The sequence below is a fragment of the Lactuca serriola genome, chromosome 5 (assembly GCF_051521515.1).
Source record: "Lactuca serriola cultivar US96UC23 chromosome 5, Lser_US96UC23_V15, whole genome shotgun sequence".
Lineage (NCBI taxonomy): Eukaryota > Viridiplantae > Streptophyta > Magnoliopsida > Asterales > Asteraceae > Lactuca > Lactuca serriola.
The window spans coordinates 178,562,628-178,634,716 of record NC_136412.1 but is presented as its reverse complement, the minus strand read 5'-3'; the positions used below and the strand labels follow the sequence as shown (position 1 = coordinate 178,634,716).

Sequence of the window (72,089 nt, the reverse complement as noted above, 5' to 3'; positions counted from 1 at the left end):
CTTGTCGTAGTGACAAGGCGGCTAAGTGGATTTCCTTGGTAAGGAAAGAGAAAGGAATGTAGCTCCGAGAGGGAATGTAAATTCACGGAAGTGAAAGCAGCAGCGCAGAGTTATGATTGGAGTGGTACAATTATGGTCGTTGAGCAGCGTGATTGCGGCAGTGGTATGGGATTACTTCCAGATTGGATGTCTGCTGAGGTCGCAGAAGGAATTCCGCGAGTGTAGAACCAAGAGGCTCGGAAGGGATGCAGGGTTGGAAGTCTTGGACTCCCAGTTTGATTCTGGTCAAGGAATTGTATATGTAGTGGCGGTTCATCCTGAGGGATATTTGGAGGTGTCGTCAGTGTGGCGGGTTTTCCTAACCCAAGGGTGCTAGAGCTAGATCAGCATGTGCATGCGATTGCAAGAGGAGAACTCATGGGAGTTGCTCTGAGGATGAAGAATGTGTCATTCTGTCAGCAGGGTGTGGATAAAGTTGGACTCAGGTCAGGAACCCGGTGGTTCGGGGTTATATCTAGCTCGTAAGAGTCAAGTGATTGTGGTGATTAGGATCGAGAAAAGTGCCATGGAGTGGTACTCGGTTGTTAAGTGTGGAGCCTGATGAGTGTGGTTATCAAAGGGTAAAGCCGGTGGCCGGCTTGAGACGGTGGTCAGGACACCGCCAGAAAGGAGAAAGTGAGTTTCGGGTTTCTATGGTTGTGCTTTGAGGAACCTGGTTTGGTTAATGCCAGGTGGTGCGTTGCGGGAGAAATTCTGGTGTTAAACTACCGCAGGCTTCGAGGACGAAGCCTAATTTAAGTGGGGGAGAATTGTAACATCCCGGGATATCAAGAGGAAAGTTGAAGGGCTAAGAGAGTAATTGGGAAAGGGAAACTCGGCGAGTCCACGAGTGGACTCGGCGAGTTGGTGCTGAGTGGAGAAAACCCTAATTTCGGAGGATGAGCCCTATATAAAGGACATTATGCCCTCTCCCCAGCCTCCTTACCTTCCCTTAAGTCCAGAAAACCCTAGACACGCTAGTGTGAAGGATTAGAGTGCAATTGAACCTTGAAAAAGAGATTTGGAGAAAGATCTTGGAGAGTTAGGAGGCTTGGAGCAAGGGGCTTTGCTTAGATTCGGATTTCATTGTTGTTGGGGCTTCCTTTTAAGGTATAATCTCGTTCTTGGGCTGTTATTCTTCTAGATTCATGATTCTTGGAATGTATGGGAGGCTTAGCTTGTGGTATCTTGAGTTTGAAGAGTAGATCTGAGGTTGCCACCTCATATCTGGAGTGGAGGAGGTCTTAAGTGCATTAAAGTCCTTGTTCTTGATTTTTTGGTGAAGCCATCATGTCCCAAACCCTAGCCCTAAAGTGTAAAATGCCTAGATCTCTTTGGATTCACGTAAAGTTTGCCACTTTACGTGATGGATGGGTTGTAGGAGGCTAGATCTACGTTTTGGATCAATGGCATGGCCTGGAAGGTTCTGTTTGGGATGAGATCTAGAGGGACTCGGCGAGTTGCTTGAAGATGGTCTGGAACTCGGCGAGTTGGATGAACAACTCGGCGAGTAGGTTGAAGATAGCCTTAGACTCGGCGAGTCTGTTCTTGGACTCGGCGAGTCTGGTCGTGAGGTCCAAGTTTCTTCTGGTTGAGCTGTGACTCGGTGAGTCAAGGGATGACTCGGTGAGTCGAGTGAGAAAGGACTCAGAGTTGTTGGACTCGACGAGTCTTGGGGTGACTCGGCGAGTAGAGTCAGTCAGGGGTTGACTTTGACTTTGACTTTGTCCAAGGGTTGACCAGTTATTCTCCAGGGGCATTTTGGTAATTGTTGGATATTGTTTTAAGTTCAGTGTTTTGGTGGTTGGCGAGTGGTGGAGATCTTATCAGTAATCGGATCAGCTCAGGTTTATCTGTTCAGTCGGTAGTTGCGATGTGAGTTATCCTTACAATATCAACAAGGTCTAAGGCACCAAGGCCGGCCCTTTATCGGATTGAGATCCGAGTATTTGTTGTTATGTTACTGCTTTGATATGTTTGCATCCTGGTAGTTAGGATGGTATATGTTAGAGACCTGGTTCGGGTCGGTATCCTGTTATGTAGGGTGATGCTATGCTAGTGACCGGTTAGGGCGGTATCCTGGTTAGGATGATGATATGTTATGTGACCTGCTTAATCGGCTTGTTGACTGTGATTTGTTATATGATTGTATGTTTATGTGCACCTGGTTGTTTGGACTGGAGTTGGGTTGAGGCGGGTCCTGCTTTGTGCTGTAGGCCAAAATACCCAGGGCGGACCGGTTGTCCCGAAAGCCCAGCGAGCGGTCCGGATAGGCTGTAGGCCCCAAGAGGGCGGACCAGACGTGCTGAGGCCCGGAGAGTGGACCAGGCCGACTGAAGGCCCGGTGCGGGCGGACCAGTCATACTGTGGACTCAGAGAGTGGACCAGGTGGATTGAAGGCCCGGTGCGGGCGGACCAATCACACTGCAGACTCGATGTATATGGCTAGACTCGGAGGGTGGACCAGGTGGACTGTTGGCCGGTGCGGCGGACCAGTCACACAGTAGACCTAAAGTGCATGGCTGTTCTGTGATCGGATATGAGATGACATGTTATGCGTGTATGGTATATGTGGTTGGTATTTTGGGGATATCTCACTAAGCTTTCGGGCTTACAGTTGTGGTTTTATGTTTTTCAGGTTCTTCAGGAGACCGTGGCAAGGCAAAGATGTGATCGTACCGCTCCTCATGTTTATGTTGTGATGTGATTCTAGGAATACTTTAGTTTAATTGTATTGAAAACCTTTTTGTAATAATTTAATGAAATCGGGTTGTTTTTGAAAAGTTTAAATTTGCTGGAATTTTTCGGTCGTTACAAAATAACCAATGAATTGTTTTGCACCGATGACATAAGGTAAACCTTTTTACTTCTGACTATTCTTTGTTTTCTTTTTGTTGTTATTTGGTCATATGATTTTCGTTTATAAGAGTACTTTGTTATGAATAATGCTTTTTATAGTGATCGGAATGGACTCTTTTGAATAAAATATGGAATTGGTGATATGTTTTTTTTATATTTATTTTTAAGTTGAAACCTTGCAACTGTTATTAACAAAAGCTAGAATTTATCAAACTACAACACCTGAATCACTCTTTTATTTATTTTTAAGTTGAAACCTTGCAACTGTTATTAACAAAAGCTAGAATTTATCAAACTACAACACCTGAATCACTCTAAAGGGATTATTACTTATATAGTTATATGGACAAATGATGTATGAATAATAAGTTTGTCCAAAGTTAGTGGAGAGTTGCAAAGGTGCAATAAAATCAAGGTTGTTTCATTCCTTAAAAAGAAAATGAGATATTTTGTATAGTTAAGGTCATTGCCCTTTACCTTTTGGACTAAAAAAAAGGATATTGGGGCACAAAACTTTGAAAACTCCTAAAAAAAACGCCCAACACTCAGATGAGCACACCCATTAAAAAGGTAAAAAGTGCTTTTATATTTTACTGAATTTTAATAAGATTTTCTTATTTTATGCAGATTCCAACAACTAGTTTCTTTCATGTTGATCCTCATCGTCGAAATCTTGCAATTGGCTCGGATGAATCATTAATCACTTATCTACTATGATTTTGGTATGATAAAGGGAATTAAATCCTTGACGACAGAAAGATTGATAGATCTCTTTATGCAATTTATGAAAAAGTTGCATAAAAAGGTCTGGGTTTTTTCTTATAATAAAGGACACCATTGGAGCAATTCAACCCATTGGAGATATGCATAATTTCATAAGTCTTAAAGCGCTTCAACACATTGGAGATATTCCATCAATATGTCAAAGTTGAGAGAGGAAGCGTGAGAAAAATAACTAAATCTCTGTAGACAAAGCATATGAGGTTATTAGGTATGTATCATATGTAGTTTTTTAATTTATATTCATATCATTAAGCCGTTATTAGATGCTTAATCTATTGAGACAATTTTTTTTAATGGCTATGTACTATTAAAGTTTATCATCTAGAAGCTTTGAGATTTTTTCACGTATAGAAGCTTACTTATCAAAACAGAATAGACCCACTTCCAAGAATTTATAAAAAATATATATTTTTGTAAATATATAATTTGTGAAAAGATTGCAAATATAACGATGTAAGTATCTATTATATGTTTTTTAAGCTATAAAATTTGTGAAACAATGTTTCCTATTTCCTTCTTTGAACAGAGAAACTTCAAGGATAAAGATGTATTTGTAGTGAATTTACTATGGAATATATGCTACAAAATTACGTCATAGTAAATTTAAGAGTAGTTGCTACGACATTACCCATAGTTGATTTGCTACAAAAATTAATTATGAATTTAGTTTGTTGTTAATTTGCGACAAATTTACTACAGATCGGTGCATCGGGGCGTAGTTAATTCACTACAGACTAGCTATGAAAAAAAAGTGGCGTAGTTAATTCGCTACAACTAGCTACGAAAAAAATTGTAGTTAACTTGCTAGGATGTTGTTACGGATGTAGTCCATAACTATTTTTCTATAGACTCGGTTTGTTGCAAATTCTACTACGAAAGTGCTACAAATTCCGTAATGAACCATTACTAACGGTGAATTTGTCTACGCTATGGTTCTGTAGCAAATTCAGTCTCTAATCATGTTTAACTACAAAATATCATGTTTTAGCTACGAAATTTTTGTATAATTATTTCAACTTTTACTAATGGTGATTAACAAAGATTTACATCTCTTAGCAATACACCACTACCCTAAAGTTATCATAGGGTATGTTGTTGGATTAGGTGTCTAAGCTCATAACTATTTTGGTATGTACTTGACTTGATTATGAGCATGGTCATTTTGGGTTGCCTTCACCATAGCAACTGATATGATGAATTAAGGAGAAAGATGATTAATTATGATTTATTAATATATTATATGAATAATATGTTAAAAGAGAAATCATATTGTTTAATTAATATTAGTTAAGAATTAATTTTGTGGCTAAAAGAGATTAATTAAATAAAGGGGACCGATATTGCAATTATATGATAGTTGCAAATTAGGCTATGGATTCCTAATGGAAAGGGGATTGGACGAAATCTATGAGAAGCGTATATGAGTTTCGTCCAAGCGATTTCTAGAGGGACTCCATGGGTTGCTTAAGGCCTAAGCAGAGAATTAGGGTTTCACCTGAAACCCTAGCAGCCCACACAATTATAAAAAGACCCCTAGGGCTCCCAAAAATGTGGCTAAGCTTTCTCTAGAAGTTCTTGGATGTTTTTGGTGCTCCTCCTCCCTCTCCTAAGTCATCTTGTTACTAGTGGTGTTTGTGACTCCATTAGAGGTGAGACATTTGAGGCACTAAGCCTTTAGAAGTCAAGATCAAGAAGGTTTATGATTGTTATTGCTACATAACAATCAAGGTAAGATCTAAACCCTAATTCATGTGTTATCGATTATTGTGTGCTAGATCTAGGGTTTATGAGCTTTGGATAATTATTGCATGTTCATTAGACAAACTAGATCCAAAGCTTTAGGGTTTGCATGTACACCATAGGATTGATGTAGTGCTCAAAATCCATCAGTGGTATTAGAGACTAGGCTGTTTGTTTGATGTATTTGATGCTTAATTGTTCATTTCTTGCAAGAAAATCGAAAAATTTCACCTTCTGACTGGCAGACTCGCCGAGTCCATGAACGGACTCAACGAGTAGGTCCTACTTGACGAGTTCCATTGTGGACTTGACGAGTCTAGGGCTCTAGTGCCGGATTTTTCGATTTTTTTGCCAGATTTTGTTGAGGATAATTGTCAAAACTCGTTTTTCTTGCCAAAATTGGACTTTTTATGTTTGGAATGGTTAAACTCATCAAAATTGATGGATTTGGTTAAATATGGATAATATAAGATGATTATTAGTCAAATATTTTGACCTAGTAAGTTTGAAAAAGTTACAATTTACACCCTTAGGTTTTATAGTTTAAATTTAAACTTAAAAGTTTTAGTTTTTCAAATTTAAATAGTTAAATCCTAATGTTTTGAAACGTTTCAAAATTTTTCCTCAAGTTTTGGAATTTAAAATTTAATTAAAAGGTCTTAATTTTGAAATATTAAATTCTAAAAACCTAGTATTTTGAAAAGTTCAAATTACACCCCTATGGTTTTATTAAATTAATTAAGTGTGTAATTAAAAGAGAGTTAATAAATCCATAATGATATGGTTTGTGTTTAATTAAATTAAAAGAATAATTTTATTAATTTAGACCACTTAGTATTTTAAAAGTGTAAACTACATGTTGAGAGAAAAACTTTGAGACACACTTGAACAAAAGTTAGAACAAGTATATTGCGGAATAATTAATCTCGAAGGATCTAAAAGCTCAACAATAATATTTAGAGTTAGATAATTAGAAAGTTAGTTGCAAAAAAATAAAGAAATGGAAATGATAACAGATGTTATATCAAGTAAACACATAAGTTGATTCATAACGAGGAATGCATTCAAACCAAGTTAATAAGTGAGGTCAAACTTAGTGATTAAGTCACAAAAGACTTGCTCCGAAGAGAGATAGTAAAATGTTATATAAAAGTAAGAATTATGAGTAAGAGAGATGAAAAGATAACTTCAGTGAAGTATATTTAGAAAATGAGATATGTGTGTTTGAATACAAGAGAATGAGATCTCTTTATAGAGACTCATGAAGTACACTAGATTACATCTCTAAGAGTAGCCATGCAAGGCGTACTGGACAATAGAGAGTATTTCAATAAAAGACAAGTAACGTAATCTAGTAGAGACTGCGGTTGGTAGAGGCTGTGGTTGCGATTGCTGATGAGGAAACTTGACTGCGGGTATTTGTTGGCTGCGGTAGCTGAAGTTTAAGAGGGTCACTTTTATGCTTTAACAATTTCCCCCTAAGTGACCTCTTCAACTTCGTTTATCTATCAAGTTTGAAAAACTTGATTAGGATCCACCAAAACTTCCTGATCTTTTCCAACCAGGTGATTCTCCTTAAGATCTCGAACTTGACTTCTGCAGTAGTGTGCTTCGATTTTTCAACTGCGGTTCATCAGATGTCAAGTTGCTTCCTGGTGAGGCGGTACATGGCAGTCATAGGAATGAAGTATTTGACATTGTCTGTTTTCCTTTTGAAAATGACTCCGAGATCAGGGTAGTTGGTTGCACCTAAGGATCTTTCTTGATAGCCCTCGGTAGGCATTGGTGCGGGGTCAAGAGGTGACAGATCGAATTTCTTGGCAATGGTGGGATAGATGTCCGCGTCAATTTTGGCAAAATCACATACCGTTTCCTTCAAGAAAGTATTAGCCCTTTCAAGTGCAGTCTTCATCTTCGGGTGCTTCTCAGACTTGTTCTGGAACACCTTTGCAATGAGAAAGACCTCTTCTGGGTTCATACAGGGGAAGTCGGTCTGGGTGCGGACATAATCGTGTTCCCTTCTAGTCAGGGTGAACTGGATGAATTCATCCTTCATGAAATTCCTGATTTTGTAGTTCTTGACTGCGGATGGTCTATCGTTAGACCATATATTCTCAATGGGAGAGGCATGCTTAGCATAAAACAAACTAAGTCTTTCAAATTCCATTGCCAGTCTTTTGGAGTCTGGAAGGCTGCGATCGAATTGCTCAAATACTATGAAGTATCTAGCATTCGGGGAGATAGGAACATCCCAGTAACCATCCGAAAGGGGTTCCGCATATGTGAGGTGAGGAGTGTAATCTTCATCAAGCAGTCCACGGTGAGGATTGATCTAAGAATTTATCAAGGACTCATCCATAATGGTATCAAAACCGCATTCTCTCCAAATTAGCTCTGCAAGTTTGGCTGTCTTCCAATCTTTTTTCCTTTGGGTGGTGGCAGGAGAGTCATTAGAGCTTGGAGAGGACATGTACCATGGGGGTAAGCCATGGTGCTTGTTTTAAAGACCTTGGCGGTATCCCACGGAATTGTAGGGAAAGACCAAAGGGGTAGCCCATGACACTTGTTGATGGGTTTTGTTAGTTATAAATCTATACATGAGGCGAAAAATAACTTAACTCTTAAGTTCACATGTAACCTATTCGGATCTATGTTTTCTCTACTGATAGTAATAAACTATGAACATCAAGAACCCTAATGGTAAAGTATTATAATCGAAATATAAAAAGGACTAAGGTTACATACCTCTTGATTATTATAGCAAATAATCACACTAATCTCCTTCTTGAAAACCTTGGAAAGCAAGCACCAAAAGTTGAGTGCCTCTAATGGTTTGTAACCAAAACCCCAGAAACCCCAAAATGATGAGGAGAGAGAGGATAGAGGTAGAAATTTCATTCCTATGCTTCTTGGGAATGTCATGAACGAAAATAATAAGCAAAGGGATCCTATTTATAGTTTAGGTAACTTGCAGGTAAAGCAAGATTTGAATTAATTAAATAACAGATTTAATACCACTTCAAATCCTTTCTTTACTATAGCATCCCATTTTTTCATTCCATAGGATTCAATATAAACAAATGGTAATAAAATTCGAAATAGAAATATATTACACTTTATCCCAAGAAAAATAGGAAAAATAAGTTGAATCGTCCGAAAAATGAAATACTGAGTACATCAATATGTGTGTGTGTGTATATATATATATATATATATATATATATATATATATATATATATATATATATATATTGAAAGTGTATGTCAATGAGATCCCGAAAATTTAAATTTCATAGAAATCCGAGTTCATATGAACGAAATATGAATTTTATAAGATATAAAATCAACAACATAATTAAAAATTATTAACATCAAAAGGTACGAAGCGAATGATTGACTTTTGGATAAAGTCACTAAAATGAAAATCGTAGTACTCTTTAAGATAGGAATTTTGGTAAAAAGAACACAAAAATCGGAGTCCGTATGCAAGAGTTACGATTTTTTCAAATTCATTAAATCATATAAAAATAACGGCTAAAAATAAATTCTAAATTAATCGATAGATCTTGAAGGAAACTTATAGTACTCATTGAGAGCTACACGCGGAAAAAAAACGTCAAAAATGAAGTCTGTATGAAAAAAAGATATGGAATTTAGAAAATCTACGTTTTGCATCGTGTGACGTGAGCGCTAGGTGCTCACTGGTGCACAATGCTCGCTTCTAGAAGATGAAAACATGGACCATGTCTAATACTCGGTTTCAGATTTGCTTCTTTTTTCGGGGGATGCGGCCCAATCTTCAGTGGTCATGAGTCTTAAGGCCTTGGGGAAGGAAGAATTTGGCCCTTCTTGGGTGTGGGTGTTATGGTTTAAGTGATCCAAGTGTTCGATTGTGCCTTCGGAGGTCAAGGGTATAATTGTAATTTGATAATTCGGTATTTATAAGTTTTCATTAATTTTGGTTAGTTTTCTGACAACATAAGTGTATAGAAGTGTAGGGTTTCTTGTTGCCTTTTCGTGGATATAAAGAACATCGAAAACGGATAAGGGATGCAAAAGTTATGACCTTTTGAAGTTAGAGGGGGTGTGGGCCAAAACGGGTACGCATGGCGTACAAAGGAGGTATGCATGGCGTACACGGGAATTTGACATGGGTGCATTTAGGAACGCCCTATGTTCCCTAAGAGAACGCATTGCGTTTGTCAGGCGAGATTAAAACCCTAAATTAGGGTCTTGGTTCCTATTTAAAGAGCTTAACTCACCTCCAACCCTCATTTCCTTGAGCCTCTATCCTCTCTAACCCTAAGAACAAAACCCTAGCCTCCATTTGAGTGATTCTTGAGCTTCAAGTGATTTATGTGTGTTTTTGGTGCTTGAGGAAGAAGAAGGAACTTCTTGATGATTCATTGATTGACTTGGAGCTTTTAGATTTAGGCTATGTGCACCTAGATCTATCTTATAGAGGTATAAAGTCTCAACCTTGACAACTCTTTCATGTAGATCTAGCTAAGTGGTACTTTGTTATGGTTTTAGTCCCTTTGAGGTGGTTCTTGTGAGTAGAAGTTACTCTAGAAACTTTGAGCTTCATAGTTGGTACTTGTTGAGGTTATGGAGTAATAAAGTTTGGATCTTGATAGGTATAAACCTTCAATGCATGATTTGGTAGTCATTTGATGAAGTTTGGGACGCAGGGTTTTGATTGGGGTCCCATTGAGTTATGTTAAGTCATAAAGTGGGAAACTTTATGAATTAAGAAGTCCCTTGAAATGAGATCTGGATGTTTGGATTGTGGTCTTAATGTATTAAGAAGTTTTAAAGACATTTTGGGGTGATTTTGACCTTTGGGGTTTATCTTTGGTGTTAGGCTTCTCTAAGCCATGCAAAGGCTTAAAGCCTTCGAGTTTATGGTTTAAGTCACCATTATGGGATTATTATGGGGTTCTAGACATTGGACTTAATGTATTAAGTCCTTAGAATGAGAATTTGGAACTTAGCCTTAAACGTCATGCGTTGCCCCTAGAAACGTAATGCGTTTCGTCTTGATTCCCCGTCAATTTGTCTAGCGACAAACGTTGTGCGTTCAGCGTTAGGACGCTGTGCGTTCGTCTGATCAGTGGAGTTTTTGGTTGTTGGGCCTTGTGGTGTCATTTGTGTTTTGGGATTTGTTGTTTTGGGCCTTTTGGGCCATCTGAGATTAACTGTTGGACTAAGGGAATTTTTAGGCTTTAGGATAAGGCCCATATGTGTTAGGCCCAATTTAGAAAATTAGACCATTAGTAGGCCTTTGTGTAACTTTTTGTTTTAGGCCTTTATGTTTTTGGACTTGGGCCTCGGTTTTGGTTCAAGTTTGGTTAGTGGTAAAATGGTTATTTTACCCCATGTATGGTTTATGGATCATAGTTTGGAACCAAATTGCTAATTGGGTGTTATCTTGGTATTGAGAGCCTGGAGGAATCGTCAGGGCAGCAGATAGGATTTCTTTTAGTGAAGTTCTGCATTTGAGGTGAGTCTCCTCACTGTTCTATGGGTCGAAGGCACCAATGCCAACACATTAGGTTTATGTATTGTAGGAAGATCTGGGGGTCAAACTTGGATATTTGTATGAAAGGCCAGGAGGAGGCTCCTGGAAAACTGTATGCAAGACCAGAGTCTGAACTCTGGTAGTTAATTAGTTAAGTAGTGTAGATTGTATGCTAGTTGTCTTTGTGATGCTTGCATTGAAGACCCATAGGTGGCTCCTGGCACTTCTCTGTAAGATCCAGGGTTGTGGCCCCCGGCCTGGCAAGGAAGACCACAAGGCGGCTCGTGGCATAATGGAAAGACTATGGCTGACACGTAGAACTTTTATTAATTTATTGGATACAGACCAGACAATCACCTTCATACACAATAGCCGACTCGACTGAGGAACACACGACTCGACGTTGAAACGAGTACCAAACACATCCCAACTAATGAACATGCTGACCCATATTTCACCGATAGATGGGATAACAAGATCCACAGCCAACCACTGTTTGCCGACAACATCGCACACAGACGCGAGAATGAGACCCAAATGAATAACTAATCAAAAAAGTACTAAATTATACTACACATCCACTCTACTCTAACAGCCCTCATGACTAATCAGGAATAGTTAATCAAACAATACAGCCTATCACAACCAACGAGTCTATTTCAATCCAATGATTATATTTTAACTTAAGTGAATGCTACGGGTCAAATCTTAGTCTTACAACAGTTCTACAATGACGATGACCCAAACCATGTTCTTCCAAGCAAAACTATGAGGATAACAATAAAAACTCACAAGAGTCGGGCCCCTAGTCTAGTAGACCCAATCAGGTGCTTAGAACGTGCTTCGAACCCAAAAGCATTCATCAGAAAAGAACATGCAGAGAGGTCCTCACACATCCCTTGACCCGAGCCTATTCACTAAGTCAAACTTGTGCCACTATCGATGCCCCTAATCTTCAACATGAGATAACCTCGAATCTTCAACATTAACTTCCCCGGTCTTAACTGACAGATGAACAACACTTCTTGCATGAACTTCATTCCTAACAATAACCCAAACTTGCCCTCCTATCATTGAATACAAAACGTTAGGATAAGATTCAACCTGAATCCTTCTGTCTAATAAAGAGATTCTCCCACACTTGGAATTGACTAAACTACAATGCATCCATAACCATTTAAAATTTTTGATCTTTCCAATAACCTCATCACTTTGTTCCTAACCACCATACCTAACGTCAAATGCATAAGAGAACCCGAATCTTTCAAACAAAACCGAAGAGATGCAACATGCATCTATACCCTCATAACAACAACAACAACGACGACGACGACAACAACAACAACAACAACAACAATACAACAAAAAATAATCATGTAAATAGAACCAAAGTTGACTAAAACAATTCCACTTAATAGATCATCCATGTTTACAACTAAAACACAAAAAACAATATATTGATGACATCAACAATCCAACATTCGATCGAGATGAATAAGTGATAGCTTAAACCCTGGCCCTTGGAACCCACGCTATGCATACCCAACTACAAGATTCCTGGTACTCCTAAATCTCCCCCAACCTAAGTACGGATCTTGTACTTTTAGTAGTACAGGCCCAATACTACCTTCCACAACTATCTATACTCGTTCCAAGGACCATTCCAAGACTCCCAAGCCACTTCTCATCACTCTATCATACTCCTCACATGCATGCATACAACTAGCCATATGCATAATACTACACTTCATACTCTCTCTCTCTCTCTAGGATTCTCCCTTCCCACAAACCCACATGCCAAACAAGCCTCAACTAACATACAAGAAATGCCTCCCGAATGCGCAGCCGTACATAATCCCGAATGAAATAGATATTTAAATGAATATCTTTACCGAAAAAACACAACCAGACAAGGAACATGTAATAATGCCAAAACAAAAATTATAAGTCTATAAGATTCTAGTTATGTATAAACCCTAAGGCATTCGATAAACAAGTCGAAAATACAGACAAAGATTCGAGAACATATATATTGCAACTAGCATATACTAAGCATACAAGGCATCACATACAAGTCAAGTAGTTCTAGCATGCAATTCTTTAATAGACCCATAGTCTAAAATATAGCATGCATAACAATTCATAGCAGTCCTTTAACATCCCAAAAAAATATTGATAAATTATTTTAATTTTAAAAATCATCAATCCTTACATCATGTATCTCAAAATCATTCACAATACAATGTATTAAAATCATCAGAGTACAATTTTCATAAATGTGGAGTCATGAGGGGAATGTTGTGCGATCACGTCGGGCCCTTCCCTTTCGATCTGGATGTACTTGAAAATTTGAAACCATAAAACTGTAAGCACAAAGATTGTAAGTTCCCCAAATTACCACACACCATACATACAAGTGTCATGGGCTACCCCCAAGGTCTTTTCCCTTAAACGCAATGGGCTACCCCCATGGTCTTACATCTAGGTCCCATGGGCTACCCCCGTGGTCTTTCCTTGAAACGGCATAAGATAACCCCATGGTCTGACATTCAAGTACTATGGTCTAACCCCTATGGTCATTCATGTAATTGCTATGGGCTACCCCCGTGGTCTTTCATAAAAGTGCCATGGGTTACCCCCGGGATGTTACAAGCAAGTATCTCAAAGATAAATAGCATTCTACATTACACAATCTAGTGGAGCAGCATTGGTGCCTTTGACCCATAAGTAAAGTGAGAAGACTCACCTATCAGATGATAATCACCTACTACCTCTCTCACCGTCAAGAAAACAAATGTTAAACACCATCTATATAGCTACACAAGGTGAACTCTTAACTTTCCTTCCAAAAATAGGAGTTTGACCGGAAGTCAACTCAAGCCAAAAGTCAACGATTAAAGTCAACGATGAAAGTTGACTTTAGTTGAATTGCCATGTTGTGGCCATCCGTGACCATGCTGTGACCCACAAACGACCAAATAGACACTAAATCCCCAACCGCCATGCCATGGCAACCTAGGGCCAGGATGTGCGTACTAGGTTCAAAACTACTTAATGGGTTAAGTCGTTTCCTTTGATTCAAGAGCTCCAATGCTCATATGTGGTCCTTTTTATGGTCTAAATGCATACATTTTACAACTTTATCCGATAAGACTGTCCAAGAGATTATGATTTCAAACCCTAGGTTCAAAAAGGCATAACATGGCTTGGGCTTCATCATTAAGAACTTAATCTCGAAAATTTTAAGTCCATTAACTCCATAAGAGTTTCCAACACCAAAACTAACCTAAAAGTTGGTGATTTATAGATATGCATGTCCAACGCATGGCTTGAGCTCATATTAGGTAAAAATGAGGATTATAAACAAAATCTCATGCATGGTTCAATCAATCAACCATACTTTAGACCCAAACCATTAAATTCTCTAAATAACCTAGAGATTCATGTAGGTCCAACCTTTATGGGATCTCACCATCTCAACTAACAATACTAAGAAGAGAATGGGACAAAACTAAAGATCTAGAAACCTAGCAAAATAAAGGTGGAGTCGTGGACACTTACAAAGGTTCAGAAACATGCTAGGAAGAGGCATTGGAACAATCTTGTGGATCCTTGGCTTACTCCTTCTTTCTTCTTCCTTCAAAATCTCCCAAAAACACCAAAGTAAGCTTCAGTAATGGAGGAAAAGGAGTTAGGGTCTCTTCAGAGCTAAGGAGTGTGGTGTGGGCTGAGGATGAGTAAACCCTAGCCTCCTCATTCCTTTAAATAGGGTGCAAAACCTGAAAAATTAGGGTTTAACTCATCAACAGCGGCTACAAGGTGGCCCACGCCGTAACGGGTCAACTAAACTAGCAAACAAAAATTCCTCTCCACGTCATTGCAATCCTTCCCCATATTGTGGCGACACTTAAAAGCCAAACTTTGCAAAATAAAATGTACCTCTAGATTCAAATGTTACAACTCTCCCCCACTTGAATTAGATTTCATCCTCGAAGTTCATTGCGACAAATAACTCTGTGTAAACCTCTCTCATGTCCTCCTTAGGCTCCCTTATCTACTTTGAAACCTTACGGTGCCACCATTTCACCTTAAATAAGCCCACAACTTGGTTGCGAAAGGTATTCGTCTTCCTATCAAGAATCGTAATCTGTCTCTCCACATAATGCAGGTGCTCATCCACCTGAATATCATCTAATGGAACTATTACAGAGTCATCATCTAGACACTTTCGTAACTGAGATACGTGGAATATGATGTGGATCTGGTTGAGCTCATCAAGCAGATCTAAACAATACACAACCTTGCCTACCCGGGCGATAATCCTGAAGGGACCAATATATCGGGGGACCAACTTGCCCCGCTATTGGAATTGGATGACACCTTTCTAAGGTGACACCTTCAGAAGCACAAAATCCCCCACCTAAAACTCAAGATCTGATTGGCACCGATCAACATAACTCTTCTGGAGACTCTATGCGGTCTACAGTCAACCTCGCACCAACTGAATCAACTCGGTGGTCTTGAGCATTACCTCTATATAAACTCTTTTTCAAAACTTTCTAGAAATTTTATAATTCTAAAATTCCTGGTTCCCTATGCTTTATTATACTATCCCTTGTCTTATTATTTTTTTTGGACATTTTGTTAATCCTATCTTATTATATCTATAGGAAGATATACAAATCCTAACTTACTATATTTTTAGAATGCTTTACCAATCCTAATTATTATCTTTTTAGGATATTTTACTAATCCTAATTTACTATCTTTTTAGGATGTCTACTGATCCTATCTTATATATTTTTAGGATATTTTGTTAATCCTAACATATTTTATCTACCAATCTAAGGTGTCCCTCTTGGTAGTCGTATCTCTATGGTGATTGTAATGTATTACCATGAATCCCTATAATCGACATTGTTTGACTAGTGATTTCCCTGCCACAACGCTTCATCGGACGTCGAATAGTGATTAATAAGAAAGTGATATATATATATATATATATATATATATATATATATATATATATATATATAAACCCATACATATATACCCTAATTTTAGTTAATTTGATAACTAGATATTTGAGCAGAGTAACAATTAGGTCAAGTGCATATCCTTATATTTGACCAACATTACTTTTAGGTACCATGTTATCCTAGAGAATAGGAAATTATAAGATCTATGTAATATCTCTTCCTAGACTATCAGACATCATAACTCTTAGGCATAGTATCATAGCTTACAACTAGCTAGAGTATCTATAGATACATTATCCTGTGGTTTGAAGCTTTATAAAAAAGACTGATATTTATAGATATAAATATATTTTGGTAAAGCATTTTGATAAGCATGTATTCCCCCTGTAAAACTTTTAAGATAGTAAAATGGGGCCGTAAAATCACTCTAGTGGGGTAATCTGAAGTATCCATGCTACTACATTTGAAGCTTTGTGCCATTAGGAGGACTTCCGAAATAGCTTGAGAGATAGAGAGAAAGAGTTTTGGGTGTGAAGAAATCAGAAAGTGAGGACCCCTATTTAAAGGGGTTGTATGTGTGGGGAACTTCATGTGTGATGTGCACTCGAGTCGTGGCTCCATCCAGAGTTTTCCACGTGTCACAGTTCTGATGGTCCACATCTCTCTAATCGCAACGAGTCTTCATGTCAGCGTAAGTCCCCAAAATGCTTGTGTATCAATGAGATCCGTTTGATGCTGCAGAATCCCAATCAAACGGATGATGTCAGATCAAAATAGAAGAGAGGGAGAAGAATAATAACTTGAATCTTTAATGTATTGAATAGATTGGAATGATGCTCCTTTACATGAGATTCGCACACACACACATAAGCTCCTTTCTCTCTCTACTATATCATGCATTCCTCACACCCATCACCCCTATATATATATATATATATATATATATATATATATATATATATATATATATATATATATATATATATATATATATATATATACACATGAGAAACATGGGTCGTAAATGGGTTTACGGCTGTAAACACCTCGTTGGCCGTAAACTCATAAAACCTTATAGAAAAATACAATTTCCTAGAAAAATAAAGTATAAACCATAATTTCAGACCCAACAGTCAGACTTGCATGTCGAGCATGGCGCACACTTGGTGTGCACCTCCAAATCTTTTATAAAAAATTATATCTTCCTTATATGAATCTTGTTTCTTACCCTCTTTATATATTTCTGTAGCTCTCTGCTAGTACTACAATTTTCCTTAAGGTTGCTTTGTCAAATTTTATTTTTATTTTTTACCCGCATTTTATATTTTTCTAAAAGTTCTATATTCTTCATACAAATTTTCTTTTGACATTTTTCCTTTCAAATTCCTTATCTCTTGGAGTGCAACGATTTTCCTCTTAATGATGTTAGTCAAAACTCAGTCGATTTCTTTGTGCCATTTTGACATTAATAACATTATCAACACGATTAATTTTTATATTTTATGAAATCATAACTCCTCCAATCAGAGTCGGATTTTCGCAACACTTACATCCTTGGATAATTTTTTTGTGTACTTTCCAAGTACACTAACCATTATTAAAAGTGGTATAACTTCTTAGTCATTCATTTTTTACCCTTTTATTATTATCTAACCGGGCATATTTTTCCTGAGATATGAAAATTTCTATTATCATCATTTGTCCGTGCTAATCTCTAGTGACGGTTGGTGATGGGAATTTCCCAATTGCCATAGCCCTCTTCTTGGTGCAGACATAGACATGTGTCTTCTAACCTCTTCCCAATCAATTTTAAACAAAAAACCCATGGTTCATAACCTAAAAAATGCATAAGAGATACAAGTTGTCACTCCTCTTCACATGAAACAAACATCCCTTCTTTTCGGCGATCTCTTCATCAAGTAGACGCTAGGGTCGTCTGCTTACCTTGTTTTCCTCTCTAGAGTTGGCTGCTTACCTTGCTGTCATCTGCTGCTTACACTTTGTAGTCATGTTTTTGCTTTTTTGTAATCAATTAATCAATTTGTAGTTATATTTTTAAGTTGTTCCCATTGTTTATTTCCCCATTTTAACTACAACGAACTCAAATTACTCGTCGTAAATCATCAACAATGAACTGAAATCAAAAGGAACTTGAATTTGATGGAGCTTTTTAGTGTAACATCTGGAATTTTAGGTATGTTATTGTTTAGTTGAATTCTTGAGGATTATGGAGTGACTCGATGAGTTGGGAGTCCAACTCGCCGAGTAGGGTCGAGTTTCCGTGTGGGATTTAATGAATGGAATCGACGAGTCGAGAGGCAGACCGCCGAGTTGGTGCTAGGCAAAGAAACCTTAATTTCCCGGGGTTGGGGCCAATTTAAGGAAACTTATGCCCCCATTTACGCCTCACTAGTCACCCTACACCCTGAGAGCATACCCTAACCGCCATTTGAGCTAGAAAGTGAGAGAGAAGTTATCTTGGGATTCTTAGTGCATCTTTTGAGAAGAAGAGACATAGATCAAGCATGGAGCAAAAGGAGGCTGTTAGATTCAATGATAGATCGTCCAGAGCTTCTGAGGGAGGTAAAAAGTCTACATCTTTCCCATTATTTTGGTTAGATCTTATATGTTTGGAGTTCTAGGTATTTTATCACCTTTGCTTGGGGACTTTGAGTAAAATCGATTAACTAGAAGCCTAGACCTCAGATCCAGACCTTGTGAAGTCCCTAGAGTCCAAAGGTCCCAAATTTATTCATCCATTAAGGGTTGTTGTGCTTAACACCTTAAGAAGGGCTTTGTTTTGGCATTTTGAGGTGTTCATGCCATGCATGAATGTAAAGGTCGAGACTTTATGTATCTCCTGTGTCTTGAAGGGCTAGATCTAGGGCTTGGATTGATAGATCTGACCTTGGACGTCTGAATGAGGAATCGAACCGAGGGGACTCTCCGAGTCCATGCGTTGACTCGACGAGTCAGTGAGGGTTTGTCCCAATGAGCTTGTTAATGCGATAGCCCGACAAGTTGGGGGTCAACTCGGCGAGCTGGGCTAGACCTTCATGAGACTTTTGAGGATGTGAGTGGACTCGATGAGTTGCATGAGTGCACTCGACGAGTCGGGTCAAACATGGACTGTTGACTCGAGTTTGACTTCGGTTAACTTTGGGGCTTTGGTCAACAGGAGTAATAGAGACCATGGAGGGGTAAAATGGTCTTTTATCCACTTCAAAGAATTAAAGAGAGGAAGAATAGCCTTCGGTGATTAGAGTTGTGATTAGAATATTACTTAGAGATATCCATCCCTTGTGTTAGGTGGAGGCTAGTTCAAGATTCGAGAGTGAGGTCTCTATTGGCTGCTTGTCAGGTGAGTCTTCTCACTATAGCTTACCTTGAGTGGTAGTTATGTGTGACCGGAAGGTCTTATGTGCTTACATAAAGTATATATTATCCTGCCTTATGTTTTTATGTTGTGCATTATTTCATTGTGATTTATGCCATGCGGAGCTTTACAAACCGCACCAGAGGGTCTTACAGAGTATAGCCTCGAGTGGCACATTGTTGTATGTGGTATTTGGGGAACTCACTAAGCTTTATGCTAACTCTGTTACGCGTTATGTGTTTCAGGTTCCTCAGGATCACAAGACGGCACTGGCTTGATTGTACATACCAGAGAATGAGTTATGTTTTGAGGATCCTGGAGTATTAATTAATCAAACATGGAGTTGTGTTTTGTAAATTGAATAAACGTGATTTTTATTCAATATGTTATGAAGAGTATGTGATTTTAAAATGAAAAAAATTGTTTGAAAATTTGCATCGTTACATGTTGGTATCAGAGCCTTGGTTTAAGGGATTCGGATACACCTACGGGTACGTCTGGACTCAAACTGAGGATTTGAGAAAAGTTTTCAAAAGAAATGAATTTTCTAGAAACGAGTAATGTATTTCAAGAGAAAGCGGAAAAGAGCAGTATGTACAATCAGCTAGTGCCCGAACGGTGATTTCCCAAAATACCCTTACTTTTGTATTATGAGATATTTATGAGATATTATGCATGCTATAGATAGGCTAGGTATTTCATATTTTAGGACCAGAGTGGCCTGATTTGTGATGCCTTAGCCTAGGAATTGTTGTTATCTGTGATGTGCTTTCGAGTATGAGTATCCTGCAGAAATCCTTTTTAGAGAGGGATGAGCAGAGGAGTAATCTTGGAGAGATACCTAGATGAGCATTTGTGGAGCCTACTAAGAAGGTAGTTAGATACCTGTGAGGGGGTAGAGTTGCTGTGTTCGGTGATATCTTTTGAGTCTGAGTAGACCAAGGGGAGTTATCACTTAGAGTGGTTTTACATGCTGGTGGAGATCATTTGATGCCCGAATGCTGCTTGCTTCGTGCTTTGTGGAACTCTCGACGATGGGAGTCAGCTACTAAGTGAATATGACGATATTTAGGAGGTAGATGGCTGGCATCATTAGGAGTTCTTCAGCAGCTGATGGCAGAGAAGTGTGAGCGCCTAGGAAGAGCCTAGGTGGTGACCGTGGTCAGATGAGTGCGCTGACAGAGTACAACATTTCGCTGGGGAGCGAGCACGCGTGATGGGATTGCTGATTGAGAAGTTTGAGCAGCTACTTAGGAACTCTAGGATGGTCTGTGTAGAAAGTATGGGTAGATATGGAAGGTAGTATGGGCCCGTACTACTGAACACAGAGGACCCATACTTGATGCAGGGAGTATTCTGGAGGTTCTAAGTAGCAGGTTGAGAGGTGATGTCATGGTTCGAGTACCATGCTAAGTAACAGGTTGAGAGGTGATGTCATGGTTCGAGTACCATGATTCGTAGTGAACTAAAAAGAGAGAACATGGTTTGAGTACCATGGTTCGTAGCAAAGTAAGTGGAGATAACATGGTTCGAGTACCATGATTTGTAGCAGCTCGAGAGATGATATCATGGTTAGAGTACCATGATTCGGAGCGGATTGAAGGAAGAGGACATGGTTCGAGTACCATGACATGTGGCAGTTAGTGCTTCTGGTTTACCGGTTATTCCATGGTGATTGTCTAGACTGAGATTAGATGTGAAGGAGTATGGGGCCAGAGGGCCATGATGAATGAGTTTCAGTGGAGAAACCCTTGAGAGGGAAAGTGAGTTAGCTCCGAAGGATTGATGGTGAGATGCCAGTTGGAGTCACAAGACTCAGGGATGAGTACGGATGGTGCATTATGGGAGTATACGGTCTAGGCCGAGCGACAGGCCGATAGTGTAGATGTCACTTTCTGTGACCTGAGTGGTGCTATTTCAGTTTTCTGCGGGAAGCGAGAAAGATATTGAGTTTCTGGTTTAGAGTTGAAGGTAAACCCTGTGGGGTAGCGAGAGTCGTGACCTTTTCACCAGAATATTTGGGTAGTATGTTGGCTGCGAGGTATTCTTATACCAAGAAAAAGTCATTAGTGGGACTAAGATGGATGAGATCAAAGAGGTGCCTTGTGGGAAAAAGGTACTGTTATTAGTAGCTTCCGGTGGTTAAAAAGGAGTAAATCGGGGCAGTGGCCCTCATGGTCTACATTGTGTAAAGACAATGAGAATGAGGTCTGTGCTTTTATGATTATTCTCTATTTGGGAGGTGGGTCGAGGAATTAGCGTCGAAGTGCGTTATAGGGCACTATTTCCGGATTAGGGAAAGTTTGGATTCGGACAGTGGGGTTTCTGGCAAGGCGTCAATCTGAGTCTTCGAGGTGACTAGATGCAATCATGTGAGGAGGATTCAAAGATTTTGTTAGGGACGAGATATTTGGAGATTGTTTGGTTCCCTTTGGGAAGGCCCTGGGATGGTTGCATAATACTTTTAAGAGTCAAGTGTGTCACGACTGGTGAGACAATCTTCTGAGTAAGTTGCGGGTGTGCCAATTGGTGATTGTTCAAACCCTAAGTGGGGGAGAACTGGTTTTCCAGTTAGGGGACCAGTGATCCATTCATGTGCGGTCAGAGAAATGGTTATGGGAATTTATGGTGCAGACGTATGAGCCTGAGGATAAGGCAAGGTACCAGACGGGAAGATGTATGACTTTGTGTTAAGAAAGGATGAGTGGATTGGGAAATTCATTGTGGCCTGTGATTTTCGGGGTTAGCATATGTCGAGGTCGAGTGCGATCGGGTCGCTGGATTGCAAATGCAATAGCTGAGATTTGCAAGTGAAGGTATAAATTGTAATCTATATCCTTGGGAGGGCAGCAGTTGATTCATCAACCAATTTCAGGGTCGATATGAGTAGTGATCAGCAGAGGGGGAGTTTCGGGTTGTCGACAACATGTTCTGAGCCATTGACGATGCCCCAATGTTTCAAATTGGGAGATGGAATACTCTAAGGTTACAAGTGGTGCGAGAGGAAGATCGATTGAGAGATTCTGAAAGAGCAATGCGGTATCCAAGCATGGGCTCGTGAGTATGAGATCAGTGGATTGAGCAAAACATCGTGAGATTTTGTGTTGGTGTACCAAGGTATCCAGGTATGATGTCCTTATTCCTAGATTATTTTGAGTTCTGAGTTGAGAGCTGGCAAGTGGTGTACCAAGTATCTATGGTTCCAATGGGAGCACTTCGGCTAATTGATGTTAAGCAAGATTACTTAAGAATGAGGATTGCAGTGAGAAAAGGACTTTATCATGTCGGTTGCCGTCAAGAGTAGTGATGCTTACTTTTGGATGGTTATGTGTGAACCTATCTATGTTGGGCCATGGAACATGGGTTAATGGATGCAGTGTGTGGCGTCGACTTGAGGTTGAGACCATGGGTGGTAAGAGAAAGTGATGTAAGGCTATAGGGAGCTGCAGCATCCATGAGTTAGCAAAGGGGTGTGGTGATACTATGGGGAGCCATAGTATTCACCAGCAAGTTAATGAGAGGTTGTTGTGATGCTGCAGGGAGCCGTAGTACTCACTAGTCAGTAAGAGGTTGTTGTGATGCTACGGGGAGCATAGTACTCACTAGTCAGTGAGAGGTTATTGTGATGCTGCGGGTAGCCGTAGTACTCACTAGTCAGTGATAGGTTGTTGTGATGCTGCCGGGAACCATAGTACTCACTAGTCAGCAAAGAGATTGTTGTGATGCTGTGGGGAGCCGTAGTACTCACCAGCCAGTGAGAGGGTGTTGTGATAAGTACTCTCTGGTCAGAGTAAGATGCAGAAGAGTTTTAGGCTAGGGTAGTTGATTTGTGCATATTTAGCTATATATTTAGTGTAGATTTTTCTTATTTATTAACAAATTATTTGCACATTATGGACAAAAGGTACTTAATAGTGTTTGAATTGTATTTTCAGTCCAAAAGATATGCTCGGAAGTATAAAGGAAGCAGGAGAAGCAATCGAAAGCTCGAGAGCTAAAGAATGAAGAAAGGAGTCAAATCCTGAAGCTACTCGACGAGCAGGAGCGTCTACTCGACGAGTTCCCATGAAGGTTCGCGAAGCAATATGTAAAGTCCTTTCCGTACACGGACTCTAACAAGGGGCATCGGCAAGTCGGTTGTCTACTCGAGGAGTAGACCCTGTTTTGAGAAATCTATAAATAGAAGCCACAATCCCGAATTGAGGCTCTCTCTGGAATCTTGGTGGAGTTACTTTGAGACCAAGGAGACATCTGGAACTTTGAAAAACATTGAAGAACCATAATCCTCCATTCTAAGAAGAATAAGGCAACTTAGGTTTAATTTTCCACTTTACTTTTGAAAAGAACTATGTTTCGCTTGCTTGAATTCGTTTTTAGGTTTTTATCTACTGTAATTATGAACTAATTTCGGTAGTTTCTGTTTAGGGTAGACAAGTTTGCTCCTATGGATTAATTTACTCTTTTGATTAATTGTTATGTGCTGAATCTTGTTAAATTAAGCTTGTTAAAGACCCTTATGCATGAACCATAACTATTTTCTGTTAATTCCTAAGTAATTAAGCTACATGAACATCTCTTAATTGTTTATCTTATATGATTTATGTGAACACATTGCTATATGCCTAGGAATGGTGAATATGAAACTAGGGTTAACTAGAGAATGGGTAAATTAATGTGTGAGCTTGTGTGATAAACCATCAATAAGAGGTTAATTGAATTACTAATTTAAATAGCTAATTACAATTCTTATTTAACCCGAATAATTAAACTAGGGAATTTACTAGTTTAATCACTTGACACTGCTTAAACTAATTTATTTTCTAAGGATTGGTAATAACGAATGTGAATCTAATCACCTTAGTCGGCAACCAATAACAATTAATCCATTGCATTACCATAAAAATTAACAATAGGAGTAAATGAATCGAACCCAAACAGAAACCCTTTTGATCATTGAATTTAGTTGTTTTTTTACGTGTTTTCAGCTGTTAGTTGATTAGTTAAGTTTCTAGTCTTGCAAAACTAGAGACAACCCTTTTATTTTACTAATTGTTTTAGATAATTCTAGTAGTTGGATTAATTTCCGTTCCCTGAGTTCGATACCATACTTGCTAATTCATACTACCAATTGACAAGTCCAATGCTTGTTATGTGTCAAATTCATAAATTAAAAGTAGGATAAAACTAGTTAGTTTCACACATATCAAGTTTTTGGCGCCGTTACCGGGGAACGGTTCAAAAATTAACACTAATTTCTAGTTTTATCAATCATTTTGTGAGAATTATCTTGCACAAAGTTATTTTTTTCAGTAAATTAGTCATTAGTTTAATTTTTAATAGTTTTCTTTTTATAGGATTTTTATTAAAAAATTTATGTTTAAGCCGTGAACTCGCTGAGTGCATTCGAACCTACTCGGCGAGTCCGTAGCTGATTTCCAGTTTCGTTTTTTTTAATTTATGTTCTTTTTACGCGTTTTACTTTTTTTGTTTGTAGGCATTACATGAACCGAGGATCCAACACAACTTTAGTTCCTCCATTTGAAGACCCAGAATCCGCTCTTAGGAAAAACAAAGACAAAGTGGTTAAAGGCTCTAATACACAAAAGAGATCACCTTTCAAAGACCTGAAATCGGTTTTTGGGAAGTAGAAGAACAAGAAGACAGGAGAGACCAGCAGTCAAAAGAGTGAAGAAATCAAGTTGGAGAATCTTGAAGATAATCCAAAAGAAATCGAATTCGACTATGACTACGAATCTAAATACGAGGAAGAAAGCAATCTGGAAGGAGAACTCGCTAACACCAAGGCTAACATCGATGAAGTCCGCATGGGAGAATGGAAGAAGAGGATACATGACGATACCGAACCGGGACTCGTGCAACCCATCATTCCTGCGACTGCCACTTTCGAACTAAAAGGCCACATATTTGCCCAACTTAAGGAAATCCCCTTCTACGGGAAGATCACGAAGACGCATACAAGCATTTGGACGAGGTCAACGATGTAGCCGACTACTTCAATGTTCCAAATGTGCCTTGTGAAACCGTTTTGCTTCGTATGCTACCGGTCACATTCAAGGGAGCTGCGAAAGATTGGCTCAAATCACTCCCTCCCGGATCCATCACCACTTGGGCTAAAATGAAAGAAGAATTCATAGACCAATTTTTCCCTCCCTCAAAAATAGCCAAGTTGAAGAAAGCCATAGCTAATTTTGAACAACAAGCTGGAGAGTCACTTTATGAGGCTTGAGAGAGATACAAGGGACTACTAAGGAATTTCCCACATCATGATCTAAACAGTCAACAAGAAGTCTCCATTTTCTACGATGGAGTTAATGTAACAACTAGGGAACTCCTTGATTCGCAAGGACCTCTCACAAAGAAGCCATCCCCGGTAATCGAGGAACTAATTGAAGAATTCTCTAAGCACTCTAGAGAATATCATAACCCAAGAAATGACTTGACTCGAGGAGCGGTGAATTCTATTACCGATGACATGGCAGCAATGATGGAAAAAATGGAAAGCATGGACCGAAGAATGACTAAGATGGACCAATCCATCCATGCTATTAGAGTGGGATGTGAAAACTGTAGAGGGCCCCACCTTACAAAAGATTGTGACCTTGATGAGAATGGGAACCGGAAGGTACAAGTGTGCTATTCAAGTGATAATAGGTTTGATGACAATTGGCAAAAACCAAAGAATGAATGGCTACCATATGATGAGTACAAAAAGACAAGGGAGGAAAAGTACAAGCAAAAAGAGAGTGGCTTTTATCAAAAGGAGGAACCAGTACATGAAAAGAAATTAGATTTGGAAGACATGCTTACAAGATTCTTGGCCGCATCCGAGAAAAGACATAATGATACCGATGCTACACTCAAAGATCAACAAAATATGTTGAGAGAACACCAACTTATGATGAAAGATCAACAAGCTTTACTTAGGAATCAACAAGCATCTATTCTCAACATAGAAAAGTAGTTGGGGCAACTTGCTCAATAAGTGAATGAGAGAAGACAGGGTGGACTTCCTAGTAATACCGAAAGTAACCTGAAAGGTGCACATATAAATATCATGACAACTAGGAGTGGGAAGATTCTAACTCCTCTGGCCCCTATTCAGCAAGAAGATCCTAAGCTGATGCAAGAGGATAAAGAAGAACATGAAGAATCACAGAATCCCGAGCCGACTCACCGAGTCGATGTTACGGACTCGACGAGTCCCCCACCTGAACAAAAAACCCGACCTCCTATTAAGCCATATCAGCCTCCACTTCCCTTTCCAGCCCGAGCTAGACAAGAAAAAAATGAAGTTGACTACCAGAAGTTTCTAGAACACATAAAGGCTCTCCAGATTAATATGTCATTCATAGACGCGGTTGCACAAATGTCGAAATATGCCAAATTCCTCAAGGAGCTTCTAACTAATAGAAAGAAGATGGAAGAGGTGAAGAAAGTGGTCCTAAATGAGAATTGTTCAGCTGCCATGTTGAACAAACTACCTAAGAAGAAGGGTGATCCGGGAAGCTTAACGTTGCCTTGCGAATTCAGAAACTTAGCTACAATTTATGCATTGGCTGATTCAGGGGCAAGTGTAAATCTCATGCCACACTCATTTTTAAAGAAATTAGATCTTCCGGAGCCAAGGCCAATTCAAATGGAAATTCACCTAGCAAATAAAATGGTCATATTCCCGAGAGGAATATGTGAAGATCTATTGGTGAAGGTTGATAAGTTTGTGTTTCTCGCGGACTTTATAGTTTTAGACATGGAAGCGGATCCTCAAGTCCCTATCATACTTGGAAAACCTTTCCTTAACACCGCAAGTGCTATAGTTGACATGCGAGATTCTAAACTTACTCTTCGGGTAGGAGACGAATCAGTTACTTTTGGGGTTGATCAAGCCATGAAACATCCAAGGAATAGCGATGACACAACATTTTCGGTTGACATGTTGGAAGAGTTAATGGAGGAATGGAACGAAAATGAGCCAAACAAGTCCACCGTCACACAGGAAGAAGAATTTGATGCGGAAAGAGACCTGCTGGAAATAGAAAGACTGCTCGAGGAAGCTGAGTATAATGATCTAATCAGAACTGCAGAACACCCGACTCGCCGGGTAGCCTCGACCGACTCGACGAGTCCATCCGAAGAAACCCGATCAGTCGCGGATTTTACCGAGGACTCGACGAGTCCCCTCACTGGACTTGACGTGTTCAACATTCAGAACATGAAAGCTAAACTTAAGGCACTACCAGATCACTTGGAGTACACATTTCTTGAAGATAGCCAACAAAAACCTGTAATTATAGCTACTAATTTGGCCAAACATGAGAAAGAAAGTCTTATGGGTGTATTAAGGAAGAGGCAAGGTGCCATAACATGGAAGATAACCGACATCCAGGGAATTATTCCAGCTTATTGTTCTTATAATATTAACTTAGAAGATGGAGTTAAACATGTAGTTCAACGCCAAATAAGACTTAATCCGAGCATTCAAGAAGTTGTAAAAAAAAGAGGTGTTTAAACTACTCGATACCGGAATCATTTACTCAATCTCCGATAGCCCGTGGGTGAGCCCGGTGTAAGTGGTACAGAAAAAGGGAGGCATGATGGTGGTGGTCAATGAGAATAACGAATTAATTCCAATAAGAACGGTAACCGGGTGGCGTGTTCGCATAGATTATAGAAAGCTAAATGATGCCACATGCAAGGATCACTTCCCTTTACCATTAATCGATCAAATGCTCGAAAGACTCTCCGGTCATTTATATTATTGTTTACTTGATGGTTTTTCGGGGTATTTTCAAATTCCAATAGACCCACAAGACCAAGAGAAGACCACTTTTACATGCCCAAGTGGAACATTCTCATATAGACGCATGCCTTTTGGGTTATGCAATGCACCAGCTACTTTCCAAAGGTGCATGATGGCCATTTTTCATGATATGATCAAGAAGTTTATGGAGGTCTTTATGGATGATTTCTCGGTGTTCAGGTCATCTTTTGAGGATTGCTTATCTAATTTGGACTTGATGCTAGCTAGATGTGAGAAGACAAACCTTGTACTTAATTGGGAAAAGTGCCACTTCATGGTGAAAGAAGGAATTATGTTGGGTCACAAAGTTTCAAGGAAAGGGATAAAAGTGGATAGAGCAAAAGTGGACACAATAGCTAAGCTACCCCCTCCAACTAATGTAAAAGGGGTAAGGAGTTTTCTTGGCCATGCGGGATTTTATCGTCGCTTCATTAAAGATTTTTCGAAGATTACTAGGCCTTTAACTCAATTACTCTTGAAGGATGCCCCATTTGATTTTTCTAAGGAGTGTCATGAAGCATTTCAATTGTTAAAGGAAAGATTAACCACTACTCGTCTACTCCTATCATGATAGCACCAAATTGGAATCTTCCTTTCGAGCTAATGTGTGATGCGAGTGATTATGTTGTGGGTGCTTTTTTAGGGCAAAGGATTGATAAACATTTTCAACCAATCTACTATGCAAGCAAGATATTGAATCCTACCCAAGAGAATTATACTACTACCGAGAAGGAGCTGCTAATTGTAGTATACGCTTTTGATAAGCTTCGCCCTTTTTTGCTATTATCCAAGACCATAGTTTTCACCGACCATTCTTCCCTAAAGTATCTTGTTGCTAAACAAGATGATAAGCCTGATTGATATGTTGGGTCTTACTTTTACAAGAGTTCGAAATTGAAATACGCGATAAAAAAGGAATGGAAAATGTAGCTGCCGATCATTTGTCAAGATTGGAAAACCCACATTTGGAGGAGTTGGAAGAGAACAAGATTGGAAATGATTTTCCTGATGAGTATCTTTTAGTAGTAGCAGGAGAGATACCATGGTTTGTAGACATAGCTAACTACTTAGCAACCAAATACATTCCAAATGACTTAACCCGCCAACAAAAGAAGAAATTCTTTTCAGAAATCAGGTACTACTTTTGGGACGAGCCATATCTCTTCTAAAGCTACGCATACGGAATGATAAGAAGATGTGTATTCGGGAAAGAAAATAGAGAAATCTTGGCACACTGCCATAGCGGGCCCGCAGGGGGACATCATGGAGCACACTGCAAAGCTAGGAAGACTTTTCATTTTGGGTTTTATTGGCCCACAATTTTTTCTCAATATGTCAAAGAATGTGATTCGTGCCAACAAGCGGGGAATATATCATCCCGAAATGAAATGCTCCAACATAGTATTCGAATTTGTGAAATATTTGATGTGTGGGGGATTGATATTATGGGACATTTCCCAATGTCTAAAGGGAATAAATATATCTTGGTGGCGGTCGATTACGTTTCTAAGTGGGCGAAGGCACAAGCATTACCAACTAATCATGCTCGGGTGGTGGTGCGATTTCTAAAGAAGCTATTCTCAAGATTTGGAGTTCCTAAAGCTCTTATTAGTGACCGGGGCACTCACTTTGCAAATGATCAATCAGCCAAAGTGTTGATAAAATATAGGGTACATCATAGGTTCTCCACATCTTATCATCCACAAACTAATGGGCAAACTGAAGTGACAAATAGGGCATTAAAAAGGATTTTGGAAAGATCGGTTGGAAATCGAAAGAAACGGTTCGATAAATTAGATGATGCACTTGATGGGTTTTAATCATAAGAACATCCTATGTGCTCATACAAACCCTAATGCTTGGATCTAGGTTTCTCTATTGTACATGCAATTTATCCAAGACTATAAACCCTAGATCTAGCATATGATAATCAATATAACATATAATTAGGGTTTAGATCATACCTTGATTGTTATGTAGCAATAACAATCTCAAATCCTCCTTGTAATGACTTTAGAAAGCTTAGAGTCACAAATGTCATTCCTCTAATGGTTCACAAACACCAAGAGCAAGAGGATGAATAGGAGAAGAGAAGGAGGCTGCCCAAAACGTGTGGAAACCCTAGAAGGAAGATTGTCCACGTTTTTGAGGCATAAGGGTTCTTTAAATAGTGAGGTTATTAGGGTTATCTAACAAGGAAACCCTAATTTGGATGCTTAAGCCCTAAGCAACATGGACTCCTTTCCTTAAAGGCATTGGACGATTTCTAATGGGTTTCCCCATAGAATTCGTCCAACCTTATAATATAAGGCAATCCATAGCCTAATTGCAATTATCTTATAATTGCAATTCTAGTCCCTTAAGTTTAATTAATCTCTTTTAGTCACAAACTTAATTCTTATTAATTCTTGACTAATATTAATTAAACAATATGATTTCTCCTTTAATATATTATTCCCATAATATATTAATAAATCATATTTAATCCTTTCTCTCCATAATTCATCCTATCAAGTTGCTTTGGTGAAGGCAACCCAAAAGGACCATGCACCATCGGGTCAAGTACATACCAAAATAGTTATGGACTTAGACACTAATCCAACAGTCTCCCACTTGGATAAGTCTAATAACTATTCTGCGTATGACTTCAGATCCTGATCTGCAATCGTAGCTTTCCAAAGCCGCTGTCAACTCTGATCCTATCAGATACACGTGTCCTTTAGATAAGAGATCATATATTCCTCCATTCTAGATATCGTGTGAGACATGATTTCTAATCATTCTCTCTGTACTATTTCTCGACTTCCGATTTATGACGACTGACTAATTTGAACAAATCAAATTAGCCCTAGCCTGGACGAGCATTTACGTTTGTCATCACTAAATCATCGAGGGGCCCAAAGATATCGCTTTTATCCTACTTTGGATAAAAGGAACCGATAAACTTTGATTCAATGCTCGCTTGCATTCACTCACCGAATTACACACAACAATATGTTTTATGACACCAAGTTACTAGTGTGTTTACATATTATCAATGTGCAACCAATTTTCAAGATAAAACTCACACATCTCGGTTTCAAGAATATAAGATGTTATCGTCTCACCACTCACTTGTGATACAATTCATGGAGTGATCCAAGTGAGCGTGGGTTTAATCCAATGCTCAAATCATATTCATAAGCACTCATGAACGTTGTAGCGAACATTTGCTTATGTCTAATACTCTTTAGAAAATCCACACACCAATTCACGACAGTCTCCATTCATACCTACTTCCAACATATGAACGACTATGGCCCGTTCGAATAACTTGACTGTTCTAAACCAATTAAATTATTCAGGAAGTCAAAACATGCAAAGTGAAACACAAGAATAATACTAATCCCATATGGCCTCAAACCTTTGAGCATAAATAAAACACCTTTTATTTATCAGCATATCGATTACTCATTATTTGTTGTTTCGGGTAATCAACTTTTTTTTACTTGAATTATTACAACACTTGTCCCATGCTCTTAGCATGCACACAATGTTTACCTATGATTCTTACTTTGTGAAATAGATCAAACGAACACATTTCCAATTATACTCATTTCACAACTCCAAATCCTTTTTCATAAGAGAAAGAATATCAAATTCTTGCCACTTATAAAATATGTTAGATTCTAACATTTTATGCAATGATCCCTTTCGTAATGTCAAAGCACAAAAAGTCACAAAGACTATTGCCAATGATATTACAAAGTCCTCTATCGGAGATTTTTATAATACAATTCCTTAGATATGATGTCTCTCACTCAAAGAACATTCCTTTGAACATCCTTTTGCATAAAAGTTTCTAATCTAGACATAGATTTTCAATATTCAATTCCCAATATGAACACGTTTCCATATTTTCCATATGACAACTCATTCTTAATAGAATCTTATCTATTCATAATAATGTCGATATGGTCCATTGAATACTATACTTCCAACTACTCACAAGTGACCAATCCTCGACGAACTTTGGATTGTCCTTTGATAGTTGTTTAATTATCTTAGTCAAAACCGATTCTTGTCCTTCTTCCCTCTAAATGCGCTAGACATTTGGAAAATTTTAGAATGGTCAAATATTATAGCATTTGCAATCGATCCTATACCCGAAGCGTATGGGACCCAATGCATAACGTCTTACATAAAGATTTGATACTTTATCAATCTTCTGCCATAATATTTTATGTGCTACGTTCTCAAAATTCGAACTATGAAGAGGAATTCCGTAATCATAATCGAAATTTGTGAACACACTATGTTTCCTTGACAAAATTATTAACATTCCACAACCTAATCCTTTAGATTTGAAATGAAGCATAATATTCTCTCCCTTAATTATAGCAAAACAACTTTTCAACTATTGCGACTCTGCTAAGTATAACTGTTGTTTTCTATAATTAATATTGCTAACTTGCAATACTTTCCATAATAATCATACAATCATAACATTTATGCTCCCACTATCATGATGATTATTATAAACATAACACTTATGCTCCCACTAGCTTTGACATGTATTCAAAAACCAGCTTAACTTCCAGAAAAACAATATTTGTTGAATTTCTTAAGTTTATGTTTCTAATACCTAATGCTTTGATAATCCTTTATCTAAGCTTATAAACCTTTCCTTTAGATAGCTCATATGTGTGTCTAAACAATTCAGACTAATTGCTCTCACAATTCGAATCATGGAAAGGGATACCGTAACCATAATCGAATTCGAGAATTCAATTTCACAATCACTATTTTCTTAAAATCTTTCTTAGTGAAAGCATTTCCTCATAGTCACTTTCATGAAGGAGGGAATCTTATGACACTTAGATTTTAATGGTGTATGTGTTCCTATCCATGTGAATTTGTCAAAACCAAAGTTTGCGACAAATTCAAACTCATATGGACCGAACTTTCTTAATCTTGATTTCTTGCCTTATGGTAGCACAGCTGCCCACCATGTCTTCCAAGTAGTTAAACAGCTCACCTTTTCCTATCAATGTACTTTTCATTGATCAAGGTGCTTGCCTTTTATGCGTTCAAATGAGAACTCATAGAACTCACATGCATAATTAACTCAATTGGAATGGCACAAAAACAAAATAGTGTCAACACGATAGGTTGTAAACCTCAACTCGTGTGCTAGTGACGATTGATAAGGTTTATTTTGATTTGTTCTTGAAACCTTTCAAGACCATTAAGACTCCCACTGACTCCTTGACATATAAGATTCTCTTGTCAATAAACATTTCTTGACAAACAAATATTCAAGAGTTAGTGTAGTTTAAAGACTTCATAAATTGGTCCTATTTCGTCTTTGTCTTATCCAAGACATCACAACTTTCCACATTTGATGAATGCTCTAAACCTTCTTAATACTTTTCACTCAATGTCACAATCTTAACTCTAAGACTTGTTTTGGAACGAAGTATGATTGACTTCTTGATTTAAACATTTCTTCAATTCTTGATTCCTCTTATTAGACATACAATTGTACTAAGACTCACTTAGAGGATCAACTGAGATATGGTTCTTAATCATTAAGACCTATCATAAAGCATAAAATGTACTCTCCCTTCTTCTTAAAATGGAGAAACTTTTATCTTTCTGTCTACTTGATTCTTCTTATTCGTTCTGCTATTGATTTAAACTTTTTCAATCAATTCAGAATTTCACTTAATCTTATAAGTATAATCATATTTACTAAACCTTTAGTAAATCATGACGAATATCTTTGTTACTCTTATGGTGGACTTTGATCAACACACAACTTTGTGTACTCGATCTCCTTGCCCTTCACTTGACACTTTGTCAACGAATTAGTCTAATTTCCAAATATGAAATTTCTCATTCATCGTGCAACCAAGTTGCATGATTCCAAGTTTCTGTCCAATTGAAACTTGGGCGATGAGAAACTCTCCTTATTTGGTAAATTTTCGACATTTCCATAATTAAGAATTAAATCCATTATTGCTAATAATAGAAACATTCAAACATTAATTTTTCATACATGCCATTGCAAGGATAAATAAATAATATAAAGTCAAAATTTATTTTTATTGCGGAAAAAATTTTGTCCTCACAATGCAATTCATTGAAAAACTATGCTAATACATATTTCTTAGCAATCTAATTCTAACTCTAAGTAGTAGCTCAAGAATCTAATCTTCAAGTAATGCGATCGAAATCCATTTCTTCACGGTTAGATTCTGCTCACTTCTTCCCTTAAGCTTCCTCTCTTTTCTTTGATCCTACAAAACATCAATTGTTATCTTATCACATTATGTATTAAGAATCTAGAATAGGAGCTTAAAGGATTTAGTCAATGGATTTTACCTAAAGCAGAGCCATACGTTTTGACTCTCCCATCTCTTAGATCTCTTAGGTAAACAGGGCAACTTCGTTTCCAATGCCCCTTCTCTTGGCAATAAAAGCAAATTGACTCTTTTGGAACAGGACATGGAACTACTTCAGACATTGCCTTTCTCTTATGATCAAACTTTTCGATCATAGCATGTCTTTTGTTGCCATTGTCTATATCCATAGAAGTCTTGAAGGCAGATTCACCAATCAACTTTGCTTTTCTATTGCGCCAAACCATTGCTGATTCAGCAGAAATAAGCATATAGGTGAGATCTATAAGGGTCACGTCGCAGTTCATCATATAGTACTTTCTTACGAACTCACTATACGAGTTAGGAAGTGACTGAAGAACCCAATCAACAGTGGAAAGCTTGTTTACTTGCCAAAAGGGCTTGAGTGAGCTTGAACCTATCAATGTGTGACTTCATCCCTAGGACGTGTGCACACACCGATTTTCCCTCTTCATGTTTACTTGCCAAAAGGGCTTGAGTGAGCTTGAACTTTTCAAGCCTTCGAACTTGTGGGTTAGGGAGAATAATTGGAGGAGGTGGAGGAAGTGAAGCATGATTTCTTGTTCCTTGATCGAATCGTGGAACATCATCTTCATGTGGAAAGCTTGTTCCACGGGATTTGGGAAGACCATAGCTGTCGCACTTTGACATCTACAAAACGGGAGAAAACAAATTCAAGTTAGTTGATTGATTAAGTCCTTAGTAAATCACCCAAATGAGATACTAAGGCTAGGACCCAACACAATACGCTGCAACCTAGAAAAGGGATGCCGTAATCTAGTTGCAGAATATTTGAAGGTAAGTGAATGACGATTCACTGATTTCCACCACGAAAAACGAAAAAGAAATTTAAGTTTTAAATCTATGAAAACTCCTAGATCCTTAGAGATTCATTGAACATTTCAATGGCATGCTTAAATCTCGATATGCCCCTCTTGTTTGTGACTGGGATGCCGAGGATCACAAAGCGGGTGTGAATAACCTTGCAAACTTACATGGTGCCCTCACATGTTACAGTCACCTATTCGATGTGCCGGTAAACCACACACGATCCACCGAACTATGACAAACATTGAGTCACCCTTTGCTACCTTTGCTTAGAACCATTTAGTGTGCCGGTAAACCACACACGCTCCACTAACGTCTTCGCAAGGGCACAAAGTGTAATTTCATGGAATTGCATCAATTCACTTTTGCCTAAGTAACTAAGATTGGGAATTTGTAAAACATTTAGTTACTTTTGTACTTCATTATACTTATAATGGAAGGTTTTGTCCTATCCTACCCGTTCGGCTAACGACCCTCCACTAGTCAAGAGTGCGGTCGGTAAGAGTGGATACCCATTCAATCGCCATTTTATAGGCAATTTCCTTAAACCCCCCTTATAGACCAGCTTCGTGAATGAGGCCTACTAACGGTAAGACTGACTTTTAGTCATACATATATATAATGTTAGACTTTTAATGTTATATATAGTATAGGGTGTATCTTACACTTTTAAAATACTAGGTGGTCAAATTTAACGATTATAATTTTAATTCAATTAAATGTAAACTAAAAATTTTATGGATTTATTAAACCTATTTTAATTATACACCTTAATTAATTAATAAAACCATAAGGGTGTGATTTGAACTTTTCAAAACAATACTAGCGTTTTAGAATTTAACATTCCTAAATTAAACTTTTTAATCAACTTTTAAATTCCAAAACTTGAGGGCAAGTTTTTGAAACATTTCAAAACATTTAGGTTTAGAATTTAAATATACATTAAACTTTTAATCAAAATTTAAATTCCAAAACTTGAGGGCAAGTTTTGAAACCTTTTCAAAACATTAGGGTTTCAATTATTTAAATTTCAAAACTAAACCTTTGAGTTCAAATTTAAACTATAAAACATAAAAGGGAAAATTGAAACTTTTCACAACACAAGGATCAAATAACAAATAATATAAATTAAACAATTAATTTCACCATTATCTATATTTGACCTAATTTCAATTTCTTGCAAAATAAGTTACCCAATTAATACAAATAATCAACTTTAATCATATAAGGAAGTTATTATCTAATCAATTGGTAATTATCTTGTGTTTTGGGACAAAATCCAAAATTTCCTCTGTCTGACGCTCCGACTCGCCGAGTCACACTGGAACTCACCGAGTAGGGCTGACTCGCCGAGTCCAAGTAGTGACTCGCCGAGTCAGGTTGAACAGTAAGCCAAATTTTGATTTTCAGCTACATAATGCATCAATACAATAGAAACCAATCTAGGCTCTGATACCACTGATGGGTTTTAATCATAAGAACATCCTATGTGCTCATACAAACCCTAATGCTTGGATCTAGGTTTCTCTATTGTACATGCAATTTATCGAAGACTATAAACAATATAACATATAATTAGGGTTTAGATCATACCTTGATTGTTATGTAGCAATAACAATCTCAAATCCTCCTTGTAATGACTTTAGAAAGCTTAGAGTCACAAATGTCACTTCTCTAATGGTTCACAAACACCAAGAGCAAGAGGATGAATAGGAGAAGAGAAGGAGGCTGCCCAAAACGTTTGGAAACCCTAGAAGGAAGCTTGTCCATGTTTTTGAGGCATAAGGGCTCTTTAAATAGTGAGGCTATTAGGGTTATCTAACAAGGAAACCCTAATTTGGATGCTTAAGCCCTAAGCAACCCATGGACTCCTTTCCTTAAAGGCCTTGGACGATTTCTAATGGGTTTCCCCATAGAATTCGTCCAACCTTATAATATAAGGCAATCCATAGCCCAATTGCAATTATCTTATAATTACAATTCTAGTCCCTTAAGTTTAATTAATCTCTTTTAGTCACAAACTTAATTCTTATTAATTCTTGACTTATATTAATTAAACAATATGATTTCTCCTTTAATATATTATTCCCATAATATATTAATAAATCATATTTAATCCTTTCTCTCCATAATTCATCCTATCAAGTTGCTTTGGTGAAGGCAACCCAAAAGGACCATGCACCATCGGGTCAAGTACATACCAAAATAGTTATGGACTTAGACACTAATCTAACAGCACTTTGGGCCTTTCGAACAGCTTTTAAAACACCTATTGGTACTACACCATATAGGTTAGTATATGGAAAATTTTGACATTTACCGGTTGAAATTGAGCATAAAGCTTTTTGGGCTTTAAAGATGTGTAATTTTGATTTGGCTGAACTTCGGACCAACCGGTTGATGCAAATGAATGCCCTTGAAGAGCTTAGAAATGAGGCCTACAGTAGCTCCTTGATATACAAAGAAAAGACAAAGAATTGGCATGACAAAAGATTAAAGGGTAATAAGGACTTTCATGAAGGACAAAAGGTGTTACTCTTCAATTCAAGGTTTAAACTTTTCCCGGGCAAGCTAAAGACATGATGGGATGGTCCATTTATAGTGAAGCAAGTTTTTCCACATTGAGCTATTGAGCTTATATCGAGAGACGGAACTCCTTTCAAGGTTAATGGTCATAGAGTAAAGAGATATGAAAAAGGAATTCCAAGAGATGAAGGTCTTGAAGAAGGGCTGCTTATGGGAGGAACTACAGAAACTTAAAGTGGGAAGGAGTCTAGCTAATGACTCCTTAAAAAGAAGCGCTTCCGGGAGGCAACCCGAGTTTAGAATTTGCTTTCTTTTTACTTTATTTTTCATTTTTATTTCGTTTTTCTTAGGATCTGCTTTTATCAATCTTCTTCTGTGCTTATGATGATTGTTTGAGGGCAAGCAATGCTCAAGTGTGGGGTTGATGGCATACAATTTAAAAAAAACTTAATTTTTTATCAAACAGAATGAAAAACTCGTCGAGTAGATGTACCTACTCGGCGAGTCCATTTAAGAAATCTCGATTAAACTCGGAATCGCGTTACTACTCGGCGAGTAGGTACATCTACTTGGCGAGTCCACATATTTATTCGAAAAAAAAATTATTTTTTTTCACATTCTATAAATAAGGAGTTTTTACCCTAATTGTGAAACACTTTCAACACTTCATGCGGCTGCCACCCATACTCGACGAGCAAAGTTCTCTCAAGTTCTCATCTTGATTTCTTCTGTTTCCTTGCAAATTCAACTCAAAGGTAACAATTTTAACTCTTAATCTTTTAAAGGTTTCAATCTTTGGTAGAGTTATATCCTTAATTTCTGAAAAATCCCGATTTTGACTCAACTTGGCCTTTAGGGTTTCGATTTCTTGATAAATTAGGTTGTTTTAGACAAAATTTCTTTTATATATATATATATATATATATATATATATATATATATATATATATATATATATATATATATATGTATATGCTTAATGGACATACCAAAGCAAACCCCTGGATTAATTTATAGATTTGGACAGTTAATTTTACCCGAACTGGACTGGACTCGCACAGTTCATCCTGCTCGCCGAGTCGGTTCGTGTACTCGGCGAGTCCGGATTGCAGATACCCAAAATTTCGTTGTTCTTAATTGCTCTGTGTTTTGTTTGTGGTTTTCTTAATTCTATTTTGCAGGAATTATGTCTATGCAGGGACAAAGTTCAAGGGGAGGTGGCTATGGGGACCTTCCATGGTTAACTTTTCCTCAAATAACCTCCAAGTCTTCACTTGATCGCGCAAAAAACAAGCTGAGAGCGTTAAGACGTAAAGAAATATATGCCCCCAACGAAATCGACTGGAATCGGGTGGGGCAAACTGGGTTGGAGGAAGAGTTGACCCCTTATTTAGTCAAATCTTTTGAACATGAAGGGATGACAATAGTTTGTGACGGTTGGAGTAGATTGTTCAAGATCCAAGAGCCAGTTTACCAAGAACTGTGTTGGGAGTTCTTTTCTACCATCTCCTTCTGAGGTGGTAGTGATTATTATAATCCAATCATCATCACTTTCTGAGGGGAGCTGCGTCAATGCAGTGTCACGGAGCTCGCATGGAGATTGGGAATTTATGATCAACATGTTATTATGTCTGAAAACTTTCAGACATTCGTGGAGCACTGTCACAAAGACTAACTCGAAGAGGTGGTTGCATCTACTTGGTGAAATACAATTACCAACCGACTCTACATTCCATCATCTGCTCAAGAGGTGAGTATCTGTTCCCCAATTCATCGCCTTATTCATCATCTTACCGCAAGCACTATTAATATGCGAAAGGATGATGATAAGGTGCCGACTCTTGATATTTTCTATATGTGGAGCATTATCACTCCCATTTTTTTCTACAATTTGCCATATTGCATGGCAAAATATTTAGAAGAGGGGGCAGTCAAGGAGCGGATCACTTCCAAAATCAATGGGGGCATGTTTGTTACCAAGCTAGCTAGGACGTAGGGAATCTTGGACCAAAGGGCAGCACGGGTATTAACAATGATTCCTTCTCCTCCATTTAGCACCACTTTATTCAGGAGGGCAAGGATCATTGAAGATTTTGGTGGGGGACATTTTCGAATTCCGGATGCGGATGCGGTATTGGAGCCCGAAGAGCCAGGAAGAAGGGTAAAGAAAAAAAGAGAGGTCGTCCGAGAGAACCCACCGGTCATTCTGGTGGAAGAAGAGTTACCCACGGATTGGTACAACATGGAATTGAGAAGGTACCATGATGACCTTGGACGAAGCATGAACTATCATAACAAATCATTTGTTTATTTATTTGAATAAATGAACATTGTGCCTACGCCCGAGCCCGGATATCCCTACGTTCTGAGTTGAGAGGAGAGAGTAAGTCAAAGAAGAAACCAAGCTGGTGGAAGTGGAGTTGGAGGACACGAAGAGGAGGAAGAAGATTGATGTTTTGTTTTTTTAATTTGGATGTTTGAAAACTATTTTTATTTGTTTTGTGGGTTTGGAACTTTTTAGGACGATAAAATAGGAGTTTGTTTTTTTATCACTTGTGGTTGCTCTTATCTTTTCAAATTGAAGCTAAGATGCATGCAAGAGTCTCAAATGTCAAGGCTAGAGTAAGGGTCGGGTCTAGAAGAAATGTGCAAGTTTTGAGTTTAAGGTCAAGTCTGTTATCAAAGAGGGTTTAAGAGTGTTGCTTATTAAATAAAAATGAAGGAGAGACACTAAATTGTCATACCCAACCACATCAGAAATGGACTCAAAAGCAGAAGATTTATTTATCATTCCACGTTGTACTCGCCGAGTGCATATCTTGGGCTCGGCGAGTCCAATTGCGAAACCATAACTTTTCTGCTAAAAGCTCTTCTGCTCGTCGAGCATCCATAGTGACTTGGCGAGTCACTCAATATTCCACTATCAAAACTTGGATTTTTACCACATATGATACGGGTTTACTCATATTCTTTGAAGGTTAATTCCCGAAGATTTTTCAAGACTATTTTCCTGCCTATTAGGAGCTGTTCCACACGAGATTTGACACCCAAGACATGGATGAGCTGTTCCCATGTCTAAAGTCAATTGAAGATGGAGCTTTCAAAGAAGAAAATCAACCTTGCGACTACTATCCCAGGGGAGTTTGTTCCAGTTCTCTCTTTACTTTTATGTTTTTTATCATGCATAGTATGCAATGAGGACATTGCATGAATTAAGTGTGGGGTAGGGGGTTGTCACATTAGTAAAAAATTTAAAATTTTTTTGCATAAAATTGCTAGGACTTAATTTAGAAAATTTGGTAAAAAGCAATTAGGAATAATGCTAGTGTTATGTTCGATGATTGTATGAAGACCTGCATGTTTAGTTGAGCCTATACATGTTATAATGCATTTGTGGCCCCCTTTATTCCAGTGAAATCATGGGACAAAAACACAACTTCGCTTAGTTTGAGGGATGCAATATGTTTAGCATCGTATACTTGAAATGTATCCAGGAAAACTAATACTTTAACCAATAAAGGTTGAAGTTGAGTGCCCCTGCTTAAGCATGTAGGGTTTTGAGTGATAAAAAATGAGTTACATGTAAAAAAAGAGAGAGAATTACAAATAAAAGTTGTAAGAATTTTGGAGCAATTAAAGTGAAGATTAAAAAAAAGATCAAAAATTCCAAATTTCAAAAGTTGAAGATACCAAGTATCAAAAAGTAGTGAATTCAAACAAATCAAGATCAAATATCCAAGAAATGAAGGATTCCAAAGAGCTCCATTATGGTATCAAAGATTGTAATTTTCTAGATTATGTATGCTCGGGTTTCTTGATCAAAAATACCTTGAGGTTAGGAAGTTTTCTGCGGATGGATTCGGAGGGATGCATAAAATGAGCATTGTTCAAAAGAAGTGGGCAAGTGTTTATGAGGATTGTGAGTATTTAGAATTGAGGGGGTCCTTAGGAAAATTTTAGACACAAATGCATGCGTTGCGGTCTTGACATAATGGTTGGGTTTGATTGGGATTGTCTTATGTAATATTAGAGTGCTAAAATTCAGGTTTGCTTGGGGGCAAGCAAAAGTCAAGTGTGGGGTATTTTGATATGTGCATATTTAGCTATATATTTAGTGTATATTTTTCTTATTTATTAACTAATTATTTGCACATTATGGACAAAAGGTACTTAATAGTGTTTGAATTGTATATTCAGTCCAAAAGATACACTCGGAAGCAGAAAGGAAGCAAGAGAAGCGATCGAAAGCTCGGGAGCTGAAGAATGAAGAAAGGAGTCAAATCCTAAAGCTACTCGACAAGCAGGAGCGTCTACTCGACGAGTTCCCATGAAGGTTCGCGAATCAATATGTAAAGTCCTTTCCGTACACGGACTCTAACAAGGGGACTCGGCAAGTCGGTTGTCTACTCGAGGAGTAGACCCTGTTTTGAGAAATCTATAAATAGAAGCCACAATCCCGAATTAAGGCTCTCTCTGGAATCTTGGTGGAGTTACTTTGAGACCAAGGAGACATCTGGAACTTTGAAAAACATTGAAGAACCCTAATCCTCCATTCTAAGAAGAATAAGGCAACTTAGGTTTAATTTTCCACTTTACTTTTGAATAGAACTATGTTTCTCTTGCTTGAATTCGTTTTTAGGTTTTTATCTACTGTAATTAGGAACTAATTTCGTTAGTTTCTATTTAGGGTAGACAAGTTTGCTCCTATGGATTAACTTACTTTTTTGATTAATTGTTATGTGGTGAATCTTGTTAAATTAAGCTTGTTAAAGACCCTTATGCATTAACCATAACTATTTTCTGTTAATTCCTAAGTAATTAAGCTGCATGAACATCTCTTAATTGCTTATCTTATATGATTTATGTGAACACATTGCTATATGCCTAGGAATAGTGAATATGAAACTAGGGTTAACTAGAGAATGGGTAAATTAATGTGTGAGCTTGTGTGATAAACCATCAACAAGAGGTTAATTGAATTACTAATTTAATTAGCTAATTACAAGTCTTATTTAACCTAAATAATTAAAATAGGGAATTTATTAGTTTAATCACTTGATCACTGCTTAAATTAATTTATTTTCTAAGGATTGGTAATAACGAATGTGAATCTAATCACCTTAGTCGGTAACCAATAACAATTAATCCATTGCATTACCATAAAAACTAACCACAGGAGTAAATGAATCGAACCTAAACAGAAACCCTTTTGATCATTGAAATTAGTTGTTTTTTGCGTGTTTTCAGTTGTTAGTTGATTAGTTAAGTTTTCGTTAACTTTCTAGTCTTGCAAAACTAGAGAAAACCCTTTTATTTTACTAATTGTTTTAGATAATTCTAGTAGTTGGATTAATTTCCGTTCCCTAAGTTCAATACCCTACTTGCTAATTCATACTACCAATTAACAGGTCCACTGCCTTTTTGTGTCAAATTCATAAATTAAAAGTAGGATAAAACTAGTTAGTTTCACACATATCAGTAACCCTAATAATTGAGTTTTTGGGAGCCTGGTGGTCGAACCAGGGGCGAGATTTGGGGTCTCCATATTTTTTGGGAATCGTTATACTCTGAAATGAGTTGTGATTGTCGCAACCCAAGGGAATTGTAGAAGTGGTATATGCGCGGGATTTCGGGTCATGAGTCATGAGTTGAGTACTTCACTGGGTCAAGTGGTTCCAACTCTGGGTCAGACCAAACTCTTAAGTTTGAGTTTGGCTCTGGTGATGAGTTGGGTAGGTGAGATGAGATTCTGGATTCTGAGGTGGGTTCCATGTTGAGGGGTATTGTTTATCATCTGATGTCTTAAACCTGTTTAGGTCAGTACTCGGGTACGGGAGGTACTGCGAGATGCATGGAACTATGAACAGTAGACGACATAGGTTGAGGTTGAGTCGACCTTCAGTTGGGAGTGTAGCTTTCGCTTGGGGTATGGTGGACTTCGTGACTTATGTGTCAAAATGGGCCGATGTAGTTCTAGTGAGAAGGAAACCATTGAGATGATTGGGATAATGCAATGGATAACCTGGAGGTTCAACTGTGGGGTCGGGATCAGACCTAGTACTCAGTGTTAAAAAGGGATATGAGGAATGGAGTTGAGGCTTATGATTAGCAAGCACGATTATTCTATTGTGTTTGAGGGTAGAGTGTTGAGAATTCATTGTTCAGATGGGTATCAATTGTTGGATATAGTGTCTAAGTCCATAACTATATTTGGTATGTACTTGACCCGACCCGGCATGGTCCATTTGGGTTGCACTTCACCCGAACAATTTATGGACAATCTTTTGAGAATAGTATAAGCTATGATTTATTAATATATTATAAGTTCTAATATATTAATATAAAATCATATTATTTAATTAGTATTGATCTATAATTAACCTAGGATTAATTTAGAGATCAAAAGTATTACTAATTAAATATGGGCTCCTATATTTATATAGTATGGGCTAATGCTTATTTGGAATGGGCTAGGCTTGCATGGAAAGTCCATGGATACTCCATGGAGCTTTAATCCATGGATCTCATGGAAATGAAAAGACATGGGTATTAGGGTTTACATGGATGTAACCCTAATCCACCACACTATATAAAAGAGGCCTTGGTTCTTGAAATCACACTAGTTGTGGTGAGTAAAGTAAGAGGGCCGATTTCAAGAAAGCTGTGACTATTCTCTTAAGGTTCCAAAGTTTGTGGTGATTTGTGATTTCCATTTGAGGCATCCACACTATTAGTGCTAGGCTCTAAAACTCCAAGCAATCAACTACAACTACAAGGTAAATAATTCTACTAGCTTTATTTGATTCAAGTTCCCCATGCCATGCTAGATAGGATAAGAACCTTGGAAAAATAATTATTTGCATGTATCTTAGTCAAACATAGATCCAAGGTTTCTAGAGTTGCATGTACACCATAGGAGTGTTAGAATGCTCAAAACCCATCAGTGGTATCAGAGCCTAGGCTTGTTTGTTTGATACTTGATGAAAAATAGTGAAAAAAGTCGATTTTCTTGCTGTCTGCATGATGAACTCTCCGAGTCCATAGGGGGACTCGTCGAGTCCATGACCAAATTCATCCTACTCGTCGAGTAGGTTCGTGCACTCGACAAGTAGAAGCCTCATAATGCAAATTTTCGACTTTTTCGGCTAGAAATGGACTAGAAAAATTACCCTAAACTCTTTTGGTGTTTTAAAACTTGTTTTGGTTGATGTAATGGCTGTTCTAATCCATTTACAATAGCTTATATCAAAATTTCATGTTTTGTATGTGTTCATACAATCCTTGAAACTTTGATGATCATATTCATGTTCTTGAACTTATGAAGATTAGATGATCATAGGAATTGTTTGTAACCTACTTGGTAGTTTAATTCTTGATCATAAAGTGTTTTAATGGAGTCCATAACTTGTCCTCAAGTTATGGAAAACCAAAGGTCACACTTTAATAAAATCCATTAAAAGAACACAAGAGTTAGAAAAATGAAGAGTCTTCATTTTTAATACTTAATTAAATTCATAAGTTATAAGAAATGAAAAGTTTTGAAAGTTTACAAAACTTGGCCTCAAGTTTTGGAACAAGTAAAGTCATGATTAAAACTTTAGTTCCAACCCTTAGAATTTTAAAAGTTAAAATTCAACCATTATACTTTATAATATTATAAGTTAATAATAATAATTATATATATATATATATATATATATATATATATATATATATAAGATCAAGTCGTCTTACCGCTAGTACGCCTCATTCACGAAGCCGGTCTATAAGGGGGGGGGGGGGGGGGTATAAGGTTGTTGCCTATAAAATGGCAACTTAATGGGTGTCCACTCTCACCCACCGCTTCCTTGATCGGTGGAGGGTCGTTAGCCGAACGGGTAGGACAAGGACTTATAAATTCTCATTAAAAGTATAATGATAATACTAAAGTAACTAAAATTTATTGAATTCCCAATCTTAGTTATTTTAGGAAAATGTGAATAAGGTGCTAATCCATGAAATTACACTTTACACTTTGTTTAAGTCGTTAGTGGAGCGTGTGTGGTTAACCGGCACACTAATTTGAAATTAACAAGGTAGGTAAAGGGTGACTTAATGTTTATCATAGTATCGATGGAGCGTGTGTGGTTAACCGACACATCGATTGAGTGTTAATACATTAAGGGTACCAAGTAATTTGCATGGTTACTTCACAACTTGTTTTTTGATCCTCGACATCCCAGTCACAAAACTTGAAGGGCACACTCGAGATTGAAACATGTCATTGAAGAAAGTTCAATGAATCTCAAAGAATCTAGGAGTTTCTAAGCCAATTAAAACCAAATTAAATATTTCGTCACCTACCTTCAAATATATTATAGCTTAGATTACGACATCCCTCTTCTAAGTTATAAAATATTGTGTTGGGTCCTAGCCTTAATACTACATTTGGGTGTTTTATTAAGGGCTATCTCTAAATCTAATCTAATCTATTCCCTCTTCTTTTCAGATGTCTTCCAATAACAATGCTTCAGGCTCAAACCCTACTAGCTCCTTCTCTCTCATGAAACTTTGTGGGAGAGTCATCTTTGATGGGTCCAACTTTACAGATTGGATCAGAAACATCAGGATGGTCACTCGGTATGAGAACAAAGAATATGTTCTCGACAAGGAGCTAAAGGTACCCGAGCCAACTGCTACTCCTGAAGAGCTTGCTGAATATGAGTTACATGAAAGAGATGCTACAAAAGTGGCATGCATCATGATGGCCACCATGACAGCTGAGCTTCAAAAGTCATATGAGGACTATTATCATTTTGAGATGCACCAGGACTTGATGGACAACTACCGTCAAAGTGCTCGTCAAGAGCGATATGAAATAATCTCCTCCATGATAACAACCCGAATGAAGGATGGTGAACCCATCACGGGCCACATGTAGAAAATGCAAAGGTATGTGGACCGTTTACTGAAGCTGAATGTGAACTTCCCTGTGGAGTTAGCAATAAACATCATTTTGCACTCCTTGTCATCGTGTTATGATCAATTCCGCATGACATATCACATGAACAAGGAAGAAGTCACCCTCAGCAAACTTCAAGGACTCTTGAAGACCACCGAAAATGGTCTAAAAGGTAAGTCGGTTGTTACTTTCTTTTGTGTAACTAGAACATACTAAACAAAACCTTGCACACGTTTCCCGCGAAGCAAGGAAGATAGAATTTCAAGTTAAAAATATTAAACAACTTAATTTCAATTGGTAAAATGAAAAACTAAATTTGTAAAAAGATTAGTCTTATAATTATAATAAATCAAAAGGAGAAAAATAAAAAATGTAAAAGAATTAATGAAATTGAAATAGTGATGTGATCATTATTATGGTCAATGCCGGTCATATCAAGGTTTTTAAGGTTTTAAAATAGTTTTTTTGGTCGCAATAAAATCTCCCAATATTCATGGACACCACTCATAATAAAAATCATTTTAGAGATTATACGACAAAATTGTATGGACATTCTTTGTTTTTATATTTGGACACTTTTTGTTTGGGAAAAATCTATGTAAAGATAAAGTTGATAACATTTGTTATGTTTCCATTTTCCAATATACAATAAAAAACTCTTTTTATGGATAGTAAAGTTGTATTTTCATAATTATGTCACAAAAGTTTTTTACTTTACAATTTGGCAGAAAAAATTATTATGTTGATAAATTGTGTCCCTAAACTTTCATATATTGGCAATTTTAATCACTTACTTTATAGAACATAACTTTTCACCTTTTTACTTTATAGAATGGCACTTTCCACTATTTTTACTTTGTAAAATGTCACTTTTACCCTCTCAAATTTGAACAATGACAATTTCCACCTCTTCAACTTTCATATACCACCATATTTGCAGGTTTTGTCCCCAGACTTTCGTATGTTGGCAAGTTTAGCCCTCGGAAAACCGTACGCACAAAACGATAAAATGATGAATAGAAATATTTTTCTTTGTGTGACTAGAAGATAGTAAATAAAACCTCGCATGTGTTTCTCGTCAAGCACAGAAGATAGAATTTCAATTTCAAAATATAATACAACTTAATTTCAATTGGTAAAATGACAAAAATAAATTGTAAAGGATTAATTTTGTAATTATAATAAACTAAAAGGAGAAAATTTTAATATGTAAAAGAATTCAAGTTGAATGAAACTCAAAAAGTGATGTTATCGTTATTATGGTCAATGTCGTTCGTATCAAGATTTTAACGTTATTTATATCATTTTTTGTGGGAAATCTTCAGAAAAATCTCATTCTTTTGAAAAAAATTACATTCAAGTCCTAAATATATTTTTTTTTAATAAAAAAACCAAGAAACTGGATAAACCTTACATTTTAACATATTTTTACCTTTTCAGCCGGTGATCGCTTACGTGGCATGCCAAGCTGGCATGGAAAATCTGACGTGGCAAATGATGTGGCATGCTACGTCAGCAGAATTCATCACACGAGCACTCCCACTCTAAACACACGCACCTAACCACTTAAGCTAGATATTTTATCTGCTTTGTATCCTTCAGAAATGTATATATTCTTTATCTTTTCCCTTAGCATTCTAAGAAAATGCTTAACTATTGGAGGAAACTGAGGATTAGAAGATTCGAACTTGTGCCAAGTTGAATGAAACTCAAAAAGTGATGTGATCGTTATTATGGTCAATGTCGTTCATATCAAGTTTTAATGGTCTTTATATCATTTTTGGGTGGGAAATCTTCAGAAAAGTCTCATTATTTTGGAAAAAATTACATTCAAGTCCTAAATATATTTTTTTTAATAAAAAAACCAAGAAACTGGATAAACCTTACATTTTAACCTATTTTTACCTTTTCAGCCGGTAATCGCTTACGTGGCATGCTATGGCAAATGATGTGGCATGCTACGTCAGCGGAATTCATCACACGAGCACTCCCACTCTAAACATACGCACCTAACCACTTAAGCTAGATATTTTATCTGCTTTGTATCCTTCAGAAATGTATATATTCTTTATCTTTTCCCTTAACATTCTAAGAAAAAACTTAATTATTGGAGGAAACTGAGGATTAGAAGATTCGAACTCGTGCCATTTCTCTAACAAAATCCAAACGCAACCAACTAGTATGAGACCCGCTCGTGTCTTTATTTCCTTAACAGTTATATATATCAAAACTTATAAAAAAACAATTACATTTATTATTTCTATTATTATTAATGAATATATTATAATTATTTTTATTAAAAATGCACATATTTATAAACTTTTTACATATAAATATATTTTATATGTATAATAACGTACTTAAAAATGTATATACACATATTTATGTGTATTTGTACAATTATATATATATATATATATATATATATATATATATATATATATATATATATACACGCGTTTTTAGTTTTGCAAAATACATATAATCACTATATTACGTTGTTATTATTATTATTATTATTATTATTATTATAAATGTAGTTATTTTCTTTAGAGTTTTATAGATATATACCACTATGAAGAGAGTAATTACAAAATGGTTCTAGCTTAGTTGTTTGCAGACATGCTTTGTGAGGGGTAAGTCCTTGGTTCAATTCCCCTTGGCTTCTTTTTCTCCTAGAATAAATCTTTTGTAGAACTTTAATGAAAATAAATAAAGATTATATAGTCATGTGAAGGATATAAAACAAATGTGGCATCTAGCTTAATTGGTTAGTTGCGTTTGTTTGGTGGGAGAGGTCTCGAGTTCGAAATCTCTCTTGATAATAGGACTTTTACGAAGATTTCTCTTTTTTGGTGCAATAAAATCTTCGAATGTTCATGGACACCATTCATAATAAGAGTCTTTTTAGAGATTATACCAGAAAATTATGTGGACACACTTTGTTTATAAATTTGGACACATTTGTTTGAGAAAAAAACATCTATGAAGAGAACAGTTTATAGCATTTGTCATGTTTCCATTTTCCAATATATAAAAAAGTAACTCTTTATGGGTAGTAAAGTTATGTATTTTTATGGGAAATCTTCAGAAAAGTCTCAATATTTACGGAAAAGTTATACTTTAGTCCCAAGATTTTTTTTGAACGAAAAAATCCCGAAAACCGGCAAAAAATTGCAGCTTGACCCTTTTTGACCGGTTGAAACCGGTACCAAATTAATTTAGGACTATTTCGTAAACTAATCCGAAATATTGAGACTTTTCTGTAAACAAAAAATATTAGGACTTTTCTGTAAACAAAAATATTAAGGTCTCGTTTGTTTTTCTACAAAAATACTTTTTGAGCACTTTTCCCTTCTGGCAGGTAGACATTTCGCAAATGCACGTCTTCTTCCGCAAACTTGGAAAAAGACAAAAGACATTTAACCACTTTCAAAACAAACAACACCTAAGACTTTTCTACAAACAAAACCCTTATTATTATTATTATTATTATTATTATTATTATTATTATTATTAAAAATATATATATGAATACTTTTTTCTGAACTTGTTATTATTAATATTGTTACTAATACATATAAATGTATTTAAATGAAAAAAATAATATTAATGACATTGTTTAAGGGTAGAGGTGGAGGAGATATTGATGCTTTTAACATTGAAATCATGAATGTTTGTTTGTATATTTTTACTTTATATATGGTCATTTCACATTTGTTGTTATTGTTTTCAATTCAGAATAATAATACTTAACAATTTAAAAGAAAGTTGCGTATTTGTAAAATTGTTTATAAATAGTTTAAGCTAGAAGATTTATCACTCTGTATATAAAAATGATTAAAGTAGAAGGATTATTTTCCAAATCCAACAGATCCACTACAAACATCTACATAGGTAGCCCATAGCAAAATTCAAAAATATTAATTACAATATCTTGTTTAATAAAAATTAATAGGACATGTTTTTTGGATTAGTACTTTTGAATTTTGATTAATACTTTTGAATTATTCCTATTACTTTTTATTAAACAAAATATTGTAATTAATACTTTTGAATTTTGATATGGGTTACCTATGCAGATGTTTGTAGTGGATTTGTTGGATTTGGAAAATAATTCTTCAACCTTAAACAATTTTATATACAAAGTGAGAAACTCTACTACCTTAAACTATTAATATGCAACTTCTTTGAAATTGTTAAGTATTAATATTCTGAATTGAAAGCAATAATAACAAATATGAAATGACCATATACAAAGTAAAAATACACAAGTATATATTCACGATTTCAATACTAAAAGCATCACCATCTCCTCCACATCCACCCTTAAACAATGTCATTAATATTATTTTTTCATTTAATGGATTTATATGTATTAGTAACAATATTAATAATAACAAGTTCAAAAAATAGTATTCTTATTTATATTTTTAATAATAATAATAATAATAATAATAATAATAATAATAATAATAATAATAATAAGGGTTCTGTTTGTAGAAAAGTCCTAATATTTTTGTTTACAGAAAAGTCCAAATATTTTTTGTTTACAGAAAAGTCCCAATATTTTGGACTAGTTTACGAAATAGTCCTAAATTAATTTGGTACCGGTTTCAACCGGTCAAAAAGGGTCAAACTGCAAATTTTTGCCGGTTTTCAGAACTTTTTCGTTCAAAAAAAAAATCTTAGAACTAAAGTATAACTTTTTTGTAAATATTGAGACTTTTCTGATGATTTCCCTATTTTTATAATTTAGTCTTAAAAAATTTTGACACCTCGGATTGTCCACAAAATTTTATTATGTTGGTAAACTTGATACCTAGACTTTCATACATTAGCAATTTCAGTCGGTTACTTTATAGAATGACACTTTCCACCCACTTACTTTATAGAATGGCACTTTTCATACATTTTACTTTATAAAATGTCACTTTTATCCTCTCAAATTTAAACAATGACAATTTCCACCTCTTTAACTTTCATATATTGTCATGTTTGCAGGATTATCTCTAGACTTTCGTATGTTGGCAAGATTGCCTCCCGGAAAACTATACAAACAAAACAATAAAATGATGAACACTATCAATTTTCTTTTGTTTGAAAATAAGATGCTAAACAAAACCTCATATGCATTTCCCGCAAAGCGTGGAAGATAGAATTTCAAGTTAAAAATATAAAACAACTTAATTGAATTGGTAAAATGAAAAATTAAATTTTAAAGGATTAATTTTGTAATTATAATAAATTAAAAGGATAAAAATGTAAAATGTAAAAGAATTCGATGTTTTTAAATGGATTTTTTTGGTGCCAATAAAATCTCCTAATGTCCATGGACACCACTCATAATAAGAATCTTTTTTGAGATTATACGAGGAAATTGTATGGAAACTCCTGTTTATATATTTGGACACATTTTGTTTTTCAGAAGAAAATCTGTGAAGAGATAACAGTTGATAGCGTTTGTTTTGTTTCCATTTCCAATAAATAATAATAATAAATCTTTATGGATAGTAAAGTTATGTATTTTCATAATTTAGTCACAAAAGCTTTTTTAGTTCACAATTTGGCCATAAAAGTTTGTTATGTTTGTAGTGTTGGATATTGAAATGTTTGAATTATGAATTTTTTATTTTGACCTAGTAGTTTCAGGGTTTATCTAAATTTTAAAACCTAGGACTATAAATAGTTTAAATCGTTTTTTATTTTAGAGTGAGCCTCATTTTTACTTTAGAATTTCGTTTTTTACTATAGAGAGAAAACTGAGAGTTCATCTTTTTTAAGTGAGATTTCTTCATTGTAATCACATTTGATGAGCATATGAATGCAAAAATATTTCAATGATTCTTAGTTTATTTAGGATTGATTCATCTACGTTCTTAATTTCCTCATGGTCATCTCATATTGTGTTAGGGATGGCAACAGGACTGATTTGGGATGGGTTTTGGTAATCTCGTCCCCGTCCTCGAATATGAAAATTGATCCCATTACCGACCCGATTCCCAATGTGGGTACCCGTTTACCAAACATTATCGGGTCTACGGCTATCCCAACAGGGTAACGGGGATCCCCGTTTAACATTCAAATTAAGAATAATTTTGATGCAATGAGAATACAAAAACATTATATTTAGTGATGCAAGCATAAATTCATATCCAAAATAATTTTGATTATTTACAAAAGAGCAGATGTATTTGTTCTGATACATAATTGGTTACAAGTGGCAAAAAAACAATAAAGACACTAGCATTCACAAACCATAATATCACTATTACTTTAGGTACTATGATTAAAAAAATATCAAAACACCAGCACTACAAATAAACAGGAAACTATCTCAATAAATTATCTTTAAATCATTCACAACAAAGAAGATAACTCAAGGATATATATATATATATATATATATATATATATATATATATATATATATATATATATATATATAATCATATGAACGGTTTCAGGTAACGGGTTTCAGTATTGGTTTTGGTTTCGGGTAATTGGGCTGGGTATTTTGTTTACCATCCTTGTAACCAAACCCGCGAAAATTTTCTAAAAGCATCCCAAACCCGATCCCAGCCTCGATTAACCGACCCCAAACCTGACCCTAATATTTCGATTTTTGGTTTTCACCATTGGGTTCAGTTTCTTTTGTCATCCCTATATTGTGTCAATCTGAGTTCCTACTGGATATTAAAATATTTGAAAGATGAGCTTTTCATTTTGACCTAGTAGTTTTAGGGTTTTCTAGATGTTAAACCCCAGGACTATTAATAGTTTAGGTCCTTTTTTTAGTGTGAGCCTCATTTGAACTCTAGAATTTCAGTTTTTACTATATGGAGAGAGAAAACTGAGAGTTCATCTTTTCCATGTGAGGTTCCTCCATTGTAATAAGATCTGATGATCATATGAATGCAGAAATATTTCACTATTCCGTGTTTATCTGAGGTTGATTCATCTACTGTTCTTAATTTCCGCATTGTCATATCATATTGTGTGAATCTGAGTTCTTACAATTGGTATCAGAGCTATTGTTATATACTGAAATGTTTGATAGATAAATTTTTTATTTTGACTTAGTAGTTTTAGGGTTTTTCCAAATTTTAAACAGTAAGACTGTATATAGTTGAGATCATTTTTTATTTTAGAATGAGCCTCATTTTTACTCTAAATTTTCGGTTTTTACTATAGAGAGAGAAAACTTGGAGTTCATATTTTTCATTTGAGATTTATCCATTGTAATAAGATGTGATGATGATATGAATGCAAAAATAATTTACTGATTCTTAGTTTATTTGGCATTGATTCATCTATGCTCTTAATTTCCACATTGTCATCTCATATTGTGTGAATCTAGGTTCCTACAATAGGTATAAGAGAGCTTGATCTTGAAGAATCATATGTTCTTTAAAGTTTTACAGATCAGAAATGACATATTTTCGTATTTGATTCTTTCTCACGAATCTAGTGTAAGTTTTCTAGTTATTCTATGATCTATACTAAAAAAAATTGATACCTCTTACATCAGATATGAGATATTTATGAAGAAACATTCCATATCTGAAAGGTTTTTGAAAGAGTTTTCTAGATCTGAGGGGTTTTTGCAGAAACCTTTGTAGATTTTCTCATTCATCAGATCTAAACCCGTTCTATTTGACATCCATTTTTTACTGAAGATTTTTGTTTAGATCTAAGTTTTGTCATGATTTCTATATGTAGTTATCCATATTTTTGTCAAATAAACATTCATATATTTTTCATGAGATATGGTATCCTGAAAGATGTTCTCGTATCTCTCCACGTATAGCCTATAATGCTCTAGATATAGATGGTGCAATGTTGGTAGAATGGATTAATTATGATACAAAGGTATCATATGATAAAAATACATTGAGTTATAATCCTATACATACCGATCAGTTTTTGATGTCTAATTTAACAAAAATCAAAGATATAGAAGAAAAATAAAAATAAAAGATGTGATTATTGATCTAGTTATAAATGAAGTTCCCCAAATAAAAATGGTTCAGAAATCCCCAGAAATAGAGAAAAATAAAGATGTTGTTGATGATACTTGTTCTATGAATGTTGCTGATGATCTTATACCTAAAAAGAAAGAAGATATTGTTAAGGTTCTTCATCTTGGTGATGCAACAGGAGAATGCCTCTTGATATTTCATCAGGATCAAGTAGTTCATTTCTCATATCCCACTTCGATACTGAGCACCAAGTCAGCTTTTGACTCCACAGCTGAACCTCCAAAGATCACCTATAACATGATCCAAAATATCTCCCTAGCTTCCTCCCCGGGACCACTATCCCGGACCAGTCACTCACAAGTCACAAAATTCTCTTTTCCTCATACGAAAAATACAATCCAACCGAGGATCGACTCAACTCTGACCTCCAGTTCTGCCCTTGGTTCAGCCACTAGGCTCCAAAAACTCTATACTAAGGCTACTCAAGCCTAAAACTCTTCTGCATCATACCCTGAACAGGGAACATTCCAACATCACACTCTCTTGCCGTCTAGTGAGTATTACGGTTCCCCGCAATAACACGACAACCTCTGACTAGTGAGTACTACGGCTTCTCGTAGCACCACAACACCAACTGACTAGTGAGTACAACGGCTCCCCATAGTACCACGACTCCCTCTCTCTGACTTGTGAGTACTACGGCTCCCCGTAGCATCACAACAGCCTCTGACTAGTGAATACTACGGCTCCCCGTAGCTTCACCCCATACTCTTATTCTCATCCCAACGACACACTACGCCCACTAACTCATGCTCCGTAGACTATCATAGACAGCTACACACACTTGTCCCACATATGCATCACAGACTCCGGCGGCAGCCGCTATAACAAAATACCTACCTCTGCGGAGATCCACTTTCTTAAATAACCCCTCTTGATGCCAATACCCGAAGGGCTCCCACTGGAACCGAAAATAAATGATACACCAGTAGTCGTCCCAACTCAAGATTCTAAATAACTCCGAAATCGGGACATTATACCCAGTCACCACGGAACACCATTACAGAACATCGCGATGTCCTGCCTTAACCACTGATCTCCAACTCCCAGCACCATACATATACAACAATACATTTCCTCTGAACTACATAAATAATTCCTCATTTAACCCAATGCGCAACTTTAGTGTATTCAAACACTCAATTGGAATACAAAGAAGGCGCTAACGCATCAGAACACGCTGATGGTCCTCCGAAACCCCTTCCTCTACTACTCAAAATCCAAGCAATAATACACATACTGGCCCGGGAGTTGGCTGCTTGATAATATTCTATCCACCCTAAAAAGGGCATAAATAATCCATACTTCGACCCAGAAGTTCTCAACTGCCCATACCATCGTTACGAGTCTTCCCTTTGAAACGACCCTGGCCACCACCGGATTCCTGACCACTGGCCAACTGCCGAGGAAACACCCATCCTTTCTCAGACACATACCACATGCATGATCTCGCTCTGCACCTTTCTTTGATCACCAATGACCCTGGCCTCACGAATTTGAGCCGCAGATTTCTGTATCCAACCCCTAACCTCTCTTACACAAGTCTCTGGCTCCCTCAATAAAATACCCGGTTCTCCCCCACTTAGGGTTCAAACCATCACCAACTGACGCACACACCATCCTACAGAATGTTTCTACTAGCAATATCGCACCTGTCCTTGGAAGATGTTACGCAACGCCCGATAATCTCCTTTAGAGAGATCAAGCAACCTCAAATACCCTGAATCTCAGAAGAAATCCTTAGGAACTTCTCATCACGACTGACTCTAGTCTTTCATAGTCTCATACTATCCCAATACCGAACATCTCAACTGTCTAGTAATATCACTGACTCTTAGACTGAAACAATAAATCATCGTACTCCTCAACCTCGACTTCTAAACCTAAGTTCCAACACCTGAATCATCACAAGAACAGGGACTCCACTCCTATACTCAATATCCATCATAGACAGAAGTGTCGCCGCCCTGATATACTCGACCGGATTACCCACTGATACCGCCACCACACGCCCTACTATACTCAATTAGGGTGTAATGTGGTCCTTGACCATCTCAGTCCCCACTGACTACCTGCTCATGGTAGATCATTTCCATGTGGCGGACATGCTGCCTGATACTCTGGTGGAAAAATCATGTAACATACACGTTTTGAAATCGTGTTTTGTAATGAATAAAATTATGAAATACTATGTGAAATTGAGTGTTGAGTTCTAACAGATGGTTTTTACTAGCAGTGAAGTAAAACTATGTTTAGAATCACTCATAAAATATTGGAAGTCTTATGAGATTCCAATTAAAAGTCAAATAGTGAAATATAGCGAAAATATAAAATTTGAAATAAGTAAAATTTTATTATTGAAAGTTGTAGATAATCTTGTTAAAAACATTTAGGCAAAAACCTCGTCGAAATCCGAGTTATAACGAAGAAGTTATAACCAATCGAAGATTCGCGACAAAACCGGCACAGCGCCAAATGACGTAAAAAGTGAGTTTTTGATAAACTACTTTTTAGCCTTAGTGATATAAATGAAAGTCTTAGTATTCGTTAAACCGAGAAGTTCGATAAAAAGAATGCCAAAATATGACTTCGTATGAGGAAGTTATGATTTTTCTAAATTTCGGAGTAGTAGTAGACAGCTAAAAACTCGAATTTTAGATCGAGCGATATTCAGCGCATACAACCTAAACGAGAATTGAAGATCTCGTTATTTGTAGTTCAACGGTAAAAAGTCTTACGAAAACGGACTTCAGATGAAGAAGTTATGAATTTTTAACGGATTTTCCTGTCCCGGTCTGTTAAAAATATAATAATAAAAATAAATTCAAAATTAGCCGACGAAGTCTAAACGAAAGTTGTAGAGCATAATTTTACCTACGCGTGAATATAAAGAAAGTCAAAAACGGAGTTCATACGCGAAAGTTATGAATTTTTGAAGTTATTAAATGAAAATAAAGGAAAAATCAAAATCTTATCCGAGGCCGTACGCCCTGCGTACACGAGGTTACGCCCAGCGTACCTCGCACGTATCTGGTCCGGAGTTAGCCACATAGTCCATCTTCGCATGGTCGCCACATAGAAGCCACGTCCGAGGCTCAAAGTCCGAGCGGGTGACACCTCGCGTATGCCCAGCGTACCGAGGATGTACGCCCAGCATAGTAAGGTGCTTCACACACTATATAAGGGATGCGAAGGTCTCCGGAAATGTTTGCTCATTTTCACTCTTTTACACCCTCTACTCCCATTTTTAGCCACTTTTAATCCCCAGAAGTCTTGTTATCATCCCCGACATCTGAAGCAAGCCCTAACGCCCCGAAGTTCCCGAGAAAATCTTATTTTCAAGTCAAAACTCTGCCCGAGTAAAGTCCGGTTTTCAACTAAAAACCCCGGTTTCGCCCCAGAAACTCATATTTGGAGCCGAAGTGCTGCCCCAAATTATTATTTTAACCCCGGTTATTTCAAGGTGAGTTCAATATATAGGAACAATTGTATGTTATGTGTTATATGTGCTATGTGCTTTTCAGTGTTATTATTCAGGGTTATTTTTCCCGTGTTATTTTATTCACTATTTTTATAGCAAATGTAATACCTTTGACCATGTGATCAGTGAAAGGACTTAGATTCACATTGGTACTGGTACATAGCCTCTGGTCATGTAGAGCATGTCTCCGTAAGAGAATGACTTCTATTCTATGGCATTGGCAAATGGTTAGATAGGATTATAAGCCTGAAATCTAACAAGATGTTAATCAGAAATTGTATGTCTTGTATGCCATTTGGGCCAAAGTTTTATTGATGTATATCAAGCACTGAAAAGTATATCTTTGAATAAAGTCTTTGATTGATATGAACGCTTGTCACATGATTTCACATGTGTCTTTGTTATTCCTCTTTGCTTCTGTCATATTGATGTATATATATGGCATAATGTTATATTGTATCAATTATTGAGCTCACTAAGCGTCACCGCTTACCCTATCAATGTCTATCAATTGCAGGTGATAAGTAACCAGTATAATCATATATTGTTGAAAGAATAAGAATAGTTTGTAATAATACTTTCGTACTTAAGTTTATGTTTGTATAAATTACAATATCCTGGGTAGTTATGTATTATATAACACTTTGTAATAGTCGGTTTGTATCCAGTAGTTTGTAACCTCTTTATCAATGTAATATATTGCTTTTATAAATATGCATGTAGCATGTTTTGGAGTAATAATATTGTGAAGTATGAAAGTTTGAGTCTTTCAAAAATACGAAAGAATGGGGTCTTTCAAATTGACATCAATGTCAACCCGTAGGGTTTTACTCCTATACCCCAAAACCGAAATCTCACGTTTCTCCTATTTCCCACAGAAACATAAATAGCACCCATCAGGTCATAGAAAGTGACATCTCCTCCATTGACTTATCGCTCACTCAGGCCGCAATCCCCCATAAATGCCTTCTCTACAAATCCCTGAGTCTTGCGACTACATCTGACATCTTACCAATAATACTCTGAAATGCTCCCGACCTCCCTCTCAAGGGATGCCTCTACGAACTCAATCATGGCCCTCAGGCCTAAAACCCCATCACGTCCAAACTCCACTAATCAATCCTGATCGGATAACCGGAGAATCACAAGCATCAATTGCTAAGAACTATGGTACTCAGCCCCTGACATCTCTTCTCAATCTGCTACAATGTATGGTACTCGAACCATGACATCACTCCTCAATCTGCTACAATGTATGGTACTCGAACCATGACATCACTCCTTAATATTCTACTTAGAACCTTCAGAATACTCCCTGTATCGAGTACGGGTCCTTAATCTGGCTAAGGTCACTCCCACTTCTCCACCATCAACTGCTGAAGAGCTCCCTAATGATGCCAGTCATCTACCTCCAGAATATCGTCATATTCACTTGGTAGCTGACTCCCATCATTGAGAGTTCCACAAAGCACGAAGCAAGCATCATTCGGGCATTGAAGAATACATAGAGCTCACTCTGGATGATAACTCCGCTTGCTCTGCTCATTCTCAAGGTACCACCGAACTCTGTAACTCTGCCCCTCGCGGGTTCTAACTATTCTTCGATAAACACCACAATACTCATCTAGGCGTCTCTCCAAGACTACTCCTCTACTCAACTTCCCTAAAAGGATTCCAACTGAATACTCTCACTCATACTCAAAAGCACAACACATATAACAGCAACTCCTAGACTAAAGCATCACAAATCAAGCCACTCTAGTCCTAAGATATGAAATACCTAGCCTGTCTCTAGCATGCATAATATCTTATAAAATGTATCATAAATATCTCATAACACAAAAGTAAGAGTATTTTGGGAAATCACCGTTCGAGCTTTGGCTGATTGTACACACTGCTCTTTCTCGCTTCCTCTTTGAACTCTTATTCACTTTTAGAAAACCATTTCTTTTGAAAACTTGTAACACCGTAATTTTTCAAACAATTTTTTTTTAAATTAAAATAGTTTATCTCTTTAACGCTTTTCATAAAAATCTCATTTGTTTAAGTTATAGTACATAACTCTTTTGTTAAATCAATTAATAAACCAGGATCCTCTAAACAAACGCTTCCCATGGTGTGTACAATCGAGCCGGTGCCGTCTCGTGAACCTCAGAAACCTAAAACACATAACACAAACACTATAAGCACGAAGCTTAGTGAGTTCCCCAAAATAACACTCTAACACATATTAGCCACTCAAGGCTATAACTCTGTTGACCCTCTCGTCTGTGTGTCTCAGTGGGACCCTCCAGTCCCAACTCTCTGTGGACCCTCTGGTCCTAACTCTATGGACCCAAAGGTCCTAACTCTGATAACTCAAAATCATGCATATCACATATCATAATAAATCTCAGAAAATAAATAGCATACAATTACACTGGCACATAACTCTAAACCTAACTCTGTGGACCCTCTGGTCCTAGCTCTGTGGACCTTCCGGTCCTAACTCTGATATACACACAACATAAATCACAAAGAAATAATGCAGTGCCACACATCGCATAGATAGCATACAATAACTCTGTCACATAACTCTATTACCACTCTAGGTAAAGTAGAGTGAGAAGACTCACCTGCTACTGCCGACTGAAGAACAAGATCACGCTGCTTCGACCACCGTCACGAACTCCACCACTGAATCACCGAAACCAATAAATACCAATAACAGCCAAAATACCCATGGAAGTCAACTGGTCAACTCTTGGTCAAAGTCAAAGTCCTCAGTCAAAGCCAACCCTCCTGACTGACTCTACTTGCCGAGTCAACCCGCTGACTAGTCGAGTCCCCATGCTTTGAAACTCCCATAACACGACTCAACTCGCCGAGTCGCCCCAAGACTCGCCGAGTCCCACAACTCTGAGTCAAACCGTACTCAACTCACCGAGTCATCCCTTGACTCACCGATTCTCAGCTTAACCATAAAAGGTTAGGACCTCAAGACCAAACTCGCCGAGTCCAAGAACAGACTCGCCGAGTCCAAGGCTATCTTCAACCAACTCGCCGAGTTGTTCTTCCAACTCGTCGAGTTTCTGCCTATCTTCATGCAACTCGCCGAGTACACCCATGTGACTCGCCGAGTACCACTAGCTCTTAATCTATTCAGTGGCTTTCCAAGCCATGCAGGGGCTCCAATCCATAGATCTACCCTTCCACAAGCTATTCCTCATGTAAAGTTGCAAACTTTACGTGAATCCAAAGAGATCTAAGCATAAAACACTCTTGGGCTAGGTTTGGGACAAGAAGGCTTCACTAACAACTCTTGGGCATGAACTTTATGGCTTCCTGGACCACTACAATCCTAGATCTGAGGTAGCAACCTCAGATCTTACACCAAACTCGAGATGGACCTCATTTATGCTCCAAAAACCCCACAATTGATAAATCTAGATGCACAAAAGCTCAAGTACAGATCTCTTACCTCCAATGCAAGCTCCTACTGGAGAATGAACCAAATCTCTGCGAAGCCCCTTGCTCCAAATCTTCTTGCTCTTCAATTCCCCTCCATGATTTTCTCCTCCAAGGCTCTAATCACTCACAGAGGAAAGCTCACACGAATCTAGGGCCTCTGGAACTCAAAGGGAAGGTGAAGAGGCTAGGGAGTGGGTATTATGTTCTTTATATAGGGCTCAACCCCTGGGGATTAGGGTTTTCTCCATACAACACCAACTCGCCGAGTCCACCCATGCGACTCGCAGAGTTGGTCACTTAACACGTGACCTGAAACGCGGCTCGACTCGCTGAGTCTATCCATAGCCCCGCCGAGTCGAAGTTCTTATTTACACTTTTAGCCCTTCAACTTTACTTCTGAATTTCTGGGATGTTACAAAACCATACAGTGGTTTTCGAGCCATGCAGGGGCTCAAATCCATAGATCCATTCCTCTAGAGCCTAACCCCCACGTAAAGTGGGAAACTTTATGTGTAACCAAGGAGTTATAGGCTTAAAACACTCTAGTGCTAGGGTTTGTAACAAAGGGGCTTCTTCAACAACTTATTGGCCTAAACTTTATGACTTTCTGGGTTATTACCAACCTAGATCTGAGATAGCAACCTCAGATCTACTTCAAACTCGAAATAGATCTCATCCATACTTAAAATGCCCAAAACTCAAACATAAGATAGATCTAGATGCTCATAGGCCCAAACAACAGACTATTACATCAAAAGAAAGCTCCAACTGAAGTAAATTCCGGATCTACACCACTCCTTTGCAGCAAAGCCCTTGATCTTCAAGCCCTTCTCCAAGATTCTCTCCTCCAAGGCTCTATTCTCTCAAATAATGAAGGCTCACTCAATTCTAGGGTTTCTGGAACTCAAAAGGGGAGCAAAGAGGTTGAGGGTGAGTTATAATGTGCTTTATATAGGGCACAACCTCTGGGATTAGGGTTTTTCTCCCCCAGACCAGACTCGCCGAGTCCACTCGCTGACTCGCCGAGTCGGTCACTTACTCAATGACCCGGATCCCACTCCGACTCGTCGAGTTCCTCCCTGGACTCGATGAGTTGACTCTTGATTTAGAGCTTAACCTTTCTTTTCTTGGTATTCCTGATTCCGGGCGTTACAACTCTCCCCCACTTAAACTAGACTTAGTCCTCGAAGTCCACCACGACCAACTATTTCACAACCCACTTACTACTTACCACAAGCTATGCATCGAACACTTTTCGCTACTTAGTATTGAGTACCCATCAATCAGCTAGTCGAATTCTACTATAGTCCGCTTTCCATTACTGCCACTGACTGAAAATTTCTGTTGTCCCTTATCCGCCTTCCGGATGAACCGAGACCACCCTGGTCCTTACTGATGTCTCCATATCTGGGTTACTGGACTCCTACCGGTTACAACACCCCATCGCAATCTCCTAGGTGCTTTCAGTGACTTCTGAAGATACCTCGACTATCTATAACTGTTCTATCCACTCTGCCACTCATACTGAATCGATGCTGCTGGAACCAGCCTGCTTATCTCTCATCTGACTACTCAACTTCTAATAACTCGAGGCTTCCATCCAGAAAGAAAGGCTACCTGCCTAATTATCCTTGCAGATCACTTATACTTGGCAGAAAACTCAACTGATCCTGCTGAGAGGGACTTGCCATTTCAAATCGACCAACTATTCCGTCAACACTTGCATTCCAACACAAATACTAATACTGGCCATCACACTGAAACTATCCGCAACACTGAACTGCCTGTAATACTGAACTGCTTGAAACACTAAACTACCTAAAACACTGAACTGGCTGAAACACTGAACTGACTGAAACACTGAACTGACTGAAACACTGAACTGGCTATATGGCTGCTTCCCGCAACATCTCAAGACCTTCCTGGTCTCCAATCATTCATTGGTTAACTGCAACACTGAGTTCCAACTCAACTGTGGTGTCCAAGGACTCCTTACTTAGTCGCTCCCAAAACTTCTGAACGAAATCTTTCTCTGGAACTAGTTTCCACTAGTCATCCTGACGCTCTGACTTTAACAACCTGTCGATCCAACCGACCGGGTCCATACGTCGAATCCTGACATCATCAAATCCAAGGCTAAAAATGGTGGCTCCCAGACTAACGGTAGCCCTTAACATACATGAACCCATGCGGTCCACTGCTTCCCTGATCTCATAACTGAGGTGACGATCTACTGACAAATCGCCGACTTAACCATAACTGAACCATTTGGGAAATCCGAAATCTAACCCGTGGATTCCCATATCCACATTGTTGCACCCGAACTGGTGGGTATTACTGCTTCCCCCGCATCCAACACGCGCTCATGCTGCCTACCGACCTGATAAAGGCCACGGCTACACCCGCGGACTTACAACTCTCTAATACTATCTGGCTGCTAATGAATGCTATGGCTACCCCCGCAGACTTACAACACTCTACTACTATCTGACTGCTAGTGAATGCTACGGCTACCCCCGCAGACTTACAACACTCTACTACTATCTGACTGCTAGTGAATGCTACGGCTACCCCCGCAGACTTACAACACTCTACTACTATCTGACTGCTAGTGAAGGCTACGGCTACCCCCCGCAGACTTACAACACTCTACTACTATCTGACTACTAGTGAATGCTACGGCTACCCCCGCAGACTTACAACACTCTATTACTATCTGACTGCTAGTGAATGCTACGGCTACCCCCGCAGACTTACAACACTCTACTACTATCTGACTGCTAGTGAATGCTACGGCTACCCCCGCAGACTTACAACACTCTACTACTATCTGACTGCTAGTGAATGCTACGGCTACCCCCGTAGACTTACAACACTCTACTACTATCTGACTACTAGTGAATGTTACGGCTACCCCCGTAGAGTTACAACACTCTACTACTATCTGATTGCTACTGAATGCTACGGCTACCCCCGCAGACTTTCAACACTTTACTACTATCTGACTGCTAGTGAATGCTATGGCTACCCCCGCAGACTTACAACACTCTACTACTATCTGACTGCTAGTGAATGCTACGTCTACCCCCGCAGACTTAAAACACTCTACTGCTATTTCGAGGACATCCTTACTATCCCTAGTCCTGCTAGTGATTCCTCATCCTGATTTCTCAAAACCAAACCTCAGACATCGAATGTTGCATCAACCTCGACATCTTATATCCTTGATACACTTAACGGTCCATCGATGAATTCTTCAGCTTGGTTCCCAAACCAACCGTCTACTAATCCGGGTACATGAAACTATCGTTGGAAAGTTTCCAAAACCCCCAACTCCTGAATCCACACAACCCTACATGCTGTCTCTGCCACTGACTACTAACATGAAAGTATCTCTTGCTAACCGTTCTCAAGATCCTCATTCCGACTCACTAGAGTCCTACAGGCGGTCCTCCAACCCTGAATTCCTAACCAGCTACTAACCATCTCGATCACATGAACTCATTGTTGGGAAGTTCCTCAAACTCCTAAATCTGAACTCCTCAATCCATCAATTGTTGCACTACTATCCTTTCTTCTTAGAGGTCGTGTACTCATTCTGGAACTGCGTGCTCTTTCCCTTGTATACTCGGAGGGTTCTCCTCCACTTGGATCCGGCTAACTCCTTACTGCTCACTGGTCAAAAGGATTCCCCAACCTTCCTTACATTAAAAGGGCGATCTGCTGTCCGCCAACGTTTACCTCTGTCGGCGCTCCAACTAACTTTTACCAGATCCAAACCATTCTTGCTATCTAACTGAGCACCCTTCAATAATTAACTATATTTGCTTTAGGGACTACATCCTGAGAACCTGCGTTTGGGGTGCACATCCCCAACCCACTTCCTTACTGTCTGCTGGCTACCTCACTAGAAGCTCTAAATTGTCACTACTAAGGATTTAACTGATCAATCCCGAATGATACCTTTTGAAAGTAGTGAGGCATTACTGATTCTTACATATACCTGCTACAGTCACCGTATCTGAAGTAACCTGATCTAGAGGGGACGACCTCCAATTTACCATTCTAATTCCAAGGTATGCAGATGGCATAAAACTCAGTCACAAGCAGGTAATATAATACTCCAACACTTATGCTTATTGATAACAATGCAGCAACATAACAATAATATCATGAATAATAATTGACAGGAAGGTAAAAGATACATACCCCTATCATTCAGTGCTGCTCAAAACCTTGTTGAAATCAACCGGAAAACTCGGCTCCGAGCCGTGGGCGCCCTTGCCCGACCCTGATGTCTGCTGGTGGTTCTCGAAGTCCCAGGGGCAGGAGCTGGCACCTGCCCTGCTATATACAAACTCGGACAGTGGGCCTTCTCGTGGCCCCTCTAACTACATTGGAAACATATCAGATCAAGCCCCTGAGCGATGGTAAAAATACAATCTCTGCTAAAATGGCCAATCCGGCCGCACTTGAAACATCCAACATCACCACCACTTCTACGCCTGCACGCACCCTCGTGCGTCCTACCACACTTCCCGCATCGACTGCGGCTCTGATAGTCCCTCGATCTCAAATTCGACCCCTTAGGCCTCTTGCCCAAACCTGTGGCTACCTGAGTCTCATTTGTTTTCCTCTTCCTTTCCGACTCTCTGCCCGACTCACGCTCATGCGTTACCTCGTCAACCCCATCCATCGTCTGAACAACTGCTGTCTGATCTTGGAGCTTTGCGGTCAACCTACCAGTGACCTGTCTAACGATATTGGGTAGCTCCTTGCAAATGGCTCGCGCAACCTCCTTGACTATCCAATCAGGCAGAGGTCTCTCCTGGAGACAAGGTGCCCCGCTCACTCCCGTCCCCCGATGGCAAGAGCTAAAAAATGGGATCTCCCTCCCAGATGGATCCCTGAACTCCATAAGAATCGGGCTCTAGACGAGCCCCAAACTGCCCTGAAACTATCCCGGCCCTAAAGGCCTCAAGACAACTGTCCAAAAGCTCCATAATGGCCTCCCTAACTGCACCAAATATCACGGGAGTCTGATCAATGATGTTGTGCATAATCTCTACAGAAATAACATCTCTCATCTGATCATAAAACTGTCCGGCTCTAGAGCCTGAGCCAGATCCTTCCCCGGCACCTGAACTGCCAACTGATATCTCACGAAACGTCACCATGCTGGAAACACATCACAAATCTGATCAATATACATACCGCTGCTGAGGGATCTTTCGCACACTTTACTAGTTCCCTGGTTTTGCCTCAGCCCCTCTTGAATCGAGTACGGATCCTCTGCTTTCAGTAGTACAGGCCCATACTACCTTCCACATCTATCTGTACTTTCCTCAAGAGTTACCTCAACTCCACCAAGTCCCTTTTCTCTACTGCTAATCTTTGCTACTCTCATCCTAGGCTTGCCCTAGGGAACCTCTGAATCCACCCAAACCAGTCCTCAGCTACTGAAGGCCTCCTTGCAACGCCAATTATCCACCACATGAATACCATCACCTGCAATGAGGCTCAGATAATCCTTCGAGTACAAGACTCATTCTTACAATGGTTAGACTCAAACGAGAGTTGCGCAATAGGGTCAAATCCGACACTCTGAGTTTATCCAATCCTGACCACGTGTGACATGATGTATTCACCTAATGGCTAACTCCCATCACTCAGAGTCCCACTAAGCACAAAGCAAGTAGCAATCGGATAAAGGAAACATACTCATGCAAACTATTCTCAAGAAACTATACTAGCATACAATGTTGAACTCATACTATCAGGCATAACCTAAACAGGCTATCCTACTGCTTTCTACTCAATACTAGCATGCAAATATCATAAGGCTGAAACACATAAGCAGGCACATAAGGCATCCTCCTAGATCCTTAGTCCTATACTAGCATGCTGTTCTACTGAAACTGAAACTGAGACTGGAACTAAAACTGATAATCATAAACTTGTATGGGTAATTTGGGAGTACTTACTTGAGTTCGGCTGATTGCATGCAACACACCCTTTTTCTCTTTTCAAGTTATTTTCTTTCTAAATATTATTTTCGCTTTTTCTAAAACTCTTTTCTTTTCTCAAACTCCTTTTTACCAAAAATTCCTTTCGAAAATTTTTTCTTTTGAAAACCTTTTACCGTTTCCTTAGTTTAAGTCCAGACACACTCTCAAGTATGTCCGAATCCCTCAAACCAAAGCTCTGATACCAACTTGTAACGACCCAAAAATCACGACTAAAAATTTCTTTTAAAACATTATTAAAACCATATTTATAAAACTGTATCATAAGTCATAACATAATTTTCAAGTATTAATTCAAAACATAATCTCATTATCAGAGTAAAACATTCCCAGGCTAACTGACTATGGTGTGTGCACTGCAACCTCTCCGAGCTCCTCTTTTGAAAACTGAGTACCTGAAACCAAAACTGAAAACCATAAGCACGAAGCTTAGTGAGCTCCTCCAAACTACCACATACCATACAATAACATATAAAGCACATACTGGGCCTTGCCCACTGCATTAGATCGAGGTCCGGACTATCTGGGGCATTGCCCCTTACATTGGACCGAAGTCCAGAAACTGAATGGGACCTTGTCCCCTGCATCGGACCAAAGTCCAGACTATCTGGGGCCTTGCCCCCTGCGTCAGACCGAAGTCCGGAAACTGACTGGGACCTTGTCCCCTGCAGCGGACCGAAGTCCGGACTAACTGCATCGGACCAAAATCCAGATCTAACTGAACATAGCATAGCATAAACATATCAACTAGCATGAACACATATATTGCATACTGCATCGGGTCATAGCCCGGAACACAAAACACATGAATCCTGTCTGAGCCACGAAGGCATCAAACATACTAAAAACTGCATCGGACCGAAATTCGGAAACTACTACTAGCTAAACGGGCCGGCATTGTGGCCTTAGACTCGTTCCTACTGGAAGGAAACTCACCTGAACTGTTGAGCTCTGCTGATACCCTCTAACTACTGACCGACAACCTTTTGAGTCGCTGCTCCTCTAGCTCTCTGAACTACCAATATCAAAATGATACTTAGTCTGACAGTCCTTCAAAAGTCAACTAAGTCAACTCTGGTCAAAGTCAAAGTCTTGGTCACAGTCAACCTTCCAGGTTAACCCTACTCGCCGAGTCAGCCTACTGACTCGCCGAGTTCATAAGCTCTGAAATCCCTTTCATTCGTGACTCGACTCGCCGAGTCAGACCATGACTCGCCGAGTCTACTGACTTCTGAGTCCTGACCCGTCCACTCACTGGGTCCCCACTCAACTTACTGATCCGAGTCTTAACTCGAAGGGTTTGGGGTTTCGCGACTTGACTTGTCGAGTCCAAGAACAGACTCGCCGAGTTGTTCTTCCAACTCGTCGAGTTGCTGCCTCACTTCATCCAACTCGCCGAGTCTCTTCAGTTCTTAAACTTGTAACACCGTAATTTTTCAAACAATTTTTTTTAAAAAATTAAAATAGTTTATCTCTTTAACGCTTTTCATAACAATCCCATTTGTTTAAGTTACAGTACATAACTCTTTTGTTCAATCAATTAATAAACCAGGATCCTCAAACAAACGCTTCCCACGGTGTGTACAATCGAGCCATGGCCGTCCCGTGAACCTGAGAAACCTAAAACACATAACAAAAACACTGTAGGCACGAAGCTTAGTGAGTTCCCCAAAATACCACTCTAACACATATTAGCCACTCAAGGCTATAACTCTGTTGACCCTCTGGTCTGTGTGTCTCAGTGGGACCCTCCAGTCCCAACTCTCTGTGGACCCTCTGGTCCTAACTCTATGGACCCAAAGGTCCTAACTCTGATAACTCAAAATCATGCATATCACATATCACAATAAATCTCAGAAAATAAATAGCATACAATTACACTGGCACATAACTCTGAACCTAACTCTGTGGACCCTCTGGTCCTAGCTCTGTGGACCTTCCGGTCCTAAATCTGATATACACACAACATAAATCACATAGAAATAATGCAGTGCCACACATCGCATAGATAGCATACAATAACTCTGTCACATAACTCTATTACCACTTTAGGTAAAGTATAGTGAGAAGACTCACCTGCTACTGCCGACTGAAGAACAAGATCACGCTGCTTTGACCACTGTCACGAACTCCACCACTGAATCACCGAAACCAATAAATACCATAACAGCCAAAATACCCCTGGAAGTCAACTGGTCAACTCTTGGTCAAAGTCAAAGTCCTCAGTCAAATCCAACCCTCCTGATTGCCTCTACTCGCTGAGTCAACCCGCTGACTAGTCGAGTCCCCATGCTCTGAACCTCCCATAACACGACTCAACTCGCCGAGTCGCCCCAAGACTCGCCGAGTCGCCCCAAGACTCACCGAGTCCCACAACTCTGAGTCAAACCGTACTCAACTGACTGAGTCATCCCTTGACTCACCGATTCTCAGCTTAACCATAAAAGGTTAGGACCTCAAGACCAAACTCGCCGAGTCCAAGAACATACTCGCCGAGTCCAAGGCTATCTTCAACCAACTCGCCGAGTTTCTGCCTATCTTCATGCAACTCGCCGAGTACACCCATATGACTCGCCGAGTACCACTAGCTCTTAATCCATTCAGTGGCTATCCAAGCCATGCAGGGGCTCCAATCCATAGATCTACCCTTCCACATGCTATTCCTCATGTAAAGTTGCAAACTTTACGTGAATCCAAAGAGATCTAAGCATAAAACACTCTTGGGTTAGGTTTGGGACAAAAAGGCTTCACTAACAACTCTTGGGCATGAACTTTATGGCTTCCTGGACCACTACAATCCTAGATCTAAGGTAGCAACCTCAGATCTTACACCAAACATGAGATGGACCTCATTTATGCTCCAAAAACCCCACAATTGATAAATCTAGATGCACAAAAGCTCAAGAACAGATCTCTTACCTCCAATGCAAGCTCCTACTGGAGAATGAACCAAATCTCTGCAAAGCCCCTTGCTCCAAATCTTCTTGCTCTTCAATTCCCCTCCAAGATTTCCTCCTCCAAGGCTCTAATCACTCACAGAGTAAAGCTCACACGAATCTAGGGCCTCTGGAACTCAAAGGGAAGGTGAAGAGGCTGCGGAGTGGGTATTATGTTCTTTATATAGGGCTCAACCCCTGGGATTAGGGTTTTCTCCATACAGCACCAACTCGCCGAGTCCACCCATGCGACTCGCCGAGTTGGTCACTTAACACGCGACCTGAAACGCGACTCGACTCACCGAGTCTATCCATAGGCTCGCCGAGTCGACCTTCTTATTTACACTTTTAGCCCTTCAACTTTACTTCTAAATTTCTGGGATGTTACAATTCTCCCCCACTTAAATTAGGCTTCGTCCTCGAAGCCTGCTGCAGCACACAATTCCAATAACCATAACCCCACACTGCAACCTCGGATCTCTACTGACCCACATCCTTCCAAACATTGATATCATCCCAAAAATGATCCAACTCCTTGCTTACCGATTCATATCAACTGTCTCAAGCCGACCACCGACTCTTTCCTCAGATAGAGACACTTATCACTCTTGATCTCCATATACACTTGCCTCTCGCAAGACTAGATAATACCCTGAACCATCGAGTTCTGACCGGGTACTCACTACTACCAACTACTATCCCTTGCCTCGATTAACACAACCTTATCGGGTTCACTGCTGGAACTTATCCCTCTTCCTTTCCGAATTCGACTCTACTCCTTTCATGCTGACAGGATGATACATCCTTCAGCTCCTGAACAACTCTCCTAAGCTCTCCTCTACAATCGCATACACATGCTGAGCCTGCTCTACCTCCTCGGGTTGGAAAAACCCGACATACTGACGACACCATCCGACATCCCCAGGATGAATTACCACTATATACATAACCTCCTAATCACAACCATACTTAAATCCAAGGCTCTATCCTTGCATTTCTTCCGAACTCCTCTGGTTCTAAACCACCAGAGATTCTTCCGCAACCTCAACAGATACCCAACCCGGATGCGCTTCCATACCACTGGCACAGACACAGTGTTCAACCACCATACTCTTAATCATCCATTCTCACTACTGCTTTCACTTCCATGAACAAACACTTCTCCCGGAGTTACCTACCTTTCTCTTTCCTTACCCAAGGAAATCTACTTGTCAACCTTGTCACTTCAGACAAGTGCCACGGTGCTCTCACCCCACTCTACACTATCCCTAGTAGAGTAACCGCTACTCCATGTATCGCACATGCTCTGAATCTGCTCGCAAGGACTCTCGGGTCCATGC

The 72,089-nt window shown here is 38.3% G+C and overlaps 1 protein-coding gene and 1 non-coding gene across 2 annotated transcripts; one reads left to right on the top strand and one right to left on the bottom strand.

Moving 5' to 3' along the window:
- Positions 1–25,481: 25,481 nt before the first annotated feature.
- Positions 25,482–25,588, bottom strand: LOC145056104 (small nucleolar RNA R71). Its single transcript, XR_013685640.1, has one exon. It is a non-coding gene; the product is annotated as a small nucleolar RNA R71 (small nucleolar RNA).
- A 784-nt stretch (positions 25,589–26,372) lies between these two features.
- Positions 26,373–27,824, top strand: LOC145049977 (uncharacterized). The gene has a single exon (XM_078998307.1). It carries the CDS (start codon positions 26,373–26,375, stop codon positions 27,822–27,824), a length of 1,452 nt encoding a protein of 483 aa, XP_078854433.1.
- The last annotated feature ends 44,265 nt before the right edge of the window (positions 27,825–72,089 follow it).

Coding starts and splice junctions, on each gene's coding strand:
- LOC145049977 (XM_078998307.1), top strand. CDS start 26,373: ATGACAACTAGGAGTGGGAAGATTCTAACTCCTCTGGCCCCTATTCAG.